This window comes from Macrobrachium nipponense, chromosome 45 (assembly GCF_015104395.2).
Source record: "Macrobrachium nipponense isolate FS-2020 chromosome 45, ASM1510439v2, whole genome shotgun sequence".
NCBI classification, from domain to species: domain Eukaryota; kingdom Metazoa; phylum Arthropoda; class Malacostraca; order Decapoda; family Palaemonidae; genus Macrobrachium; species Macrobrachium nipponense.
In genome coordinates this window covers 4,001,296-4,073,206 of record NC_061105.1, presented here as the reverse complement: position 1 = coordinate 4,073,206, position 71,911 = coordinate 4,001,296, and the positions used below count along the sequence as shown (strand labels likewise).

At 42.1% G+C, this 71,911-nt stretch overlaps 1 protein-coding gene across 4 annotated transcripts; it reads left to right on the top strand.

The window, feature by feature from the left end:
* Positions 1-13,089: 13,089 nt before the first annotated feature.
* LOC135214309 (enhancer of mRNA-decapping protein 4-like) lies at positions 13,090-70,369 on the top strand. 4 transcript variants are annotated; one of them, XM_064248468.1, is made up of 25 exons: positions 13,090-13,722; positions 14,400-14,605; positions 14,841-15,036; positions 16,123-16,273; positions 16,477-16,662; positions 24,189-24,304; positions 26,857-26,979; positions 32,596-32,794; positions 33,217-33,460; positions 35,879-36,064; positions 36,337-36,530; positions 40,168-40,272; positions 40,451-40,684; positions 47,429-47,552; positions 48,086-48,506; positions 49,458-49,577; positions 51,859-51,990; positions 52,499-52,672; positions 52,864-52,988; positions 53,429-53,544; positions 53,968-54,133; positions 54,533-54,692; positions 61,668-61,872; positions 68,837-69,000; positions 69,236-70,369. In XM_064248468.1, the coding sequence occupies exons 1-25, from the start codon at positions 13,649-13,651 to the stop codon at positions 69,408-69,410; spliced, it is 4,296 nt and encodes a 1,431-aa protein (XP_064104538.1). In that variant the 5' UTR covers positions 13,090-13,648; the 3' UTR covers positions 69,411-70,369. The 4 variants fall into 4 exon arrangements, with proteins under 4 accessions (XP_064104538.1, XP_064104541.1, XP_064104540.1 ...); XM_064248471.1 differs by lacking the exon at positions 49,458-49,577 and having other exon boundaries at positions 13,113-13,722; positions 51,862-51,990; XM_064248470.1 differs by lacking the exon at positions 26,857-26,979 and having other exon boundaries at positions 13,115-13,722.
* Positions 70,370-71,911: the final 1,542 nt, after the last annotated feature.

The following is a 71,911-nucleotide window of genomic DNA, read 5'->3' as shown; positions in this document are numbered from 1 at the left end:
GGTGGTTCTAGCCGAACGCATTCCTTCGTGGAAAGGATTACTTGGCAACTCAGATGACGAGTCAGCGACAGCTACTGCGTATTGAATTGCCCGAGGCATTTCAGTACCAGCTGCCGCTTTGAAATGGACGGTTGGTTATGTCTTTCTCACTGCTTTGATTGAATACCAACGTATCTCTGCCCAACAATCACGGACTTAAGTCTCTGATTAACGGGATTCTCGCATACATGAATGACCATCTACTGCTGTGACGCTAGTATTCATCGTCTTCGGTATTGCGAGAATTTTAAACAGAGATATCTATTCGACTCTCATCTTTCTGTTTACCGCACGGTAACAGAATTCTGTAATAGTCTCTTGCTGCATCGTATCTCGATAATGCGAATGATTTTTGCGGAATCTGAGTTTTGTCCTCAAAATATCTTGTATTCGGAGGTGTGCAATTGTTCATTGTTCACCCCGGATTAGCAGATGTATTGAAGACATCGCCTACTCCCACCACACCTGCCAGCTCTACTTCCAAACGTTCAGCCATGAGAAGCAGTTCTTCAGGCGGCTCTCCCCTGTGTTTCATTACTGAAGAACGCCCGCTTTCACTGCACACCGGACAGCAATGAAATGGCGGTTAGCGTTTTCAGTCATTTGTAAGCACAGGTTTAGAATCTTGAGATTCCTTCTCTCGATTCAGCTGGAAGACGTAGGTTTGCATTCATTGCCTACCTTCGTCTTCAACGTCACATAGTGTTGTTTCTCCTTAAGCTGAGATTCAACGTCTATGAGATTTCTTGCCATCAGGGACCTCGGTCTTTTTGAAGGCAATTGACTTTCGCCTTTTGAGCTTATGCATTAAGAGAATCATCGCCGCGCCGTCCGGCATCGGTGACTAACAAATATTTTTATTTGTTTGGTCTCTCAGCATAACTCTTTAAAGGGCGAAGGTCACGTGACTTACCCGATGCTTGGACAACTTGCCTCTACTGATTCCGAACCAGTCAGTCGGCAGCTGTCAGAGCGCCCGAGTCAGTTACGAACTATGCTGTGGACTTAGTTCGGTGTTCCGAGAGCAATCATTACTTCGTCTTAATAGCTTGTCAGTATGAGTACTGTACATAACCAAAGTCGAGAAGAGGGATAGGTCATACGACTATTCTTCTTTTCGTCTTAGGTAACTGCATGACTTCTCTTGAGAAGTCAAGCACAAAGGGATGGGATTTGTGTGACGCTCGATTCGTACCGATCTTCGTAGCGAAGACTCAGAACCCTTCGGTAACTGACGATTGGTTCGAGTCCTTCACAATACCCTCCCTAATGGACTTCACGCCTCCGATACGAAGGCTATGCTGCTTTGTCCTGTGAAGGCGCGACGGAGCTGTCTGAAGAAATCGACACCCAGGATGAGTGTGGACGCCTCTTCATCATTCTCTCGCGTTCCGCAAGAACTTCTCCGTGGCGCAGGTAATGAAGGCAGGCGCCTGGTCCAACCGGACCGCATGCACCTCCCTTCTACCTTCAGGATATTGCCCACAGTTCCTTGGATCTTTTTCCTTGGGAACCGTGGTGGTTGCTCAACACGTTGTGTAGTTAACCCAGACCCTCACAGGCTGAACAGCATCGAGTCCTGGTGTGACCGTAAGAATGGATGAGGAATGAGAGTGTGACTGGCTCCTCTTCCCATCTTTTTCTTCCCTCTACCTCTGGGTAGAGGGACACGGTCGTCACCCTGCTGGGTAAGGACGAGATGCAGGTGAGTACTCAATAGAGCACCATCCTATCCCTTTCAGTAGGGATAGGAGTAAATATCCACCACTTCCCTCCAACAAGGGGGAGGAATGGATGCCAATTTGAGACAAACCCATCATTTTATGATTGTCTCTTGCAAACAGGAACAAGTTTCTTGCTTGCTGGTACGAAGAGATACGCTTGCCTCTCTCTTAGTACTTGGCCCAGAGGTCTGACCATTGATCCTGCGGTGCACAAACCCCGATCAATCGGACAGAGGTTTGGATCCCTCCCTTGCTCTTACGACCAGGGAGGCACTCCAGGTTGGACGAACACCAGTCTGTTCACCAAAAAGACTCAGATTCCTCCCACCCAAGAAGTGAGTCTTCCTATTGTTAAAGGACCAGAGGTTTGTATTACGTATCGAAACGGAACAAATGACAATTTGTCGAAAATTGCATTTTTCCTAACTATACAAACCTGAGGTCCTTTACATATAGTCCCACCTCATGCCACCCCTCACTCTGCAACTTTTTGCATGGGCCTAAGCAAAAGTGATTCTTCACCTCTCGGGCGCGCGCGGGCGCGCGCACGATCGGACAAGCAGTTAACTACCGTTCTCACCCTTGTTCGCAAAGCTTACGACCGTCCCAGCTGCCGCTGAGTTACCTTCCTATTGTTAAAGGACCTCAGGTTTGTATAGTTAGGAAAAATGCAATTTTCGACAAATTGTCATATTTGTCCAAAATTGCATTTTTCCTAACTATACAAACCTGAGGTCCTTTTACACATAGTCCCACCTCATGCCACCCCTCACTCTGCAGTTTTTGCTTGGGCCAAAAGCAAAGGGATTTTGTTTACCTCCAGTCGCGCGCGCCTGTCGGACAAGCGTTTAACTACCGAAACCCCCTTGTTCAAAGCTTAACGACCTATCCAGCTGCCGCTGTACCTTCCTATTGTAAAGGACCAGGTTTGTAGTTAGGAAAAATGCAATATTGTGACACTTACCTGGCAGGTATATATAGCTATATTCTCCATGCAGAAATTTTCAAAACTCGGCGGCAAAACCGCTAGTAACCTTCTATTGTAGGACCTCAGGTTTGTATAGTTAGGAAAAATCAATTTTAAGTATGATTTTACCTACCATATATATAGCGTTACCGTAGCGACTAGAACATTAGTGTTCTACGGCACAGAACCGTTCCCAATTGGGCCAGATTTTCTCTGCCAGCCGAACCGGCAACATTGTTGGTGGTTCCCTGCTAGGATTTTCATTCTCGTTGCTGACTTTTTTCATGGATCTTTGGTATTGTACTCGGAAACGTTAGCTTGGCATTCGCTTTGGATTGTTCTTTAAAGATGTCTGATACTGGAAGTATGTTTAGAGTTTTGTGTAAAAGAGGGGTGGTAAGGTAAGGTTGCCGAAAGCTTCGGTCGACCCTCATACCATTTGTAAGAAGTGAGAGAGAATGTGTGTACTTGGAGAATAGGTGCTTTGAATGTGAGAATTTATCAGAGAAGGAATGGAAGATATTTATGAAATATTGTTTGAGAGACTTGAGAAAGATCGTGTAAGGAGATCTGTTTCTCGTAGTGAGAAGTCGAATTCTTCTAGTAAAAGGAGTGAATGTATTTCCTCTCCAGCTCCTTCTAACGTAGAATTGGTAGTTCCTTCTCCCCAGGTATCTCCTGCGCCCGCCGCTGTATCGGAGGATGGCGAACGATACACATATGTGAAGGTGTTTGCTGCCCTTGCGTCCATGGGCGACCAGATACAGCGACTTACGGATAAAGTTAGTGCTTTTGATGTCAGAAATGTAAAGTGTAGGGGGAGGGGGCGTCTGATCGTCTCTCTCGTGCTCCTAGACCTAGACCTCTGTCAAGCTCCCAGACCCAAGGGAGAAGGCATGTCGACAGTCGAAGGAGGCAAGAGAGGTTTTGTCGCGGTCAGGCGTCCCTTCGAACAGTCCCTGTTGCAACGTTCCCAGGCTGTTGCAGTTCGCCGCAGAAAAGGCGTAACTGGGAAGTGTGCGTCCTCGGATGGTCGACTTCCGAGCGGGAAAGTCGGTATGCAGTTGTGTCTCGCCCCCGTCAAGAGGGACTTTCAGGACGTCAACGGCTCTCGAGAGACATGCTCAAGATCGTGAGGCTTGGAGTAGTCCTGAGGTGTTGTCCTCCTCGGAAGACGGGGACGCAGTTCCGATCAAGAGGAAAAGGATTTTTCGTGCTAAAGAGGACTCAGGGCGCACTGGCGCTACCCGTCCTCTCGTCCTTGGATTTCGATGAGAGACTCTCCTCCATCTTCTTGTGTATCTTCCCTCGTCTTTCTCCGTCGGGTAGAGTACAAGATCGCTCTCCTTTACGTCGCAGTCCCGCTCGTAATCTTCCTCCTTCGTCCTCTACCATTCAGGAAGATAGTACGAAGGGTTTCTTAAGGGAAATGCAGTCCAAGCTGGCAGTTTCTTGTGAAGTCTTGGGATGCGCCTGGGCAGGCATCTTCGAGGCGGAAGGACGATTTCCTTCCCGTTAAGTCTTCTAAGAGGGAAGACAAGGACGCGTTCGTCGAGGACTCGAGGACTCAGGGCGCACTGGCGCTACGAGGACAGGCGATCGCTTGGTTATTCAGGACGCAGGACGCAGGAAGGAGAAAATGGTTTCGGAAGAAGCAGGACGCAAACGTCAGGACTCGGGATCAATTGTGGACGCAAGACCGCAGGCGACAGGAAGCAGACGTGTCTACAATGGACGCAGGACGCAGGCGGCAGGACATCGAGAGGCGGCAGGACGCCGATTCCTCGTTAGCCGCAGGACGCAGGCGGCAGGACGTTATTCCTTCAGCGAAGCGTCAACACGAGAATGATTTACAAGACATTTCTTCAGCAGAAGAGGAATTGGAATTAGTTGAGGAAAAGAATACGGACCTTCTTCAGTTATAAGGTTCTGACTTCACGTCTTCTTTCTGTTTTTGAAGGGGAATTCAAACCGACAGCTCCCGTTATCTCCCTTATCACAATTTTCCAAGACTAGGACTACAAAGAAGTCCTCTTTCCTTAAGATGACTCTGTCATTTCGGCGAGAAGGCCCTTCAACGTGTGAATGACTGGATGAAGGATAAGAAAGAAGCGGAAAATACTCTTTTGTTTTTCCTCCAGCTAAGTTAGCATTGAAGTCAGGAGTATGGTACGCTACTGGAGAAAGTCTAGGCCTGGGAGTACCTGCCTCTTCCCAGGGGGACTTCTCCAGTATAGTAGACAGCTCACGCAGACAGGCGTTACAGTCTGCTAAGGTCTGGTGGACGTCTTCAGAGTTTGACCATCTTTGTAAAGGGATTTTTAGGACTTTCGAAGTCTTCAATTTCCTGGATTGGTCTTTGGAGCACTGGCGAACTCCCTAGAAGAAGAGGATTCGCAGGATATAGAAAACAGCTAAGAGCATTATGTCCTGCATGGACAAGGCTCTGAGGGACGGAACGAATGAACTGGCTTCTTTGTTCACAGCAGGAGTACTAAAGAAGAGATCGCTGTTGTGTTCTTTCGCTTCAAAAGGAGTTTCTAACTCTCAGAATCGGAGTTGCTGTTCTCTCCCCTTCGAAACAGCTGTTTCCTTCAGAGGTGATTAGGGATATAGCTCTCTCCCTTTCTCAGAAGGCCACTCAAGATCTTCTCTCGTCTTCAGTTAGGAATGTCTTACATCCAAGTTGGTTAAGAAAACTTCAAAGGATACTAGGCCTTCGCAAACAGCCCTTTCGAGGCAGAACATTCGCTCGACCCGCCTTTAGGGGTAAGAGAGTACCCACTAAAAGAGGAGCCAAGACCACCTCTAAAGAATGAGATTTCAGTCCTCCAGACGACAGTGGGAGCCAGACTTCAAGGTTTTTGGGAAGTTTGGCAGAACATGAAGGCAGATCCCTGGGCTGTCAACGTAGCTCTGAAGGTACAAGATTCCTTTCTTGAAGAGACCTCCTCTCGCAACATCTCCAAGAGCCCTCGGGGGCAAATTACAACGATTTAGTGAGAAAGCGGCTCTGTGGAGCAAGTAGCTTCCATGCTAGAGAAAGGAGCCATAGAGCCTGTTCTGGATCACGAATCTCCGGGATTTTACAACCGGTTGTTCCTGGTTGCAAAGTCCTCGGGAGGTTGGAGGCCAGTTCTGGACGTGAGTCACATGTGGAGACGAACGATTCAGTACTGGCAGCGGTACGTCCAGGGGACTGGATGGTGACCCTGGACTTACAAGACGCATACTTTCATATTCCGATTCATCAGGAAGCAGGAAGTATTTAAGGTTTTGTGATTCAGGACAGGGTCTTTCAGTTCAAGGCCCTGTGCTTCGGCCTTTGCACAGCCCCCAAGTGTTTCACGAGGATGATGTCCAATGTGGCGAGATGGTGCATTTAAGAGGGATCAGAGTGTCTTTTTATCTGGACGACTGGTTGATAAGATCCCAATCAAGAAGTCAATGTCTGGAGGACTTGAATCAAACATTGAACTTAGCAAAAAGACCTAGGTCTGGTAGTAAACATGGGAAAGTCCTCAATTGGATCCCCAACAAACAGATAGTTTATTTGGGGATTCAGATATCGTCAGTGACTTTTCGGGCTTTTCCGTCCCCCGAAAGGCAAGCCCAATGCATTCGGAAGGTGCAGGACTTTCTAAAGAAGGACCGATGCTCAGCAAGAGAGTGGAATGAGTCTACTGGGCACACTCTTCTTCGCTAGAGAGGTTCATTTCTTTAGGAAGACTGCACATGAGACCTCTACAGTTTTTCTGAAGGATTCATGGCCAAGAAAATTGCAACCGGATTCCTTCAGTTTCTAATTGCTCCCGCCGAAGTAAAGGAGGAATTAAAGTGGTGGCTGACTCCAGGCAGGTTAGCAAGAGGGATGGCGTTCAGCAGAAGAGCCCAGACCTCGTCTTGTTTTCCGACGCGGTCGGACGCGGGTTTGGGGAGCGACATTTAGGCCCTCAAGAGGTGTCGGGACGTTGGAGCAAGAAAGAAAACAAGTTGGCACATAAACAGGAAGGAACTGATGGCAATTTTCTTGGCCCTGAAGCACTTCAGAGAGTTGATTCGAGACATAAGACAGTGCAGTCAACTCGGACAAACACCACGGCTCTGGCATACATCCGCAAACAAGGAGGGACTCATCTTTTCCCCTTTACAATCTGGCAAAGGAAGTTCTTGCTTTGGGCGGAAGAGGAAAGGGTCGTGCTATACTCACCAGGTTTATAGGGAAGGAGAAAAATGTGAGTGCGGACCTGTTGAGCAGAAGAGAACAACTTCTCTCGGACGGAGTGGACGTTGCACGATGGAGGTTTGCCAGAGGCCTGTGGAAGTTGTGGGGCCGTCCGGTAGTAGATCTGTTTGCGACAGCCAGAACAAAAAGGTTACCAACCTATTGCTCTCCGGTTCCAGACCAGGAAGCAGTGGCGGTCGACGCATTCCTGATGGATTGGACAAACTTAGATGTGTACGCTTTTCCTCCGTTCAAGATACTGGGGAAAGTGATGAAGAAGTTCAGGGAGAGACCAAGGGACGAGGAATGACCTTAATAGCCCCGTTTTGGCTGGCCCAAAGTTTGGTTCACAGAAGGTGCTGGGAAGTAGAATGGACAATAGATACGCCAAGGACTCTTCCGCTAAGAGTAGATTTACTCAGACAACCCCACTTCGACAGGTTTCCACAAGAATACCCTCGCTCTGGGTCTGACTGCGTTTCAGACTATCGAAAGTCTTGTCAGAGCGAGGGGATATTCTAGAGAGGTGGCCAGGGCAGTGGCTAGAGCCAGAAGAAATTCAACAATCACAGTATATCAGTCGAAGTGGGAGAATTTCCGGAAGTGGTGTAAGAAACAGGAAAGTGTCTTCATCCAGTACCTCTGTGACCCAAATCGCAGATTTCCTTCTATACTTGAGGAAGGAATTGGGATTGTCAGTTTCGACAATCAAAGGTTATAAGAGTATGCTAACCCTCAGTGTTTAGACACAGAGGTCTAGACATCTCGAATAACTTAGACCTTAGAGATCTGATTAGGTCATTTGGTACGAAGAAACAACCACAATGCAGGCCACCTGGCTTTGGAACCTCGATGTGGTCCTGAAGTATTTAACTTCTAGCAAATTCGAGCCTTTAGAGAAAGCCCCTCTGAGAGATGTTGCTAAGAAAACTATCTTTTAGTAGCTTTGGCAACCGCTAAAAGAGCTAGTGAGCTTCAGGCTATATCGAAGAAGGTGGGATGGAGACATGGCAACGCAGTGTGTTCATTCAAGAAGGTTTCTTGGCCAAGAATGAGAATCCAGCTAATCCTTGGCCAAGATCCTTTGAGTTTTGGGTCTGTCTGAGTTAGTGGGTCACGAGCAAGAAAGAGTTCTCTGCCCAGTGAGAGCATTGCGGTTTTATATGGAAAGAACAAGAGATATCAGAGGGAATTCTGATGCTCTGTGGTGTTCAGTTAAAGACCCCAGTAGACCCATGACGAAGAACGCTCTAGCCTTCTTCATGAGAGAGTTAATTAGAGAAGCTCATATGTTGTGTCAAGAGCAGAGCTTTGGTATTTTGAAAGTGAAGGCTCATGAAGTCAGGGCAGTTGCGACTTCATTAGCTTTTAAAAAAGAATTAGCCCTCAAGGAAATTATTGAATCCACATATTGGAGAACTAATTCAATATTTGCGTCTCATTATCTTAGAGATGTTCAGACAACCTTTGATAATTGTCAGACGCTAGGTCCATACGTGTCCTCTGGTACAGTATTGGGCAAAGGAGTTACTACCCCCATAACCTTCTTTTAAGCTAGTTGATTTTATTAGGTGATGGTGTTTGTGTTTTTGGTCGTCTGAGAAAAGTGTTCGGTACTTTTATCAGTCTTGTTAGTATTATCTGGTGATGGTGTGTGTGTAGTTCAGGTAAATGATCTATGACTAGCTTGAATGCCGTGGCATAAGAGGGCTGTACGGTTCTGTCAACACATTGGTCACGTCCAGTTGTCAGTTCCAGTCTTAGCTTCTTCAACATACAGGACACTTCCTTGTTGAGAGCTACTAAGGTTTAAGCAGGCTTAGAGGCAGGACCTATGAAGTCAGCTACCTTAGCAGGTAAGGAACCTAGAGTTTTAATAATATTTTAATAATATTTTTATACTCTAATAATGTTGCTGTCTTTGACCCACCTCCAAATGTGTCAATCAGCTATATATATACCTGCCAGGTAAGTGTCATACATTAAAATGAAGTTTTTATGTTAAAACAAAGTTTAATGTATACTTACCTGGCAGGTATATATAATTTAATTCCCACCCTCCTCCCCTCAGGAGACAGGGTTCAGAGAAAATCTGGCCCAACTGGGAACGGTTCCTAGCGCTAGCGCCACGGTAACGGGGTGGTGGTTGCCTGAACTACTAATAGGTTACTAGCGTTTGCCGCGAGTTTTGAAAATTTCTGCCAGGTGGAACAGAGAATATAGCTATATATATACCTGCCAGGTAAGTATACATTAAACTTTGTTTTAACATAAAAACTTCATTTTTGGACAAATTGTCATATTTCCCTGGTTTTGTGTAAGTCTCATACCCAGTTTGGAGGATAAATACATACCAATTGACAACACTGATAAACAATTGAAGAGCGCAAAATGCCGCAAAGAATGCCGTAGTCCCCTTCGATAAGTATGGTTAGAAGTCGGGAGTACGATTGTTGTGATGAAAGTGCCCCAGCATCTATGGGTACAAGTGGTGTGCGGGTTTAGCACAGGAAATGGGAAGTTTATTGACGCAAGCAACTCCGCAAACATCGACATGGCGTCAATCTTCTAAATATTCCGAGTTCTAAATAAAAATTTCGAAAGCGTTTTTAAAATATGGCCTTAATTTCTAATTGTTCCGATACGTAATACAAACCCTCGGTCCTTTAACAATAGGAAGGTAACTAGCGGCAGCTGGGACGGTCGTAAGCTTCGAACAAGGGGAGAACGGTAGTTAACTGCTTGTCCGATCGTGCGCGCGCCTGCGCGCCCAAGAGGTGAAGAATCACTTTCAACTTCTTAGATTGGTCCCTTGGGGTGATGTCCAAGAAAGCCCATGATTCTGAAGGACTCGAACCAGAAGTCCTTCTGTGTATTTTGTCTTGTATAGACAAAGCGGTTCAGGATGGCTCGGTTGAGATCTCCTCTTTGTTTGGAGCAGGTCTTCTTAAAAAGAGGACAGTATATAGTGTCTTTTTAACCAAAGCGGTCTCCCACGCTCAGAGGGCAGCGCTTCTGTACTCGCCTTTGTCTGACTTTTTGTTCCCTTCTCAGTAGTGAAGGACATTTCTCGTTCATTAACTGAGAAGGCGACTCAAGACCTTCTGACACAGTCAGTAAGGAAGAAGAAACCTGCAGACAGCCCCAAGAACACTGTCATTGTCTGATGAGGAGAAAGACCGGGCCTACAACCTGACACAGATGCGCTAGATGCGAACATATAGGACAGATAAGAGTGTCCGATGTGGACATTGCCAGAAATCCTCGAGACTCTACCAAACTCGAAGCTCCGGCAAGTGGGGAGGAGCCACCCAGGCCCGAGGCGCCAGGCAGGAGCGAGGCGCCAGGCAGGCGCGAGGTACCAGCCAGCGGCGAAGCTCCAGGCAGGCGCAAGGCGCCACTCCAACCGGGCGCGAGACGCCAGCCAGGCGCGAAGCTCCAGGCAGGCGCAAGGCGCCAGGCAGGCACAAAGCGCCAACCTGGCGCGAGACGCCAGCCAGGCGCGAGGTGCCAGCCAGCCGCGAAGCTCCAGGCAGGCGCAAGGCGCCACTCCAACCGGGAGCTAGACGCCAGCCAGGCGCGAAGCTCCAGGCAGGCACAAAGCGCCAGCCAGGCGCCAGCCAGGCGCAAGCCAGGCTCTAGGCGCGAATCTCCAGCTAAGACGCGAAGCGTCAACCAGATGCGAGGCGCCAGTCAAGCGAAAGGTACCAGACAAGCGCTAGGCGCCAACCAAGAGCGAAGCCAGCCAGGCGCGAGGTTCCTGCCAGGCTTCAGGCTTCAGTCGGGTGAGATCCATTTCAAGAAAGCCCTGGTCTTCTTTGAAACATGGAGATCTCCTAAGCACTTCATTAGTGACTTGATTCCTTCAAACAGCTGAGAATTAAAAGCGCAGGAAGTGCGCGCTTTTACAAATTCTTGTTCTTTACATAACAATATGTCATATAAGACATATTAGCTGTGTTGTATGGTAGAGGCAACTCTGTGTTGACTTCTCATTACACAAAGGATGTCAAGTTAACCTACGAGAGATCCTTCTCTTTTGGTTTATACGTTTCTGCGGATACGTTACTGGGATAAGGAGCCGACACTGATCCTTAACTTTGAGTTAAAGTTTTTTAACTTAGTGAAATTATTGGGGTTTTTGAAAGGAGTGTGGGGATAACTCTTTCCAATTTGAGCGCGAACCCTCGTGTTAGGATCAGGTGATCGGGATCGGTGTTGCGCTCCTTCATAAGGTGTATTGTCATATAAGTGGATCAGCACCCATTGACAAAGTCCTTTCAGGCTCTGCCGAGTAAGTGGATAAGACCCCTTCGGCAGACCCACAAGAACTCTTGGCCATAGATCACATATCTCGCTAAAGTTTCTTGAGGTGATGCAGACTACTGGGCAAACACCCACGAAGTCTACCACCTATCAGGTAGGAACCAAGGTTTTATTTATACCTACAACATATGTTGTTTACCTGTCTATTCCATATAGTAGCTGTCTCTTACCCTCCACCGAAGGGTGCCAATCAGCTATGTATATATCTGACAGGTAAGTTGATTGTATGAAAATGATATTGTTATGATACAATAAAGTTTCATACATACTTACCTGGCAGATATATACGATTAGGGCCCACCCAGCCTCCCCGCAAGGAGACAGGTGGAAGAGAAAAAATATGATAGAAAACAGGAATGGTTCCTAATCCTGCCACCCAGGGCAGGACGGTAGATCACCTGACCTACCTGCAGCGTGTGCCGCGAAATTTGAATTTCTGTCGGGGACGACGGAGTCTTAGCTATGTATATATCTGCCAGGTAAGTATGTATGAAACTTTATTGTATCATAACAATATCATTTTCGGGTTACGACGCGTCTTAAGAACGGAACCCCCGTCGTAACCCGGGGACCGCCTGTAAATCTCCGTTCTTATTTATCATTCAATTTAAGGAAAAAAGTAATAGGAGAAAGTTTAATAGTACCTATCAAATAAAACGGCAAATTCAGAAATCTAATATGTAATGTGTGCTATTTAAAAAAAATATTTTAAAGAATTCAATATAAAAATACCCTAAAATTATGTACTATTAGTTATTGGTAAAAAAACATTTTAGATTATTAAAATCCATTCATAAATAAGGGAGTTTTTAGAATTTGAATCTAGAAAATGTATGTTTTTGAGAAAAATGCAGTTTGCGAACTATTTATTTTGCTTTTAGAAGCATATAAAGTTTCTTAGAAAAGCCTATATGGCATCTGTTTCCTTCCTTTTTTTATGAGATATTATTCCCTCTAAAAAAGAAACATTTATCACTTAAAGAAAATAGTTTATATTATTTTTGCTTTGGTTCCTTTGCTATCTTGAATGCATAGCAGACCTTCGTTTCGTGGTCTTCTCTTTCATCTGAAGGCCGTTCAGGCTTTCTTCTGTCGTTTTTCTCATAATAGGCAGCAATAAACTTGGTGCATAGCCAATATTATGTTCCATTGGTGCATAGCCAATATTATGTTCCATTGCAGCAACATGTTTTGATATATAAATGAAGCTGCTGTTTCACCGATATGTTCTGTTTTCACACTTTCATTAGCTTGTACTTTGGTATATTGAAAAACAGATGGCACCTCACACTTACACTTTAGTTTCAAGTCAACATCAAAACTGTTTTTATCAATTTCAAGTGTTATATTGCTGTCACACTGCCCGCAAACATCGAACTAAAAGCGTCTTTTAGAGCTCTCAAGGGTAATGAAACTATTTCTCCATCATTGCTTACACTCAGAACGTCTTCTTTTTCAGTCATATAACTTCTCAATAAAAAAACTCCTTAGGTTGGCTCCTGATAAAACACCGACATCACCTGCTACGTCAGGGACAGCAATTACATCTTGAAAATGCTCATTCTCTTCCTCCTCCCCCTCCTCCTCCTCATCAGATAACTTCAAAACAAAGTCGTCGTTGCCATCATCATCATCATCTTGATATATTTGTGCAAGGGAATAATAGATTTCCCTTGGAGCTTTGTAATAGGAAGTATTTGGCATCTCTTCAGCACACATGGTTGGTGGCGACATGTGAGAAGCTACATTAGCTCTCTATACTTTTAGTTTCAAGATAAGTTTTGATATTATTAGAGCTTGCTTCCCTTCGTTTACTAAACTTCTTTTTTGGCATGTTAGTAGTATATATAATACACAATTGATGTCTAAAAGTCTGAGGAAGTGTTGTAATAGATTGAAAATAACAAATACACGATTGCATAAAAAAATACAAGAATTCTCTCTTGAGACAAGTGGCTCACGTTTTTTAGTCATGGGAAGAGTTGCCATCTCTATCAGGAAAACATATTGTACGGCATACGAAACAAAATGCAATGAAAAGAAACTCAAATACTTAAAGAATGAACGCAAAATGAAATAGTAAAACCACCCCTAACCAGACCTTTAATTCTCTACTTGGATGTGGCCTTTAAATTGGCCTTTAAACCATTTAAAAAGCTTCGTATCAATATTATCTTACGTGTGGCAACGGCCAGGACCCAGATGTATGGAAATATGACGATAACTCACTTTCACAAATTTGAGCCAATATCGCCAAAATTACAGGCCGCCGATACCCTTAAGTCACGAGCACCAGTTTACAGATAACATATTCGTACATTGTAGTTACTTATTTGAGTTTTCTGGGTTTTTTTTTTTAGGATAACCATGGAAGGCAGTGGCTTTAAGGATGGTGCAGCAGTATTGCAGGCAATATTTAAGAATGGACAAGGTCAGACAATGTAAGTAAACTTGAAGCTTAACTGTGCCTTTTATAATAATGTAATAGAAATATAATATGTTTTATATGTTTAGTAATTCTACTGCTTTTCAGTTAGATATGTTCCATTTCTTATGCAATGGAATATGCAAAACTGATAGTTAATCTAGGGGTATCCTTTGGTGATAGTTGGTTCAGTCTTTGAAGCTTGGTAATTAGGTAAAATATAAGCAGGTAGGCAAAGGTTAGGGGAATTTCCCCTACCTGACAGTCAATCCCAATGTTTTTCTTTGGCCGTCTTGAATTTACTTGGACCATCGTTCGCACCAGTCTCTGCAGCAATTCGTTGCTGTCACCCAGTAGCACTGAATCTTTAGCAGATACGTATCAGGTACTCCACATTCCATCATTTACACCACTGATATACCAAAACTCTGACTCTAATTATTATTCCCTTTCCTCAGCTTTTTGTCATCTTCCATTCATAGAAGTATAAAACAGTCTAAAAGACATACATATGCTTTTCTTAGTGCAACTTTGACACATAAAAAACATGACTTGTGCCTAGCTGTGGGAAATCTAAGTCAAGCACCTATACAGTACTGTTTACAAGGCATAATAGGATCGAGGCAATTCCCTTACTGAAATGTGAAAATTGTTTAAAGTCCTAGATACTCATTGAAAACTTTATACTTTCAGTTCCTTCCAAGGTATAGAGGAACACTGCAGTAGTGCCATCTTCAGCACAGATGTGAAAGTAGAGGTTGGGGCCACCAATCACACGTCAGGCTCTTCCGCAATTACCACGCGGAACATAACAAACTATCCATGGGAACACTATTACTTTCCCGGAAGTCTTGTAGCTTCGCACTGTTCTGGAGAATACATTGCCTATGCTATAAAAGGTATTGTAAATGAGATAGACGTTTATTCAGAAAACAAATCATTACTGGATCAGTATTTTTGTTCATATTGAAGGAATAGGCAGCTTATTTTGCTATAGTGAAATTTATAATTATTATTTTCTTTGCTTTTTATAGGAAACTTGACAGGTAATGATTATGACCAAATGACTGGTCATTAGTAAAAATATCAGTCAGTTAGTGTTGTGGTTTCCTAATGCCATCGTTTTTTCAACAGCTCCCCAAAAGTCCACTGGGATGGTGAGAATTATAAACAGAAAGTCAGGTGACAGAGGTCTTGTCAAGAATATTCGAGGGATGGTTCGGGACTTAGCGTTTGCACACATGAGTAACAGAGTAATCCTTGCCTTCACTGACCAGTATGGCACACTGTCCGTTATTGAAGTCACTCCGACAACAGAAGCATCATTAGGGTAAGTAGTAACATATTATTTCTTTGTTTTTAGATTTTATAATGTATTTAAATGTCACAAATGTCATTAGTAAACTAAGAGCATGCTATTCTTTTCAGATTCAGCTAATTTATTTTTCGGTGTTTATGCCTATGTATTTATTTCCTATGTTGCTCTTCATTTATACATCTAGTTGTATCATGCTATTGAGTTATACTGTATTTGCAATAAACAACACATATATTACAGTGATTGTATTGGAAACTTGTAGCTTGCATTACTTTTTAAGCACCTCAGATTCTTTTTTTACTAAAAATTTTGAAAGGTTATATGCATATAAAACACAGTGCAAAAGCCACAAACAAAATGCAAGAGTAAGCAAAAAAGAAGAGGAAAAGGTATCACACAACAACAGAAAAGACAGCAAAAGCAAAAGAGAGACTTGAAAATGAGGTAGTTTTGTGTTGATAATGAAATTAAAATTGAATAATACACAAGCAAACAGGTTGAAACCAAATGTAAGGTCAAACTGATCGATTTTTGCAGCCTTCTTCAGCTTGCTTTTCAAACATTTCAAAAGTGCAATTATTTTCTAGGTGAGAACGCATATTTTCAATGATTCCTCTGACTGACATAGTTGTGAACAAAAATGAGGCTTGGGAGTAGGCAAAATATGCTCTACATTACTTCATTCTTTATTCTGTACCTGAATACAGCATATAGTAAACTCAAGCCCTTTTTATCAACAAAAGTAACACGGCTGTAGTATGATGACTTTAGTACGTATCAGGAACCCTTTTGTAATCTTTTTAATTTCTTTATTTTAGAGTGTTGTTGTAATGGATTGGTGTTTGAATTATTAAGGAATATTTGTTATGAAAAGAGTACTGATGATGATTATTTCAAGAAAGACATTGAGTGCTTTTGTCATGAAATTCCTCTCCATTACCATTTCACACAATTAGCGTCACCTACATTCCTATGAGGGAGAACATTTGTTCACCCAGGAATATGTTTAGTTCTGTTTGAATTTTTGATGACATGATTGTCAGCCTTGGAAAACGAAATTTTCTCCTCAAAAGTTTTCTTTTCTGTGACATCAATCAGTACTGAAATGCTGTTGGAAGTAAGAAGTGAAGCAGACAAACCTTCGGACAGTCACAGAGTTATATGGTGTCCTTACATCCCTGATGACCAAGGTAGTGGTGATGAAGGAGACGACCCTGCATTTCTCCTTGTTCTCACGCGGGGGACAACAGTAAGTTCCCTGTCATTTTTGCTTATCACTCTTTTCAGGCCCTCATAGCTTCCTTCTATTTTCTCTCATACTTTTAATCATCTCGTCGAGAAGCAGACTTTAGAGTAAATCTGTTACCTAAAAGTATTAAGTCAGATACTGAGATATTTTGCCAACTATTTTTGTCCTCGGTCGTTATTTGCATTACTTTTAATTGTCCTCAGGCAGAAGTATGGAAAATAAATGTCATATTAAGGGAACATGAAAGTGTACACATATCTCGTGAAGATGTCACGTCCGGGTACCAGCTAATTGAGCAGCATTCATCGCCCATCACAGCAGCAGCATTTAGCCCAGATGGCACAGCACTCGCAACGGCAGCCCTTGATGGCTTCGTCAAGTTCTTCCAGGTAATTTCCAGTGACTGTTTTATTGAGAGCTCTCAGTCCTCTGTGAATGATGCAACATGATATTGTTAGTATACAATAAAGTTTTGTACATACTTACCCGGCAGATATATACTTAGCTATAGTCTCTGACGTCCCGACAGAATTCAAAACTCGCGGCACACGCGACAGGTAGGTCAGGTGACCAGCCCACTCCCGCCGCTGGGTGGCGGGAATAGGAACCATTCCCGTTTTCTAACCAGAATTTTTCTCTTCCACCTGTCTCCTGAGGGGAGGCTGGGCGGGCCATTAAACGTATATATCTGCCGGGTAAGTATGTACAAAACTTTATTGTATACTAACAATATCATTTTTGTACATGCAACTTCCCCGGCAGATATATACTTAGCTGATTGACACCCTTGGTGGAGGGCAAGAGACAGTTACATACTAATTATTTTTGAATATAAAAACAGGGAAACAACATACGTTGTAGGTATATTAACAAAAAACAACCTTGGTTCCTACCTGATATGGAAGAAGACTTCATTGATACTGTCTATGAGTCTGCTTGCCATCAGAGTTACAGAGAGGATGAGACCTGCGACTGATAACCCTTTCGGATCATACCAATGGGGGCTTACCCGCTTACATGGTAGAGCCTTTTCTTGGATCGTACCAATGGGGGCTGACCCACTTACATGGCAGAACCTTGACCTGTATCATACCAACGGGGGCTAACCCTCTTACATGATAGAGCTTTAGGTATTTAAGACAACACAAGGAGCCTAACGACCAATCCCGATCACCTGACCACACTAACATGTTAGCACTACGATTTGAAAGGGGTCAACTCCTGCACCCTCTTTCAATCGACCAAAAAATGCACCAAACACCATTAAAAACCCCTAACTTAATAAACTAAAAAGGATTGGGTTCAGCTCCCTGTCCCAGCAACGAATCCGCAGATACATACGCTCCTAGAGTAAAGCACTTGTCGTACGTCACTTGAATGTCTCTCAAGTAATGAGCTGCAAAGACCGAATTGCATCTCCAAAAGGTCGACTCCACTAGAGTCTGTATAGACAAGTCTTGTGGAATGCCAAAGAGGTAGCGACTGCTCTTACCTCGTGAGCTTTAACTCTAAGGAGGTCCAGTTGTTCTTCTTTACACTGTAAATGGGCTTCCTTGATTACGTCTCTGATGAAGAACGCCTGAGCATTTTTAGAGATCTGCCTTCTGGGATCTCTCACTGAGCACCATAAACTTTCCTTACTCCCCCGTAGTTCGTTCTTCCTTTCTATGTAGAACTTAAGGCTTCTCACTGGGCACAGAGCCCTTTCCAGCTCTGTTCCTACAAGCGAAGAAAGTCCTTTTACTTCGAATGTTCGAGGCCAAGGTTTCGAAGGGTTCTCATTCTTCGCCAAAAACATTGGTTTGAAGGAACAGAACGCCGAGTCGTTCCTAAAGCCAACATTATGTTCTAAGGCTTGTAGCTCACTTACTCTTTTCGCTGAAGCCAGCGCGACCAAGAATAAAGACTTCCTTGTCAGGTCTCTGAACGTAGCCTTACCGGGAGGTTCGAATTTTGAGGTCATTAAGTACTTTAGGACCACATCTAAGTTCCAATTAGGTGCTCTAATCCCTCTGTTCTTTGACGTCTCGAAGGATCTTATCAGGTCATGCAAATCTTTGTCTTCCCCAATGTTAAGGCCTCTATGCCTGAAGACTGAAGATAGCATACTCTTATATCCCTTAATTGTAGAGACTACTAAATTACATTTCTCCTTCAAATACAGGAGGAAATCGGCTATATCTGTCACAGAGGTACTGGAAGAGGATATCTTCTGAGCTCTACACCATCTGCGAAACACATCCCACTTCGACTGGTAGACTCGAATAGTAGATGGTCTTCTCGCTCTTGCGATAGCTTTCGCAGCTTCTCGAGAAAAGCCTCTCGTTCTGACAAGTCCTTCGATAGTCTGAAGGCAGTCAGAGCGAGAGCGGGTAGGTTTTTGTGATACCTGTCGAAGTGGGGTTGTTCTGAGAAGATCGCTCCTGTTTGGGAGAGATCTCGGAAAGTCTACCATCCATCCCAGTACCTCTGTGTACCAGTTTTGTGAAGGCCAGAACGGGGCTATGAGGGTCAGTTTGGCTCCCTCTGCTGCTGCAAACTTCCTTACCACTTCCGATAATATCTTGAACGGAGGAAAAGCATACCCGTCTATTCCGGCCCAATCGAGGAGAAGGGAGTCCACCGCAATCGCCCTTGGGTCGGCGATCGGGGAGCAGTAACTTTCCAGCCTGTTGTTCCAATGGGTGGCAAAAAGATCTATATTTGATCTCCCCCAGAGGTTCCATAGTCTGTTGCATACTTCCTGATGCAACGTCCATTCTGTAGGAAAGTACTTGGTCTCTCCTGCTCAGAAGGTCGGCTCGTACATTTTTGTCCCTTGGATGAATCTTGTCCGGAGAGTGATTCTTCTCTCTTCTGCCCAAAGCAGTAGTCCCTTGCTTTCCTGTAAAAGGGAGAACGAGTGCGTCCCTGCTTCTTGATATAAGCTAGGGCTGTTGTGTTGTCCGAATTGATCTGCAGGACCGAACCTGCGATCTGAGCCTCGAAGTGTATGAGGGACAGTGAATCGCTGCTAATTCTTTCATATTGATGTGCCAGGACACCTGTTCTCCCTCCAGGTGCCTGACACTTCTCCTCGTCCCTAGAGTGGCTCCCCACCCCGCATCTGAGGCGTCGGAGTACAACACTAGCCGAGGGTTCGGAACGTGAAGGGATACTCCTTCGCTGATCCTGCACGGATTCATCCACCAACGCAGGTCCTCCTTTATCTCCTTCGTGATCTGGAAGGAATCGGACAGATTTTGAGATTTCTGATCCCAACGTTCTCTTAGATAGAACTGTAACGGCCTTAGGTGAAGCCTTCCTAGAGAAATGAACTGTTCCAACGAGGAAAGGGTCCCCAGAAGACTCATCCATTCCCTCGCGGAACATTGTTCTTTCTCTAGGAAGGTTGCTACTTTTTCCAAGCAGCGGTTCTGTCTTTCCTGTGATGGAAACACCTGAAAACCCCGAGAATCCATCCGAATCCCCAGATAAACAATGTTCTGCTGGGGAATCATCTGGGATTTCTCGAGGTTTACCAACAGTCCCAAGGACTGTGTTAACTCCAGTGTCAGTTTTAAGTCCTCCAGACATCTGACTCGCGACTGTTGCTCGTATCAGCCAGTCGTCTAGATACAAGGATATCCGAATCCCTTCGAGGTGAAGCCAGTGAGCCACATTTTTCATTAGTCCCGTGAAAACTTGGGGGGCTGTTGATAGTCCGAAGCATAGGGGCCGAAATTGAAAAAACTCTTCCTTGAGCCATAAATCTTTAGGTATTTCCTGGACGACGGGTGTATTGGTACGTGGAAATAAGCATCCTGCAGGTCCAGGGATACCATCCAGTCCCCTGGACGCAGGGCTGCTAACACCGAGGCTGTCGTCTCCATTGTGAACTTCCTCTTTGCTACGAACTCGTTCAGGGCGCTCACGTCCAGAACTGGCCTCCAACCTCCTGAGCTTCCAACCTCCTGAGCTCTTCGGAACTAAGAACAGGCGATTGTAAAACCCCTGGGAAGAGAGATCTCTTACTTCCTCTATGGCTTCCTTGTAAAGCATCTGCTCCACGAGATGTAGAAGGGCTTGTTTCTTGACAGATTCCTTGTAATTTGCTGTTAACTCCCTGGAGTTGTCGTTAAGGAGGTTTTTCCCTGAAGGGATTAAATATCCTTTCTTTAGGATGGATAGGGACCAGGCATCGGCACCTTTCTGTGCCCAAGTTTCGTAAAAATCTGGAAGCCTGGCACCCACTTTTATCTGGAGGACCCCCACCCCCGTCTCACTGGGTTTTGCGAACGGCCTTCGAGAAGACCTTCCTCTCTTCTCCAGGTCGTCTACTTCTAAGAGAAGCTCTTGATGCAGACCTTCCTCGAAAGGGCTGCTGGAAGGGAACTTTCTCCTTTTTTGCCAGCGGCACAGCAGGCTTTAGCCTCTTCGCTGACTGGGCCAGCAGGTCCTGTGTGGCCTTTTCTGAAAGCGTCTTAGAAATGTCCCTCACTATGTCCTGAGGAAACAGGTGACTAGAGAGGGGCGTGTATAAAAGGGAGGATCTCTGCAGAGGAGAAACAGATTTCGTTAAGAAGGAGCTAAACACTGCCCTCTTCTTCAAAATACAGGATCCAAAAAGGGATGCCACTTCATTTGGAGCCATCCATAACCGCCTTTGTCTAGGAAGGTTAAAACACTGCCCAACTCTTCCATGGAAACGAAGTCTGGTTCTTGCGACTTCTTGGCTAAAGCTCCCAAGGCCCAGTCCATGAAGTTAAAGACTTCGAGAGTCTTGAAGAGGCCCTTGATGAGATGATCCACCTCACACATTCCCCAAGAGGCTTTTGCCGAGTGTAGAGAGCGTTCTTTTCTGACGCATCTACAAGAGCGGAAAAATCCGCATCAGAGGACGAAGGGAGACCCAGGCCCATTGGTTCCTTGGTATCATACCACATCCCTGGTTTCCCTGTCAACTTAGAGGGAGGACAAGAAAATACTGTCTTACCCGCTTCTTTCTTAGCCCTGAGCCAGTTCTCGAGACTCTTCAGAGACTTTCTCATAGAAAAAAGAGTAGGGGTCATCTTAACGAATGAGGAGGCCTTCGACATTTTCGTACTGGATAATAACGATCCTGGCGAAGGGGGATCCGACTGGCGTAGTGAGTCTCCAAACACCTGCAGCAACAGAGAAGCAAGTCTCTTATAGTCTGAAACTCCTGCATCTTTGGCTATCTCTTCATCCGATACTTCTTCCAAAAGTGATGCGGGAGAAGAGGCTTTTCCTAAAAGAGGAGACCGATCCTTTGAAGGAAGTCTTTTCCTTTCTTCCTTACTCCTATCATCCTTCCTGTACGAGTCCTGGAGTTTCTCTATACTCGGACTTCTGATCTGCTCCTTGCGTCTGCTAGGAGAGGCGCTTGCGTCCTGAATCAGGCGCCTGTGAGGCGAAGAACGCCTGCTAGGCGAAAATAGAACATCCTGTTCCTGGCGCCAAGAAGGAGACGCGTTGCGTCCTGGTGAGAGCGCCTAGGCCAAGAACGGCGAGGCGACTTGCGTCCTGGTGAGGCTGCCTGGTCCAAGAAGGAGAGGCATTTGCGTCCTGATGAGGACGCCTAGAAGGCGAAATGCGCCAGCGAGGAGAAAGGAGAACCCTTTGTTCCCGTCGTCCATGAGGGGAGACGTTTGCGTCCTGTTGACTGCGTCTAGCAGGCGAATAACTCCTTTTTCCTTTGCGTCTTTCCGGAGAGGAGCTAGAATCTCTCCTACTCCTCCTAGGAGGAGAAGAAAACTTGTCCAATCTTCGGGGCCTATTCGGCGAAACTTGCGTCCTTCGGAAAATGTCTCGAGGACGAACGAGCGCTCCTTTCTTCTAGCGGAGCTCTAAATAGAGAGGGACTCTCTTCTCTCCTGGAGCTCTTAGTCGAACGAATTCTCTCACGAGAAATTCGCGAATCAGGCTCCTGATGCTTGCCATGGGAGGGCAAAAAACTCTTCTCTAGTCAAACTCCTGGGAGAACTCTTGCTCGTAGGGCGTTTCCGATTTTTGTCATATACGACTGAAGAAGGTCTCGCTGGGGACGAAAACCTTTCAGGCGAGGAGCGTCTGCTAAACGCCAGGACGCTTACTCTCTGACTCTCTCCTTAACGGAACTCTTGATGGGAAGAGAAATGTCTTTCTTCCTAGAAGAGCCTTCAGAAAGAACTCCCACTAAGGCGACAACTGCTGTTGGAGTCCTACCAAGACTTCCTTTGTCTTGTGTGATAAGTCTTCCGGAGACGAGTCAGGAGTTCTCATGGTCTCTCTTCTTACGAGCAGGCGAATAATCCGGAAAAGGAAAACTCCGGACTGGAACGTAACGCTTCGCTATTTGGCGTCTTCCAGGATCTCTTAAGAGGACGCGATTTAGCGGAAGAACTCCATCCCCTTCTGGGAGACGAAGAGTCTGAGTCCGAAAAGCACTTCCTCAGGACGCTTTTGCAGTAGCTATCCTTGGCAGCCTGGGAAGCGGCTACAGGATTGCCGAAGGGACGCCTGACCGTTGGGAATACTCTACATCCCCCTTGCGGCTTTCGACATTCCTCCTCCTTGGTCATGGGAGTCTGAAAGAGGTTCTAGGCCTAGGAGCAATGCGGAGTCGGTCAGACCTCCACTTCACTGGGGACACTGCACAAATCACTGCACACATCACTGCGCTTGCCTGTCTCCTTCATCGCTTGCAGTTGCGTTTTTCAAGCTGATTATTGAGGCTCTCATTGCAGCCATTTCCGTAGACGCATCTACAGGTTCGCTACTGGGGAAGGGGCTGAAGCCAAACTATGAGCAGGAGAAATACTATGAAAGTTAGGAGCTACTTCCTGTTCATTAGAGCAGGATCTACTTGAGCTTCTGATGGAAGCCCTCCTAACCCTATCTTTCTCAAGTTTCCTTACATAAGAAGCCAAGGTCTTCCATTCCACTTCCGTTAAGCTCTCACATTCCAGACAGGTGTTAGTCTCAGAACAATCATTCCCCCTACATTTTTTACAAACTGTGTGAGGATCCACCGAAGCTTTCGGTAGCCTCACCTTACATACCTCTTTCGCACACACCCTAAATACAGGTGCCACGTCAGACATTTTAAAGAGAATCCAATTCCAAATCCAAAAACAGTCCACGATAAGCGTATGCCAAAACCAAAGATCAAAGTACATCACCAAAAGACAGATAGATAATCCTCGGCCAACGAGAAAAGAATTCCAATGCAGGAGGTACCAACAACGATGTTGTTGCTACCGGCGACAGAAAAATTCTGGTTAGAAAACGGGAATGGTTCCTATTCCCGCCACCCAGCGGCGGGAGTGGGCTGGTCACCTGACCTACCTGTCGCGTGTGCCGCGAGTTTTGAATTCTGTCGGGACGTCAGAGACTATAGCTAAGTATATATCTGCCGGGGAAGTTGCATGTACAAAATTTTGTTTTACACATCATATCTTGGACCCGGTTGGGGAGAGGAAACACTTCCAATCTTAATGTCTTCTGTTTTCCATCATTCCACTCCTGCACATCTTTGTTGTTCTTCAAAAATTGTGATCCAGGCGATTCATGATTAATGGGTTTGTAATAAACAAATGGTGAATGTTGATAACGAAATCATTTGTTCATTGTAACCCAGTAATTGATATACTGTACTTTATTTAGTACCTTCCACAATCTCAGCTTTTGAGATACTTGTAAAAGAATGAGGACCAGTTGGTGGAGCTGGAGAACTGTTACACTTGTGCAGGAGTAAGGTTTTTAATAATTAAAATGACATGTACTTATAGATACTTAATTGATTTTGGGTTTTATTCTCAGAATGCCTTCACGAATCATTCCTCATCTCACAGAACTAAAGAAAGAGTTAATTGTTTGTTGTAAAATATTTTATATATAGCACAAAGTAATGAGGAAACTTGTCTTGTTGTAGGTGTACATGGCTGACGAAGAAGGCTCACCTCGCTGCTTACACAAATGGAATCCCCACGATGGCAAACCCCTGTCAGCACTGTTCTTCCTTGACAACCACAAACGGCATTCTCCAGAGTGAGTACTATCCTCATTATGAGAATTGTTGTCCGTAATGCATGAAATTTCTGTGTTGCATTTGATTAGTTTCCTAATAATTGAGATGAAAATGTTACTAAAGCTTGTTGGTTCTGATCCTCCCAGGTAGTTAGCTATTTATTTTCCCATAAGACTTTCTTTTGTGTATATCTTTCTGTCAATCAACTATAGCACAGCAGTTAAACCTTGCTTTCAATGATTTAGAAAGTTATTTTACTAGTACAGTAGTATACTGTAGGCTTTTATTAGAAGTAATGTAGAATTTTTTATGTTATTGTAACCATGATCAGATTGGCAGTTCTACCTTTCACTGGTGTTTACATTCAGTTTAGTTGTAGTCCCCAACACCCAACACTTTTTGTATGTTGAGAGGAATCAGTGCTTGCATCCAATTTTTCCTTTAACTGTTTTCAGTAGTATTTGTGTTTGGCTGTCACTTGTTAAGTGAGCTTGACAGTTTTGGGGGAAGGTAATGTATATGGGGAAGTATTCGATGATTGAATGTAGTGGTACATACTTGTAAACTTTATTTATGTATATGTTTAAATTAATTCCTTTGGAAGTAATGATAAATTTCCTAAATATTCTGGTGTTGTTTTACATTGTACATTGATTTTCTTCTTTTTCTCACGTTGTTTTATAAATTGTGCCTGAGATATATATGATTATTTGTTAAAGATGAATTTTTTTGGATATATGACTAGCTATTTTAGCACAGTATTAATTTTGTCTAATTGCATTCTCAAGAATTGATAAAATGGCTCCTAATTTTAACTTTAATGATTGAAGTTACAAATAATTAGTCGCAGTTTTTATCAGTGGGTATTTGAGAGCATAAGTAGCTGTGAGCAATTATATTTTTTTGATGATTCGATGTCCTCTATGAGTTTTTAGGTCTGTATCTTGTGTGGAAACATAAGAAGTGTAGTAGTATTTCCCATCAGGAAGATTGTAGAGATTGGTTTGAATTCCTTTTCATTCAAAATCAAATTATGTTCCAGAAATGTGCATATATTTTCAAGAAATGTGATAGTTCTATGAACTGCTGCACTAAATCCCTTGCTGATTCTGCTTTCAATAACCTTATGCTCCTCAATTGCTTTATGCATCTTTGTCCCAGTTGTATTTTGAATTCTAAAGGGTATGTCAACTGTCTTGGGTGTTTCCTTGTTTAAGCATACTTCGGCAGGAAAAGAGGGAAAATCCATTTTTGAAATGAACCTTACCTCTCCGTTATACATCATTTGGTTTGGTCTTGAGACAGTATTTGGGAGAGTATACATGTTAATAAATAATAGGGCTTTTACAAAGCAAAGGGTACCGTACCGCTAGGTCTTGAGTGACGACCGTAGCAGGTGTATCGGAAAAGTTGGAGATAACTATTGGTGTTCATCAAGGATCAGCACGTAGCCCTTTGCTGTTGATCATAGTAACGGAGGCGGCTATGATAGAATGCAGTAAATGAGGCCCCCTAGGAGTAGATGGCCTTGTCTTTTTATTATGGAATCCTTGATTGCCTTCCTATTACTATTCCATTCTGGGAAAGTTGATAATGAAGTTTTTTAATAGCCATATTTATATACACTCTCAAGGTGAACAACTTGCGTTGATCTTCAAGACCATCATTTCAGTCTCCCCTTCTATAGTGTGAGGGTAGTCCCTAAGTACTTGAACCTTTTCTTCCCTTGTTTTAGTGCTCATTTCTCTGCTTTGCTGAATGCATTATGATCGTTCAAACTACATTATCACACCACCTTGAGCACTGCATATTGTAGAGGACCTCTTCTGTTCTTTAAACTTCTGATATGTTTATTAGGGTTGACATCATTTCCCTGAATTGTCCTGGCCACTCATGTATTTTTAATTTTGATCAAGGTTTCATATTAGTTTTTTAAGTTTTGTTTTGAAAAGTAAATAAACATCAGAAACCTTCCTTTTATTTGTAAAAATACATATGGTTAAACATTCATTCTTATCACCTTTGGGCAGAAATATGGGTCTCTTCTATCTTCCACAATTTATTTTTTAGTAACCCAAAGAGTTTATTTTAACTTGTCATGCAAGGACAAAACCATCAATAAGAAGGCATCATTCTACGTTTTGGAATAATTGAAATGCTTTTACATACCACTGTCTTGACAGACAATATTCAGACCAATGTTGGAAACCAACCAAACAGTCTGTTTAGGTCATTAGTATTCAGGCATATACAGGCTTAACATTTTGGTTGAATTAACATTTAATTTTATGGATGAGGGCAACATTTGATGAGAATGTAGAACACACTTTTTTTATTACTGTACAAGTAGTCTTATTTGGTAAAGGGCTCATTACATATTTGGTGCTAATTTTTCCACCTCTGTAACTGTCTAAAGGAGATTAGGACTTCTCAGCTTTATAAATCAGTGGTAAATTTTTAACAAAATCAGTCTCATCTGTTTGATAAGCACCATGGTTCATGAATTTGATGATAACATCACTTTAGAATGTTGGGTTTATAACCTGTGTGTGCTTACTATGACATGTTTTAGGCTTGCTTGCAAGGCTGGAGGAGCTTTCTCTACTAATGGAGGAAGGGGGAATTTTGGTTGTAGAGCTGAAAATAAAAACTCACCAAGTGGGTCTTCGAATGTGCTCAGTTCTGTCTCGGGCAGGTAAGCTGTCTTGGCCAGAGGTTCATATTTTCACTGTTTAATGCTTTGGAAGTGAAGAATGTGCTTTTGGGAATGAACTGGTTGCCCATTTGTGAATACTATTGGCTTGTTGCTCTTGCTTGCCTTAATGGAAATGACTTCATCGTCCTTGAGAAAAGTTTCGGGGAGTACCCTGTTTGCTTGAGGACTGTTATGTACGACCTTTTATTTGTACACTTTGCTTTGTGTCTGCTTTTATGTACATTTAGTTAAGTTTCTCACTTTATTTTATAGACGTTAAGCAGCTACAGATGAACACTGTGGCGCAATCACATAGTTTTATGTATAAAATATTCCACGATATGGATAGATGTTGACAGTCAGAATTAAGGTTCTTTAGGAAGCTATATTGTAAAAGCTATATGTACTAATATATATTTTTCATAACTGCACATGGGGGAGAGAAAAATATGAAGAAATAGTCATTGAAGTATGGTGCTGTTAGTAAGCGTAAAGTATGGAACAGGATGAGAGAGATGGAATTTCAAAATCTAGTTAATTGGAGAGTTAGAAGCAACAAAGTACATTAAGTCAAATGGTCGTACTTGAAAGTTTTCAGATCTCTTACAGCAAACAGCAATTCCATAGGTATCCTGCATTTAGTTACAGCACTGTAAGCACCGTTAAACCCCTGTTAATGGTGCTTACAACAAGAATAGGTATCTAGTTACAGCGCCATTGAATCCCGATAAGTTGGGGACTGCCTGTAGTTCCTAACCTAAACTAACCTGTAGCTCACATTTAACTTTCAGTTGAAGAGTTTTATCTAATCTAAAAATATAAGATATCAAAATTTGTAGCATAGCAAGATTAATAATAATAAGATAGCTGAGAAGTTTGGTAAGATTAGCTCTGTTGATATGAGGTGGTACTGTAGAACAAAATAGATGTGAAAAGTAGAATTTAGACTTACTGTGCAGTGAACTCACAACATTAGGAGAGACCTTTCTTGACATAACATCAAAAGAGAATGTCTTACAGTAGACCATCTTGTAAATTATCCAGTGGATTATATGCAAGTGTCATTTGTAAACATCTTAATGCAGTCCAAACTTTGTTTTGTGATGCAGTATGTCAAACCACATTCACACCAAGAGTAATTGTTACCCACTAAACTAACATTTTCACTTTACGTATTTTAATTTTATTAATATCAGCATAGAACTAGATCGTCATGAGGTTGATTGAGACATTAATCCATGCATATCCTTAGAAATTGTATGTAGTAGTCTGCTGTGTATTGGGTTGCAGGGAATTCCAGAAAATGATTGAGACTTTAGGCAGAGAATGGAGAGAATTTGCAAGATATCTAAACCTATAGGGGAAAGTTGACATGAAAATGCGAATGCTGCCGATGGTGTAGTGTACAGACATAGTACTTTTGAAAGTGGCTCTTTTTTATTTTTTGCATACATAAATCCTTCAATATTTTCCTCTTTTATTTCTTTAACAAGATCAGATTGCTCCTTAGGTAAAAGATTCAAGCAGTCAGGCGAGTAACTGGATTGTCCTGTCATGAAGCCAAGAACTGTATTGTACATTTCTATATTTTTTTTTTTATTCATGTAGATATCAAATAAACTAAAAGTGTTTTATCATTCTTAAAATGAGAAGGAACTTTAAGCAGTGTGATAATGAACTGTCGAGTTTTGCATTTTTGTAATTTGCTTTTTAGTAATTGATAATGTATATGTACAAGCATTTACAAACATTGTGTTTTGACATGATTTTTCTAGTATTTTATGTTTTTGGGTGCCTATGTTTTTATTAATTTTTTATTTTTTTTATTTAGATATGTTCACTTACATTTTAGGCATTAATATGATAGATTTTTGAGTGCCTGACCATGCCTCATGTACCCTACAAAATGTGAATGAAGCAAGCCTTGCCTGAATCAATGCAGAACTTAACAATCATTCTTTTTACATTTAGTTGTATTTTCACACATTTTATGGAGGAATAATTTAAGCTGAAGGTTTACTATTGACTTCAGCAGATGCAGTTTGCTGTTGTCATATAGAGTATGAGAGGGTCTTAGAGGAGTTGCCATAATTACTGTTTAAGAGGTACTTACTGACATGTCATATGGTAAAACAATGCTGTATGTATATGATGTTTTATGGTGTGTGGTCCTGATAAAGTTCTTCTGCTTCCTCTTGTCCTTGTATTTTCATTGTGGAATTCATTACGGACTTTTTTTTTTTTTTTTTTTTTTTTTTTTTTTTTTTTTTTTTTTTTTTTTTTTTTTTTTTTTTTGTAGGTTACAGATACAAAACAACACATTGTAGAACCGTTGAATATGATACTCTGTATGCCTTGTACTTATTTTTTTATAAACTGCATGTACAAAACATAAACATTCAGTTAAAACTAACTATTTAGATTGAGCAGTAAATTTATAGCAGTGGTCAACATTTGGAACATTTTGTCAAAACCTCTTTATGAAAATGGAAAAGTGTTAGGTAAGCTCACTCTTGTTGTGAGTGCACTGTATTTCAGAAGTCCTAAAGTAATGTTCAAGAGAGATTGGTGTTCACCGTGAAGGAAATAACAGATTTTAGAAGTCCTAAAATAATGTTCAAGAGAGAGTGGTGTTCACCATGAAAGAAATACATAACATGATTTGGATTCTGTGAGCACATAGTAAAAGCACCACAGAATTTAGCAGCTTGAATGTTTATCAATGTCCATACTTTGTAAATGTTTGGAGACAATTTTGAGGCTGACCTCCTATTTGAAAGGTGCTGATGAGTTAGGGATAATGTGTCTTGAAGGTAGGCCTTTAAATGCTGTATAGATGTGATGGTTTTGCTGCATAAACACCTTAATGACAATGTTGAAATGCAGCCCCTAGCAATTTTAGTTTTATAGAATATGAAGATATTCTGTAGATCATACAGTGGAAGAGCTGTATTATTTCTTAATTTGCAGATTAATTAATCTGGAGCACATACCATTCATTTTATTCATTTATTTGTTTATTTATTACAGTTTTTTTGCATTTGGAAATGTACATAGTGATTGTTGTGTTCTTGCTCTGTGGAATTGTCAATACTGTCATGCGTAATGGCCTACGAAGGAGAGCACCCAAATAGATTATGAGGAATAATTCTCTTCGACTGCGATCATCATAAGGATTGCCCAGTATTAGATTAAGAGAAATATTGGTTTTCATTTTTCTAAGAAAGATTGTCTTTCTACTTTGCAAACAATCCCATATATATTGACAGTTATCAGCTGCGGGAGGAGAAGGTAAACCATTCCAGTGACAAAGTTACCGGAAGAGAACAAAAAGTCAGTGCCTTTTTAGAATGGGATCCAAGGTCTCTGAAAAGTGGGAGGCCCAGACTTCACTTCACTTCTCTCCCTCCTTATTTTGCTAGTATCATTATAGAGATGAATATTATTATTTTCTTCTACATTTGTCATGCTGTTCCATCGAAACTGGTAACTAGGTTTTTGTTATCGTTATTTTTGTCTCCAATGCCTTGTGATGCACATTTTTTGCTGAAGTCCTTCGACTTACCTTTCCTGTGGTTTCACTTCCACAAATCTCTGTTTTTACATCAGACGAAGATTAAAATCTTTGTGTGATATCCACATAGGTGGGAAAGCACTGAATATATACCAGCTCACCAGTTGATTTAATTCATCAGGTTTGTAGGAAATGTACCTAGGCTTGTCATGTCAACCTACTTGAGGATTTGAGATCTCTTACTTTTAAGATTGTGTTAGGCCTTGCTAAGAGTATATGGTTACTTTAGAAGCTGGCATATTGGGCAAAAAAAAAAAAATGTCAAGGAGGGGTTAGAAATCAGGAGTTTTATGGTAGATGTTCATCTAGGAGGCAAGTAGAATGCAAAGGGTAGGGGGTAGTACCATCAGTGAGAGCACTGTAGGCATCACTTAAAGTTCTTTGCAGCAACCCCTTCCCTTTCATTCCTTTTACTGTACTTCCAGTCACATTCTCTTTGTTCTATCTTGCTGTCCACCCTTTCCTAACAGTTGTTTCATAGTGCATCTCTGAGGTTTTCTTCCTGTTACACCTTTCAAACCATTCTACTCTCAATTTACCTTTCAGCACTGAATGACCTCGTAAGTCGCGGCACTAGGCCTTTGACCTAAATTCTATGTTGCGTCTCGAGGTAAAAATGATCTTGAATAGGTTACCTGTAGATACGTACAGGGTCCCTTCTAGACTAGTGGGAGCATCATCCTTCTATGTTGTTTTGCTCATTGCAAGTGTGTTCTGTCCTCTTTGTGCCATACCCAAGTGTATTTTTATTGTTTTTATTGTATAAAGGATTAGTTTATCCAGACCTCTAAGCCTAATAAAGGCTCTTCTCTGGCTGGTGTAACCAATAGGATTGTATCTATGCAACAAAGGCTTTGTAAAAAAAAATATATTAGATTTAAATAGCAGAATCATTGAAAGCAGGTAAAAACAATTGTTTTTGCATGCTGAATTAGTCCCATAACAATATACTGTCAGCTTGTTTCAAAGTGTTGCATGATTTTGTGTCACCCATAACTTGAAGGCAGTTTTAAAATTTTTTGTTTTGTAGTTTTAATTTCTTTTGTATTCACTGTAGTATTACTTGAGCTTTAAAACGATAGATGACTTGAGAATGTCAGTGTGGATACCATCGTACAGTATTTGTTAAAGATGTGCTTAGTCCCTGTAGTATATTGACTATAATTTCTCCTCCAAATGTAAACAGTCACGCAGGTTTTTTTTATATGCCAAGTAGTATAATTTGATAACTTATCATCAAGATTTTAGGAGATTCACTATTATGCTGCAATGGTAGTTTTTGTTGTACCATCAGCCAATAACCAGGGACTGCCTGCACAGTGGACCCCCCATATTCGCGTTCTCCGGATTCACGAACTCGCACATTCACGGATTTCTCTCTGGAACATTTCCCCACATCATTTGCAAAAAATTTGCCTATTCGCAGTATTTTTCTATGAGAAATATCCACAAATTCCTGGTTTTTTTATCAGTTTCATCATAAAATGCCCCTTTTTTGATAAAACTATTAAAAAAACAGGTATAAACATTTTTAGTGGGTTTTTCTTGAGCTTAATTAAAAAAATAAAAGGTTTTGAGCATTTTTATAGAGGTTCCAACTATTCAGGGGGAGGGGGGGGTGTTCTAGTACGCATCCCCCGCGAATAGGGGGACCCACCGTGGTTTCATCTTCGTAAGTGTCATGTCTGCAGCAGTGAGATGTATCGTCCTTGTCATGCGTCAGAAAATTTTGCCGTGTAAATAACAGGGTACTCAAGTAAGCCAGCAACCTCTTTCCACTTCTTCAAGTCTGTTGTAATTCTTTCTCCAAGTGCCTTCTACAATCTGGTGTGTGTTCTTCCTCTCTACTTGTAACCAAGGTGTTTCAGAGAGATGCTCGTGATTGCAATATGTAATGGAAATCATGAATATTAAATGTCTTAGAGAGGGATGAGGAGGAACTTGTTTATTACATGCCAGAAATTTTCTTCCTGTCCCCATTTTTCATGTTCCACCCTTCGCAGATGATTAATGAATAATGAATCATTATCTTGTATTTTCAGGGTACAGTTTTGGAAATATGCTGTGACGGGTGCGAGCAACAACTCTGAGCTCAAAGTTTGGTCGTGCGAGTCTTGGCAGTGCCATCAGACGCTCAGGTTCATCCCAGCGCAGAGGGAGGCACCACCACCTTCTTTTGCCTTTAAAGCTGCAATGGATCCATCAGCCAATTTTCTGCTGCTCTCCGATATACACAGAAGAGTAAGTAAAAGAAAGCAAGCCTTTTTGTAGTAATGAATAAGACTTGCTGTGCTTAACCACAAGTTATTAATTAAGCGGGGGATTCTGCCCAACTTTTTAAGTTTACGTCCAGATTTCATCTGTTCGTGCATAATTCGTTTGCTTTTATAAAAAAAAAATATATCAAGTGTTTAGGTGAAAAATTTTGACTGTCAATTGAGAAGACAAAAACGTAACATATTGAATATAAGTTGCACTGAAAATAGGGGTCAAATAAAATGGCAAAGAACCTTTAGTAATAGTTATTAGTCAAAGGCTCATGGTACACATTATTCATTATGGGCAGTTTGACTTTGAGATGTAATTGATGTTTAAATCTTTGTTAAGAAATGTCCATAAAAGATGTCCATCATGGAGAAAACCTGACAAACTTTATCCTTCAGGTGATGTATGTGATCGCTATAAGCCAGGATGGAAACAGCACAGTGGGTGGCGTCAGCAGTGGACTACGAGCAAGTCCGGGCATTAAAAATGGCAGCGGAAGTAGTGGTAGCGCACGTATGGTTTCCATCACAGAATTGCCAGTGCAGTATCCTGCTCTATCTTTAGCAGTCACCGATGCAGCGTGGAAGCCCTATAAACGCTGGAAACATGACCACGCCCATGACCATGCTCATAATATACTTGGTGAGTTAGTTAGGATATTAACCCTCTTACGCCGACTGGACGTATTTTACGTCGACATTTTTTGTCTCCCGTGTGCCGACTGGACGTATTTTACGTCGACTTACAAAAGTTCTTTTTAAAATTTGCGGAAAAATACTTATAGGCCTACCAGCCTAAAACTTTTGAATCACACGCCTTGGGGGATGCTGGGAGTTCACGGATCAAGGTGTTGTTTTGTTTACAATCGTTACGCAGGCGCGCAAGCGAGAATTTCTTTCTTGCCGCACTAAAAAGTATCTGTGACACATCTTGGAAATTTTTTCGTCACTTTGACATAATTTTTGTACCATTGTAAATTAGCCGTTACATGAAGTATTATATATGAAAATGTGCGCATTTTTATGTAGAATACAACAATAAAATACTCATGATTGTAGCTTTTATCAGTTTTGAGATATTTTCATATAAATAACGATAATTGCCAAAATTTCAACCTTTGGTCAACTTTGACTCTACCGAAATGGTCGAAAAACTCAATTGTAAGCTAAAACGCTTATATTTTAGTAATATTCAATCATTTACCTTAATTTTGCAACTAATTGGAAGTCTCTAGCACAATATTTCGATTTATGGTGAATTTATGAAAAAACTTTTTCCTTATGTCCGCCCGGTAACTCTTCCGAAAAAAATCTTACATGTGATTGTGGTAATGTTTGCACCATTTTAAAATTAGCCGTTATATAAAGTTTTATATATGGAAATGTGCGCAATTTCATGCACAATACAACTAAAAACAACCCATGGTTGTAGCTTTTATTAGTTTTGAGATATTTCCATATAAATAACGATAATTGCCAAAATTTCAACCTTCGGTCAACTTTGACTCTACCGAAATGGTCGAAAAACGCAATTGTAAGCTAAAACGCTTATATTCTAGTAATATTCAAGCATTAACCTTCATTTTGCAACCAATTGGAAGTCTCTAGCACAATATTTCGATTTATGGTGAATTTATGAAAAAAATAACATTTTCTTTACGTCCGAAAAAATCATACGTGCGTTTGTGGTAATGTTTGCACCATTTTAAATTAGCCGTTACATAAAGTTTTTTATATGAAAATGTGTGCAATTTCATGTAGAATACAACAATAAATAATTGAAGGTTGTAGCTTTTCTCATTTTTGAAATATTTGCATATAAATCACGATAAATAGAAAAAAAAACATTTTCGGTCAACTTTGACTCTACCGAAATGGTCGAAAAACGCAATTGTAAGCTAAAACTCTTACAGTCTAGTAATATTCAGTCATTTATCTTCATCTTGAAACAAATTCGAAGTCTCAAGCAAAATATTTAGATTTATGGTGAATTTAAAAAAAAATCTTTCCTTCCCTCCGCGCGCGGATTCTGCGCCACAAATCTCCAAAATACGTACGTCCCATTCTCGGAATATTTGCTCCGTTTCATATTAGGCATTTCATAGAGTTTTATATATGGAAATGTGCGCAATTTCATGTAGAATAAAACGAAAAATATTTGAAGGTTGTAGCTTTTCTTATTTTAGAAATAATTGCATATAAAAAATATATATATAAAAAAATTCAACATTCGGTCAACTTTAACTCGTCAGATATAGTCGAAAACTGTAATTGTAAGCTAATACTCTTACAGTATAGTAATATTCAATCATTTGTCTTCATTTTGAAAGAAATTGGAAGTCTCTAGGACAATATTTAGATTTATGGTGAATTTTTGAAAAAAATAATTGTTTATGTCCGAGCGTTACGAATTCATGCATTATTTTGTGATAATATTTTTTCTGTGTTGCTTTTATCGTTTTACAATGTGTTATATACCAAAATGATCGCAATTTAGTGTACATTACAACAACAACAAAAAGTAACTTGTTACCTTTAACCGTTTTGCGCACAGCGCGATTTGAATACAATTATATATGAAATTTCGTTTTTGCGCTATCATATATTGCATTATTTATATGTGATAATGATAATTTTTTTCATTTCTGATGGTTGCCTACTAAACTTCAGGCAGTGACAAAAAAGGAGCCAAAAATTAACTCTTAATCTTGAAAACTAAGCGCGCTGTGATTTTTTGAAAAAAAAAAATTTTCCGCTTCCGTGCTCACTCCGAAATGCCTCCGGCATACTGGAGACAATTTTTTATTTACCGCTCCGGCGTAAGAGGGTTAATGATTTATCACAATTTGCTTGGGAAGTCATTTAGGAGGTGCTCACCTAATAGCTGTAAAGCTGTTGCTTTGATTGAGAGCCTGTTAATGTATAGAAAGAAGATGAGATGGTATGGGGTATGTTCGAAAACATTTATGTTTGTTTGGGGGGTTAAACCTTTTAAGAAGCATAGAGTTATTTTTTTTATTATGGTTTAATCCATTGACAACTACTATTTTCACTGTTGCAGACGATGGAGATGACGATGATGGCGATAGTTTTGACGTAGTGGGAGGTGTTGTGGTTCGCTGTGTTTTGATCAATACCAAATCTCTCCAGGAAGCAACCATGCGTTTCCAGCCTGCCATGGCAGTCACTGCCCCTCCACCAAGCAGTGCTGGAGCCTTAGATTTAAGTGTCTCCCAGGATTCAATAGGTAAACTAAAATAAAAAAGCATTGTTTGATTGGTTTGGTATCAGTAGGACCTTTATTGATTTTTGCATGGTAATGTTTTGTCATTTCAAATTGGTTTGAATATGAAGTAATTTAATAAGAAAGTTAGAATCATACAGATTGCCAGAAAATTTCCAAAATAAAATAGACAAACTTAACATATATCCATTGGAAATGATGAATAATGTCTAATATTTTGTAATACAGTATATCATAATTTCCTTGCAGCAATAATAATAGTCATGTCTCCGCAGTTGTTCGAGATGGATTATCAGATCTTAGCCTAACCTTGAATTCAACGGTGTCAGAGGGGAACGGAACTGTCAACAGTTCCAGTGGAGGTGTAGAAAATCAGCCGCCACCTCCACCACCACCTGATGCATTGACGTCACCACAGAATTCGGCTTTGCCATCACAACAAAGTGCCCTCACTCCACCTGCTACGCAGGTGAGAACTTAACTCAATTCACTAGATAAGTTCCAGGTGGCCTTTTCAGTAGCGAGGGTTGTGTTAACTTTATCTTCTATGATTTTGGAGGGACAACTGCATATTTTAATTTGATGCAAACATAACTAACCATGTACACTCACATATCTCATTTTGTGCTAAGATAACAGTACAAAGTTCCTTCTTGTTTGTCAACAAAAATGTCTTTTGTTCATGAAACTTACCTGACAGATATATATATAGCTGTATTTTCTGAAGTCCGACAGAATTTCAAAACTCGCGGCACACACAGTGGGCGGCCAGGTGGTAGTACCCATTCCCGCCGCTGGGAGGCGGATATCAGGAACCATTCCCATTTTCTATTCATATTTTTTCTGTCGCCGGTGCTGTAAACAACTGTTTGCAGTACCTCCGCCTAGGATTTTTGGATTTACTCGTCATTTAAGTATCTGGATTGTCTTTTGGTATTGATTCTGGATTGTTGGATTGGCACGCGCAATAGTGGACTGTTTTTTTATCTCGACGTCCTGGGCAGGCTGCTCGGCGAGACGCTTGGGAGGATGCTCAGTAGGACGCTTTTGAGGACGCTCGGCAGGACACTTTCCAGGACGCTTCGGAGTACGCCAAGCAGGATGAGGACGTTCAGCAGGACGCTTGTGTGGACGCTCGGAGGGACGCTTTTCCTTATGATAAGGAGTTCATAAGCGCTCAGAAAGACGCTTTGGCTTCTAAACCTGGTCGCTCTTGTAAGAAGCATAAGGACACTTTAGATAGAAATAAGGCAGTCTCGGTCGTCTCTCAGGACGCTCAGCGCTGTCAAGACGCTCTGCCTCCTTCGAGCAGTAAGGACCGACGTAAGGACGGTCTCATGGAAGAAGCTTCTGCTTCCAAGCAGCGGAGATCTCTGATCAAGGCCAGACCCGCTGGGCGTATGCCCTCTCCGGATGGGCGGTCTCCTATTCCTCTTAGGGAAGAAGGAGAGTTGAGTAGTCCGGCGGACTCGATTGAAGAGGAACATCCTTCTGTTTCGTCCGTCTCGGATTACAGGGTACTCGTGCGGCTGTTACGTTCGTCTTTCGGAGACAAGTTTCAGCCTGCAGCTCCCAGGTCTCCACCCTCGCAGTTTTCGTCATCCAAGTCTTGTAAGACCCCGGAGTTTGTGGAGATGAAGACTTCTCTGTCCACCAAGAGGGCCTTCAAGAAACTACAGGATTGGATGGATCGAAGGAAGGATCAGGGCAAGTCAACTTTCGCCCTTCCTCCCTCTAGACTCAGTGGAAAAGGGGGCGTTTGGTACGAGACCAAGGGAGACGTGGGTGTGAGGATCCCTTCGTCAGCCCAAGGGGATTTCTCTAGCCTAGTAGATGCCCAGAGGAGGTCCCTTTTGTCTACAGCCAAGGTTTCTTGGACGCCTACTGAAACGGACCATCACTTGAAAGGACTTCTACGGACTCTCGAAGTTTTCAACTTTTTGGACTGGTGCTTGGGAGTCCTGGATTTGCAATCTAGAAGCCCGGACTCGCTCAGTCTGGGGGAGCTGTCCAGCGTGTTATCTTGCATGGACAAGGCCATCAGGGATGGTTCGGAAGAGTTAGTTTCGCACTTCGGAACGGCTTTCCTTAAGAAGAGAGCTCTTCTATGTAATTTTACCGCTAGATCGGTTACGCCCGCTCAGAAAGCAGAACTGCTCTTTTCTCCTCTTTCGAACCATCTCTTTCCCCAGACTATGGAGCCCCACTTCGAAAGGTATCATCAAAACCTCTCCGCTCTGGGTCTGACTGCGTTCAGACTATCGAAAAGTTGGCCAGAGCGAGAGGTTTTTCTAAAGCAGCTGCAAAAGCGATCGCCAATCGAAGTGGGCTTCCTTCAGGGCATGGTGTAGAAAGGAGGGAGTTTCCTCTTCCTCGACCTCTGTGAGCCAAATCGCCGATTTTCTGTTATTCTTGAGGAATGTACAGAAGTTGGCAGTCCCAACCATCAAGGGATACAAGAGTATGTTGTCAGCAGTTTTTCAGCACAGAGGCCTGGATCTCTCTGACAACAGAGATCTTCACGACCTCTTGAGATCGTTCGAGACCACGAAGATTCCTCAGGCGAGGCCGCCTTCATTGAACTTAGATGTGGTTCTTAGACTCTTGATGTCAAGTCCGTTCGAACCTCTTCATGCAGCGTCTCTTCGTAACTTGACAAAGAAGGCTCTTTTCCTAACTGCTCTGACGACGGCGAAGAGAGTTAGCGAAATCCAAGCTTTTAGTAACCAAGTGGGCTTCAAAGGAGACAACGCTGTCTGCTCTTTGAGTCCCACATTCTTGGCTAAAAACGAAAACCCGTCTAACCCTTGGCCCAAGAGCTTCGAGATAAAGGGTATGTCGAGTCTAGTGGGCCAAGAACCAGAGAGAGTCCTGTGCCCTGTCAGGGCTCTCAAGTTCTACGTTCATAGAACGAAAGAGGTATGAGGTCCCTCAGGTAATCTTTGGTGCTCTATGAAGAGACCTGAATTACCTTTATCGAAGAATGCTGTGGCTTTCTTTCTGAGGGATGTCATTAGAGAGGCTCATTCATCTTGCCAGAAGACTGATTTGAGCCTCTTGCGAGTGAAAGCTCACAAGGTCAGAGCTGTCGCTACCTCTCTTGCCTTCCAAAAGAACATGTCAATCAAGGACATCCTTGATGGCACCTTTTGGAGGAGCAATTCTGTATTCGCCTCACACTACTTAAGAGATGTGAGAATGATATACGAGGACTGTAGTTCTCTTGGACCTTACATTTCTGCAGACACAGTCTTGGGGGCTGGAGGTAGCTCTTTCCCTATCCCTTAGTTAGGAGTTAGGTTAGTTTTTTAATATGTTTTGTGTTTTTGGTTGTTGGTGAGATCTTGTGTGAAGATCTCCCATCCGTTAGGCTAACTTTCATGGGGTCTTTGTCTAGTTGGTCAGGTGGTGGTCAGTTGCTTCATAGCCCTCATATGTAAGGTACGATGGTCTAGTCACGTTGTGGTCACGTCCCCGTTGACAGAGCATCCAGAGCGCACCAGCACTACAGGTCTCCACCTGGCTGGCAACTCTGATTAAGCAGAAGCAGGCTTAAGTGACAGTAATCACGAAGTCTACTTTGCTAACAGGTGAGGAACCAAGATGTATATCATCTACTTAATTTAGTTTCCTAAAAATCCTATTCTGTCTCTTCCCACCATCCGAAGGTGGGATTCAGCTATATATATATCTGTCAGGTAAGTTTCATGAACAAAATGTTATTGTTATAATACAATTAAGTTTGTTCATACTTAACTGGCAGATAGATATATATAATTAAAGTGCCCACCCACCTCCCCTCAGGAGACAGTGACACTGATAAAATATGAATAGAAAATGGGAATAGTTCCTGATATCCGCCTCCCAGCGGCGGGAATGGGTACTACCACCTGGCCGCCCACTGCGTGTGCCGCGAGTTTTGAAATTCTGTCGGACTTCAGAAAATACAGCTATATGTATATCTGCCAGGTAAGTATGAACAAACTTAATTGTATTATAACAATAACATTTTCAAAGAATTACTCATTGAATTCTCTTCTCAACAAATATACTGTAGGCTAAGTTTGTTTTCTGCACTTCATAATGTTTTTGTGTTTCACTTTCAGCCTCCAATGAATTTATTGACACCTGACTCCTTCAGCTCTCCAAGAAAGCCAGAGGAATCTGAGATGACAGAAGATAATCCTGAAGAGGTGAAACGAGGCAATAAGGTGTGTGAAATGTGTTTGCCCTTTTGTAAATGTCGTTTGTTTGTTGAAAAAGAATGTGAGTTCCTATCTGCTCAAGGTCATGCAATAATGCTCTCTCACCCTAATTTGTTTCTTCCAGGTTTGATTAGCCTACCATTGTCTACTATTGCAATGTCACAATTTGAAGCCTCTTTTACAGGTTGTCACTCCAGTATCGAGCAAATACGACGCATCATTCAAAAGCGAATTCGAGAGCGCAGCTCTGTCACTTTTGTTGCGGTGCGGCTCGGGCACTCTCATGCCAGGGGGAGAAGCAGAAAATGGCAACGGGCTGAATATCTTAGGCTCTGTGGTCGCTGGAACGTCCAAGTCTCCGGTACCCACGCCCCTTCCTCCTCCGCCTTCTGAAACCCCTCCTCCACATGGTTTGAAGGTGAATTGAACTTAAATTTATTTTGTTAATTTGTGCCCATACACTTGCTTTTTATTTATTACCATTGTTTGGGTATTGCTTGTGTAATGTTAAGTTTTATTGTAGTGTCTTACCGAACAATTATAGAGCCGTGATTTCCACGAGCGGCAGGATACTAAATTCAAATTTAGCGCGTCGGCGTCGCCAACACTGGTGGTGATGACGTCATCTCCCTCCACTCGCGGGAGAACCAGGTACAACTGCCCAGGTGAATCCAATTCTTTTCCTGCCGGCGTCCGGTGAACATCGGTGGTCGGTGCGGTTGGATGACTTTCCTTCGCTTTTTTTCTTGTGGATTTGATCTTCGGAATTGGTGAATTACTCTTTTTTGGCGTTGTTGTTATTTTGCTTTTTATTTAGGCGTTGCCATGTCGGATTCTAGTCCGTCGGGAGTTAGGTTTTGCATCTCAGGATGTAAAACTAGATTATCCAAGTTAGAGTATGATTCTCACACTAAATGTGTTAAGTGTAGGGGACAGGTTTGTTCAGCAGATCGAACATGTAACGAGTGTAGTGATTGGACTGATTCTCAATGGAAGTTTTTTAGTTCATACTCGGAGAAATTAGCTAAAGACAGAATTAGAAAAGCAGCGCTTAGGGAAAGTAGACTTAGCTCTGCTTCGTCTTGCGATGCATCTGTTCCTTCTGTTTCTCCTCAAATTGTTATGTCTCCTTTAACTACACCTCCTATTCCTCCTACTAATCCCACTTCTCCGGCTTCCCGTGTAGTTTCTTCCGACACCATTGCCAGTCTGGAATCGAGGTTAGATCAGAAATTTTCGGTACTAGCGAATACGGTTTTGCAACTTGGTAATTCAGTTAAGACGTTTTTGGAGAAAGCGGCTTCAGGTAAGAGTGTAGTTGAGGGTGCGTCTGTCTGTCCTGACACGTCTCCTAGACAAAGGTCACTGTCCAGCTCCCCCGCACCGGGGAGAAGACATACCGGAAGTCCAAGGGAGTCGATCGGGATTTGCCCACAGACAGGCGCCTCTCTTGTTGAGCCTGTTGCGCCTCAACAGGGCTCGGTTAAGCATTGGAAAGGTGTTGCGGTTAGACGCCTTTCGAATGATTCAAGCGATTCGCCTCCGGTCGCGCGGCGCTCTTGGCGAGATTTGCCCGTTTCGCATCCCTTAAAGAGGCGTTCAGGCGCCGATTCTTCGCCTCCTCCAGTCAAGCGGTATAAGGAGCCTGAGAGTAGGGTTGCGCAGCGGCCGTTAGCGGCTCATTCGTCGCCTCAATCTGTGCCTTTTTCGGCTCCATCTACTAGTAGAGATTGTGGTTTTAGCGCTGTAGCTAGCAGTTCTAAGGGTGTTTCTTTAGGCGCTTTTTCGTCTGTTACGCCTGATGCGCCTGTTTCGCCTCGAATTGCGGCGGCTCCGAGCGAGGCGCAAGTAGTTTTTCCGCCTCCTGCTGAACATTTAGGCTCTTCCAAGCCTACGTTAACTGTTTTTGATTCGTCTCTGGCGCCTTTGCGCAAGCAGTTAGAGATGTTAACCAACTGGATGAATGAGTCCAAGGGTGGTTCGAAACCTTCAGATCCGGTTGTAGTTCCGTCTACTTCTTCGGCGGTATCGGAGAATGAAGAAGAAGTAGAGGAGGAGGATTCACATCACCTCTCGTGTTATTCACGTCTCCTTAGTTTTCTTCTGGTATCTTATCCAGATTATTTTGAGAAAGCTGCTCCGCGCTCCCCAACTTCGACTTTTTTGATGAGGAGGAACACTTCAGACCCTCTCCTCCCAAAACTTGTTCTATCTAAAGCGGTTAGACATTCGTTGAAAGAGACTGAGAAATGGATGTCTATGAAAAGAGACTTAGGGAAGGCTCTTTTTGCTTACCCTCCCTCTTAAGTTGCTTCGTAAGAGGTATAGGTTTTATGTAACTGGGGAAGCTCCTTCTCTGGGAGTTTCTGCCTCCTCCCAGGGAGACTTCTCCAGTTTAATCGACTCCTCTAGAAGATCTGCTTTCGCCGCAGCGAAAGTTTTCTTTACAGCGCCGGAGTTGGACCACGTTGTAAAGAATCAATTTAAACTTTTGGAAGTCTTTAGCTTCCTTGATTGGACTATTGGCGCTTTAGCGGCCAAGATCGAAGACTGTCCTTCTCTTTCTCAGGAGTTAGCGGAGGATTGGATTGGTGTTCTGTCCTGTGCGGACAAATCCATTAGGGATGGATGTGATGAGTTAGCTTCGCTCATCGCCTTTGGTACCCTTAAGAAAAGGCAACTTTGGTGCTCCTTTGCTTCTAAAAGGGTTACTTCCCAACAGAAGTCTGCTCTCTTGTTTGCTCCTTTTGTGAAAGATAACCTCTTTCCAGACGATGTAGTGTTGTCAATTTCGTCTGCGCTAGATAAGAAATCTACTTCGGATTTACTGGCACAGTCTACTAAGAGACCTAAAGCTCCTGTGGAGACTGTTCCTTCGGTTTCTCCTCTGGCCCAAGTGCCTTTTCGAGGGAGAAAACCCAAGCGCTTCTTTCGGCCGAAGTCGAATTTGCGACCTCAGTCTAAGGCCTCGGCCAAGGTTAACAAACCTTCCAAATGAAAGCTCGGTTCTTCATGCACCAGTGGGAGCCAGGCTGGCTCTGTTTTGGGAGGAATGGGAAAACAGAGGAGCAGAAGCCTGGGTAGTGCAAGTACTCAAGTTCGGCTATCGTATTCCTCTCGTTTCACCTCCCTCGCTCTCACCTGTGCCAATTCCATTCCAGGCATACTCTCCGGGCTCAGACAAATTTCTGGCGCTAGCCGCAGAAGTGGAAGCGCTTGTTCTCAAAGAAGCGATAGAACAGATAGAAGGGGATTTTCCTCCAGGCTTTTACAATCGCCTTTTTGTAGTTCCCAAGTCATCAGGGGGCTGGAGGCCGGTTTTGGATGTGAGCGCCCTGAACTTGCATGTCCAGAAAACAAAATTTCATATGGAGACCACTCGGTCGGTTCGGTTCTGGAGTCCATCAGACAGGGGGATTGGATGGTCTCTCTGGACATGCAAGACGCTTATTTTCACATTCCGATACATCGCGAATCTCGGAAGTACCTGAGGTTCATGTTCGAAGGCAAGGTGTTTCAGTTTCGGGCGCTTTGCTTCGGACTAGCGACCGCTCCTCAAGTTTTCACCAGGGTTCTATCCCCGATAGGAAGCTGGCTGCACATATTAGGAGTAAGAATCTCCCTCTATCTGGACGATTGGCTTCTCCGGTCGGAATCAGAGAGTCGGTGGCATGAAGGACCTTGGAACAACTCTGGATCTTGCCAGAAAGTTAGGAATTCTGGTCAACAAACAGAAGTCCCAGTTGGTTCCATCTCAGAGCATCCTTTATTTGGGGATGATTCTGAATGCTCAAGTTTTTAGGGCTTTTCTGTCCCCGAAGAGGGTTCAAGGCTGTCTGGAGACAGTTCAGCAGTTCTTGGACAAAAAGGTAAGTTCTGCCAATCAGTGGATGAGGCTCCTGGGCAAATTGACGTCAGTGGAGAAATTTGTGACGTTGGGAAGACTGCACATGAGACCTCTGCAGTTTTTCCTGAGAGCCTCTTGGTGCAGGAAGACACAACCAGACTCGATTACCTTTCCTGTCACAGATCAAATAAAAGAGGACCTAAGGTGGTGGCTCTCTCGAGCAAGGTTGGAAGAAGGGTTAGATTTACGACCCATCCTCCCGAACCTACAGTTCTTTTCCGATGCATCGGACACAGGTTGGGGAGCCCTACTGGGAAATCAACGGACTTCAGGAGCTTGGTCGGAGAAGGAGAAGAAGTTCCACATAAATGTAAAGGAACTGTTAGCAATTTTCTTGGGGCTCAGACAGTTTCGGAGCTTAGTAGAAGGTCGAGTAGTGGCAGTGCATTCCGACAACTCCACGGCTCTCTCGTACGTGCGGAAACGGGGGGACTCAGTCTTTCTCTCTGTACGAAGTAGCCAAGGATCTCCTCCTGTGGTCAAACGAAGCGAAGGTTCAGCTAGTCCCGAGATTTGTTCCGGGAAAGATGAACGTCCTTGCGGACGAGTTAAGTCGTCAACAGCAAGTGTTACCTCTGGAGTGGACTTTGGACAACAAGATTTGTCAGAAACTTTGGCGCCTTTGGGGACGACCGTCAATAGACCTGTTCGCGACATCAAGGAACAACCGTCTTCCTCTCTTTTGTTCTCCAGTCCCAGATCCTCTAGCTTGGTCGGTGGACGCAATGCTGTTGGATTGGTCGGGTCTGGAAGCTTATGCATTCCCTCCGTCGGTCTAATAAGAGAGGTGCTGAACAAGCTCATGTCGCACAGCAATGTAACACTAACGTTAATCGCTCCCTTTTGGCCCAGGAAAGAGTGGTTCCCGGACCTTCTCCAGTTGTTAGTAGACTTCCCCAGACTTCTTCCTCCAGAGAAGTGGCTTCTCAAACAACCTCACTTCAAGAGGTTCCACAAAACTTGTCCGCTCTAGCTCTGACAGGGTTCAGACTGTCCGGAATCTTGTCAGAGCGAAAGGATTTTCAAGAAGAGCTGCAGAAGCTATCGCTCGTTGTAGGAGAGAGTCTTCTAACAAACTCTATCAAGGGAAGTGGAGAATCTTCAGAGAGTGGTGTAGAAGTGCTAAAGTCTCTACTTCTGCGACCTCTTTAACAGAAATAGCAGATTTTCTTCTATTTCTTAGGAACTCTAAGAAACTGGCTCCTTCGACGATCAGAGGATATAGAGCCATGCTCTCTTCGGTTTTTCGACATCGAGGTTTGGATATTTCCTCCAATTCAGATCTGTCGGACCTCATTAGGTCTTTCGAAACCACTAAGCTCCCGCAAGATACAGTGGCTTGGAACTTAGATGTGGTGCTTAAGTTCCTCATGGGGCCACCGTTTGAGCCTTTGAAGTCGGCTTCACTCAGGAACTTGACTAAGAAGGCACTCTTTCTTATTGCACTAGCTTCTGCTAAGCGTGTCAGCGAATTGCACGCTATAGACAAAAGAGTCGGTTTCTCTCAAGGCAATGCTGTATTTTTGGTATCTTTGACCTTTCTAGCCAAAAATGAGAATCCTTCTAATCCTTGGCGAGGAGTTTTGTGGTAAGGAACTTATCTGATTTGGTTGGACATGAGGAGGAAGAAAGGCTCTTATGTCCAGTCAGGGCTATTAAGCAGTATCTGTTTGCCACTAAGGGTATTAGAGGACAATCTTCTAAGCTCTGGACCTCGGTTCAAAATCCCTCTCGTCCTCTTTCTAAGAATGCTATATCGTTCTTTATTAGAGAGCTTATCAGGGAAGCTCACTCGCAGTCCGAGAACGACAATCTTTCCGTTCTGAGAGTTAAAGCTCACGAGGTTAGAGCAGTGGCAACTTCTTTAGCATTCAGAAAGAATTTATCTTTAGCTTCGATTCTTCAGAGCACGTTCTGGAGATCGAATTCGGTTTTTGCGAGTCATTATCTCAAAGAGATAGAAACGGTTTTCGAGAATTGTAAAACGTTAGGTCCGGTGGCGGTTTCTGGCATGGTGTTGGGAGAAACGGCACAGGGGTCGTCACCTCTATGCTAACTTTTCACCTTGAATAGGTTGTCGAGTTCAAGGGAAGCTGGGGGTACTGAGTACCTGGGATACTCACCAGTCTGTTAGGTCAGATTTTACAATGGTTGGGTATATATGTTTTTAAATCTGGTGTGGGTGACAAATGTTTTGTATAATTGAATTTCTGGTCTTAGCCCAGGGCAAGGGCAATCTTTGTTGTTACTATCCTCCGTCAGTCAGCCTTGACTCGCTTGAACTACGGAAGGATTCCACTCCTGTAGAGGCTAACTTTGGTCAAATTCCAATTCCTCTACAATAGTAAGAAGAGCACCGACCAGAGGCAGTAACAGTCTGCTGTAGCTCTCTTACAAGGTAAGGTACAACAGACACCTTGAGTGTTTACTGGTATTGCAATAAATGTAACCATTTAAAAATACTAGTGGTCCACTGAATCCCACCTTCCCATAAATGTGTAATCAGCTCTATAATTGTTCGGTAAGACACTACAATAAAAATGAAATTTTCATTATTAAAATGAAGTTTTATTGTATACTTACCGAACAATTATGATTATACCCACCCTCCTCCCCTTAGGTGGACGGACGGGCAGAAAGAATTGGATTCACCTGGGCAGTTGTACCTGGTTCTCCCGCGAGTGGAGGGAGATGACGTCATCACCACCAGTGTTGGCGACGCCGACGCGCTAAATTTGAATTTAGTATCCTGCCGCTCGTGGAAATCACGGCTCTATAATTGTTCGGTAAGTATACAATAAAACTTCATTTTAATAATGAAAATTTCATACTTCTCATTGAAGCATATGGAGGTCTTGATGTAGTGAAAATTTAGTTTTGTTGCTGTGGTATACGTATTATAATTTGAAGTCTAGTCCCAGTGATGAGAGATTTCCATATTTTTTTTTATATATATTTATGATTTTACTGGCTTTCAAGGTTCAACTTGTATAAGAAACAAATTTAAAAGGACTTCATCATATTACTGTCATATAGATTAGCCATTGTCATTCAGATTTATAAATTATACTATGTCATTGGGATCACCTAATGTTCATCTTTCAATTGAGTTCTTGATTACAAAACTTGGAAATTTCTGTTCACTATATTTGATATATAATATCATTAGCAATTAACTGAAAGTGAAGGCTTTTTTACGTTAAGAAAGCTGCATTTCAGAATTCAGATCTTTTGAAGTAAATTCTTTTATTGCAGCAAAATTCTGAGGATGCACCTTTAGCCACCTCTGAGGTTGTAGTCCCTCCAGTCGTGCGAGCTGGGACAAGTGCCACATCATCCCCTTCTTTGGAAGTCCAACAGATTCTTCACTCTGAAAACGGTAGGGTTTTTGGCTTAGTAGGTTTTCGTTGTACTTTTAACTTGACACAATCATTCACACATAACAGACAATGATCTCCATGACACTAGACATAAAGATATAATTGATAACATTGTGTCCACCATGAGAAATGCTTTTCTAAGCTTTGTATTGTTCCTTGATTATGTCTTGTAATGCGGAACAGAGGTTTTATGACATAAAGACACAATCTTCTTACAACCCATTTATTAAAGACACAATCTTCTTAAAAACCCATTAAATAAAGACACAATCTTCTTACAAACCCATTAATCATAAGGGATATGCCTTGTTCAATCCCCATTAGGTCTAGGACACATTGGTATGTGTATAGATGTGGAGTAGTGGTAGAAGCCCAGCCTGATAAGGTGTGTGTATATGTGTGTGTGTGGTCTTCTCAGAGCAGTGGTGTGATAGATTAGTTTTACATTGAGTAAGACATTTTATTATTATTATTAGGTTTGTAAGAAAAGTGTATTTTCATATGATACAAACATTGAATTTTATTATCTTAGGAAAGTCAGGAGACTATGCCGAAGATGAAGACGAAGACATACGAGGGCCAGAGGAGGTAGAGATGGCAGAGGACGATGACATTGATGACGAGGAAGAGGAAGAAGAGCCCGAGGCTTTGCGTCAGTCTCATTCCCACGCTCAGCCTCCACCTCTGCCCATCCCAGATTCCCAGAGCCTCCCGCAACCTCAGCAGCCTTCCAAGCCCTTGCCACAACCTCCACCATTGCCTCAGTCATCTCCGGTGTCTCAGCCTCTGCAGTCTTTGGCAGAACCTCCACAAGCTGCTGTCACACAGCAGCCGAAACCCATGATTCCTCAGAAGTCACCCCTCTTATCTGAAGCATTGCACGCTCAGAATTCCCAGTCACTCTTGGACTCTGATTCACAGCAGTCGAATTCTTCATCTCAGCCAATAGCAATGTGAGTAGTAGCATTGTATATAGTACATAGTTGTAAATTGTCCTGTGTTATGTAAACGTGTTTATATAAATTAAACCTGCGATTGGTATGGATGCAGTTCTACGTAAGCAGAAGTATTAGAAGGAAAAAAAATTGCATAGAAGAATGAAGCAACAGATAGAAGTGGTCGAGACATCTTGTTTAAGGGAACCCCTCTCAGACTTGCCATAATATCCACCTTCTCTTACTCTTTCTAGTGATTTACATACACTGCAAAAAATTTTTACTCTAACCGTACAGTTTTATTACATCAAAGAGGACATATCCTTAAAGCTAGATTTATCCATCATTTTGAGTCACTAATCAAAATTTGGAAGTTAACAAATTACCGTTTAGGTGTAGTGTTGCAGTTATGTGTCATAATGTCGGTGATAGGTAATGTGAACACACTTCATTTCACTCGCTGCATTACATGTATTGCATTGTTGTGTGAAGAGAAATAGTCATTTGCTTTAGTTTGAAGCCAGGACACATGAATGGCAAAAGATAGTTCATTTGCTTTGTCATTGAAACTGGGTAGCTGTTGATAAGCAACATACTTATTGACTTGTATATACTTAATATCAGTCCAGTTTTAAGGTATTTGTTTGGCTTGACAGAATATTGGGTGGTGGGGCGTAAACTGAGTGTGTACTGTGTTATGATATCACTAATACATCATAGTGTAGTATACCTGAGTTGATGGTTCAATTTAACCCTCAATTCATGTGGTGTAAATAGTCTATGTTATTGGTTTTAATTTGAAAACATATATTAAATTTAGGTTAGTTAAATAATAAATAAAGCACTAATACCTAAATATGACTCACACTTGCTTTTGGTGATTGGAGGTACTTCTATACATTTTTAGTTACATTTTCAAGTACTACCAGGAATTCAGTCATTCTGATTGGATACTGGATTTTCTTGTAGGTTTGCATCTCTGAAAAGTTTACCCTCTCAGTTAACATGTGCCCAACTAGAAGCAGAAATAAAGGGTGGTGCTATGAGCCCTGATTCGTCTGGGTCCGCTAGTTCCGCCTCACAGCAAAGGTAATAATATGTTGCCAATAATGCCCGCCTCAGGAATCCATATTGTGTGATGCTTGTAAAAGGTCCTCCATCTTGATTTTTTCCCTTTTGCTTTTGTCACAGAGTACGTCCTAACCCTAAAAGTAGATAGGTCTTTGCTCCCATATGCTTTTTAACCTGTTGTATGTGACAAGGAATGAAGTGTATATGCTTAATGAAAAATTGTATTTTATATCCTACAACCTGCCATTCAGTGTTGTAATTATGATTTTTTGAGTAATTGCATGAAAAATGATACAGTCTCTTGTCTGATATAGCATTCATATAGTATATATATATATGTGTTTCTGTGGTGTGCCAAGATATTGGTTATGGTCATTTTTGAGTACATGTGGTAGGCTGCAAGTATAAGATGATAGTCTTTACTAGCAGCTTTGAATGACATGGGAATTCTTTGAAGAGCTCATGGATTTGAGAGACATTGCTATAGCACACTTGGGTGGTTGTGGTTGCGACGCCAAAGAAGCTGATTACTGACTCAGAAATATAGTCCCTGGTAACATTGCATGTGCATCTAATATTTATTATCTTAGTGTAGCATAAGTGGTAACCATTTAATATTGAATACGTACTATGTAGTACTTTGTGCATTGACCGGCACACACTGTAGTACGTAGTTGGTTTTAGTGGCTCTCTACAGCATCCTTTTGGCTCCAACTACAATGCTTTTTGCTTTTACTTTTCATGTCGTCTTTCTACTCAACTGTTCAACTTCAACTAGTATACTTTACTTCTGCTTTCAACAAATTATTAAGGCAAGCCTTTTGAGGGCCCAGAAATGTGACTTCATGGTTTCATTAAGCTAATTTATAATGATAATGACGTGATGTCCTCTGTACTTCTTGATCTGTGTAGTTTGTTTTATGCAGTCTTGGGACACATACACTATTTTGTGTTCGTGTATATGATTTTATTAGATGGTAGTTCTTGTTTTTTTAGCTTATTTTACCAATAATTTTTATTTTTTGACTTGGTACTTTTATGCTTTCTGTTCCCTGGTATTCTGGTTGAAGCTTATTACATAATAATAAGAACTATAAGGTAGAGCAACTTACTGGTACAAAAACAAATATATTGTACCTTTAAATATTTCTTCTCCATTTTCAGTGTCATTCTTAAAAATGACAGATACGTGTCCAAATTTCTCTTTGTTTAAAGTATATCACCCTTAGGGAGTCACGAGTCCCAACCAGTAGAATGTAAGTGATTTTAAGCATGTAGTTCCTGTAGTACTTTCACTACAGTATCCCATCCTTCACTTCCTTTCTTTCGGCATTAGGACGTGCAGTTCTTTTTTCCACACACTGCTGTTAATCATCTCACATGCTTAGTGAACATTAGTTACCTTTCAAGATGATTCGGATGTTGCAAATAATTATTTACTATCTCCTAGTTATACAGGGTACAAATATCACTTCTTGAGTTGGACCTACTTCAAGATGTAGCTCAGGTGTGTCAGAGATTGGATTGGGAAGCAGTTGCATCCATCATAACTAACAAATTCCACCAATGGTGTCCTGGTGCTCAGTTGCTGTGAAGGATCTGTCATTTTCCTTCCACCTCAGTCTGATTTTCATTACACTCAAAATACTGTTATGTGTAGGATTTAAAGTGTTTTAAGCTGGTCGAAAGGTTGGATAGGCCCTCTCTCTTAAATTCTGTAGATTGGATTCGTTTGCTGTTTAAATATTCCAGAGGTATAGGGTATGAGCTGGGTGGTCTATTTTAGTATTGACAAAATTCAGTTGAAAAGAAATATCTCTCTCTCAGCATTTGATAAATAACAGTATACATGTAATACATTGTCTTTCATTAGGAAACATTCAACTTGAATAGCAAATCTCTGAGTCCTTAATGAGAAAAATCTGTTGGCAAAAATTGCAGTACAATAGTTATAAAACTTGTTGTGTGGAACTTCTAATTTCAACATATGGCACCTCTTGGACACATCTCTTGTAGAATTTTGTATTTTTAATTTCTCCAATTGTTAAGGTTCTAAAGATCAGTTGTAGATAAGGTCTTGCATTTAGGAAAAGAAATCTTTTATGCCAGCTCTTTGCAAGTTCGGAATTATAGTTCAGTTGTTTCGTTAAACAAATTGGTAATAATGATTTCATGATCGCTGTCGTAAAGTGACCGAAGATTAGGGTTTCATTCGATTTTGATCATTCCCCTCATAGTGATTATCACTTTTTTGCTATGTCATTTCGTGGCTGACACCAAACTCTTCTATATCCTTTAGCAGTGGTCTTCAGTCAAAGAGAGCAAGGAACTACATGCCTCCAGCCAAAGGAGAAACTATCATGAGAAGTGTTTCGGAATCCAGAGTTCTGCATATGGACCAGGCTCTGTTAAATGGACCTGTCACTCCAGGGTATGTGTTCAGAGTAATTATTAAGAATTTTGAAGGAGTTTTAGTTTATAGTGTTAGGCAGCTTTTTAGAAAAATTTTCAGGGGAGGATTGTATGCATGAATACGTATAGCATTACAAAGTAAATAGCAAAAGATGAAAGACAACAACTTGGAGAAGAACTGAGATGCGAAAAATATAAACAATTTAACAAAATCAGCAGGCAATTCTTTGAACGTACGTACAGGGGTCTGGTGGAGGCTGAAACCCTCCAAAGAACTCCTCCTCCTCACAGCTGGTTATGGCCTTCATACAATTTAATTAAAAAGGGAAAAATGAGAGTAACAGAAGGGTCAGTGATAGAAAAAAACTAGCAAGGGACACATTTATTCATATGCTATTCCATCTTGGTTCTTTGTTAACCAAATAAATGCAAATACAAATAGGACTTAATAAAAGATATTCTTATTTAGCAATAACAAGGTAATATAACATTATCAACCATAGTATATAATCATGTTTTCTCAACAGCGTGAGTGCAGCTGACATCACAGAACTACGTAACTTGATGATGACCTGTATCAACATTAGTCAGGAGCAAAACAAAGAGGCCTTGACACAAACTAAGGAAGCTTTGTCACAGACATTGACCCTGGCAACAAAATTGGACAAAGCCATTCAGCAGGTTAATCAACTGGCCAAACAGTAAGTGTTTTTCCAAAGCCTTGGGTTTGCTTGTCTTTGTCTTTTCCAGAAAATAAACGTGGGTAGTGTCTGAATATTAGGGGGAAGTTAGATATTTTCAAGTTGATGTAATGTATAATTTTTTATATAATTTAGATTCTGTATTGTAGTTGGGTAAGGTAACGAGTGTAAACATCTGATTAATCTTGCAGGGTTGAAGAAATGAGAGCTGCCCAGTCACATGTGCACATGGAATTACCCCATGTTGTGGCTTCATCGATAAGACCGGTTGTTGAGTCAACCTTGAGAGGGGAGATGAGAAGTACAGTTTTGCCAGGTAAGACTGAAGCAGGTATTACAGTTTTGCTTTGTCTGGCTCTCTGACGGGTAAGTTATGTCCATTTTGTCTTATATATTGGAAAGTGGGGTTAATACATATGATGAATTTTCCAGCATTGGAGAGCAAACGGGTGAGGAGCTAATTTATAAATGTATTGTTGCATAATTACAAAGCAGTTTCTGCATAATTAAATAACAGTTTCTTTAACTCAAATTGGCAGATGCAAAAATTTAGTAGTCCTAATGCATTGTGAGTTTTATTTGGCAAGAATTTAAATGCATGGGCTTCATTTTTAGATAAAATTGTGAACTTTGATTAATAAGTATGCCTTAATATTATTTTATGAATTAGTGTTATATAAATGTGGGGTATTTTTTTTTGTAAACGTACTAGATTATAAACTTGTAAATACAGTATACCATGTTTTGTTCTTCCAGGTGTTATCAAAAGTCTGGAGCCCGTAAAATCCCAGGTGTCTCAAGAGGTACACGGGCTCACGAGGAATGCCGAGGGACAGGTCATTGATACTGTCAGCAAGTTAGTTCATTCGAGGGTAAGTCAGATTTAAATTTTTAGATCCATCATACAAGGCAGTGATTTCTAATATGGCAACTCTACTCAACAGTTAACTGTTTGATACTTACTTGACGTTCAATTTTCCTTCTCCAAAATCTCTACTGACTTTGGCATTACTTAAGGTTCTTTGCAGCATCCCCTCAGCCCCGAGCTGCAACCCCTTCCATTCCTGTCACTGTACCTCTGTTCATATTCTTTGTCTCTCATCTTACTCCCCACCCTCTCCTAGCAATTGTTTCATAACGCAACTGTGAGGCTTTCCTCCCATTACACCTTGAAGATCTTTCTACTCTCAAAGTCCCTTCCAGTGCTTTTGCTCTAAATTTTTAGTTCCATTCTATTCCATTCCAGCAGTATTTCATGTCTCATCTGATTATACAAGTATGTTTTTTCTTTGCAGACCTTCATGGACTCATTAGGAAGTACTGTGAGCTCGGTCATGGTACCCACGGTCCAGAATTCGTGCCGAGAGGCATACAACAAGATGCTGTTGCCTGGAATCAATGCTCTAACACAGCAGGTCTTCACTCAAGTCAACGACAGTTTTAGTCGTGGTACTAGAGAATGTAAGTTCTTGACATCATCATTTAACTTGTTAGAATACTTGATAGAATTCATGACAATAATTTTATCATGAGATTTTTTAATGATGTTTTTACCATGCATGTCTCTTAAGTTGATGTGTTTTTTTAGATATCACAATTTTTTAAACTAAATTGTATTTTTCCTAACTATACCTGAGGTCCTTTACATTAGGAATTACTTTTTAATGTAAAGGACTGAGGGTTTGTATATCATGTAGGAACAAATGTTAGAAAGGATATCTACATTCAGAAAAGAAAAGATAGTTTAACCATACTACTAGACTAAAAATTGAACTATGCCAAGGCTGACAAAGAAATAAGTACAGTTCTACAGGACACAAGAGGAGATCCTAACAGTTTCATATAATTATTTCCCAACAGACATGCAGAATGTGGAAACTGAGGTCCAGACTGGTCGTGCAGCTATCCAGGAAAGCTTCACCAAAGCTTCCCACAACTTAAACTCGGCCTGTTCTGCTCTTGGTGCCCAGACAAAAACATTACAGGAAAATATCAATAAGCTTTCTCTCCAGCAAAACACGTGAGATTTTTGTCTGACATTTTCTCTTACTGTATTCTCTTTATAAAATATCAGGAAGGAAGCTAATCATGCATATGTATATACTGTACTTCGCTTTTGTATGTAAATTTTGTTCATGAAACTTACCTGGCAGATATATATATAGCTGTATTTTCTGAAGTCCGACAGAATTTAAAAATTCGCGGCACACGCAGTGGGCGGCCAGGTGGTAGTACCCATTCCCGCCGCTGGGAGGCGGATATCAGGAACTATTCCCATTTTCTATTCATATTTTTTTCTGTCGCCGGTCGGTAAACAACTGTTTACAGACCTCCGCCTAGGATTTTGAAACTTCATTAGCCACTTAAGTATCCTAATTATTCTTTCGATTATTAACTTGGATTTGTGGCTAGGCATACGCTATCGTAAATTTTTTCATTGCATTTGATGTCTGAAGCTAGTTAGCCTAGTTTCAGACTTTGTTGTCTGCATGGTAAGGTGAGGCTACCGGAACTTTCGGTAGACACTCGCTTAGTATATATGACGTTTACATGTTTTCTTTGCATAAGGTAATTAGTGTAATGTGTGACTGATTACGGAAGAAGGAGGATTCATTTACGCATTTTAGAGCGTGTTAGAATCAGGAGTTTTCCTCCACAGTAAACAGAAGTTAGAAATAATAAACCTTCTAACCTCCTGTAGATTTTATTTTGCCTAACCCTGTGGTATGGCTTACGAGCCTAGAAGAAGTGTCTGCTAAAGGATTACATCAAGTAATCTTAGACTAAAGTGCTCGCTCTCCAATCAGTGTTGTGAAGTGTAGTGCCCCTTGTTTGTTGTGGAGGGGGCGTCAGATCGGCCCCCATAATGCCTCTAGGCCTGGACCTCTGTCGGACTCCCAGGACTCAGGGAGAGGGCAGGGTCGTCGAAAGCCGCAAGAGGGTTACGGGTGGGCTCCCCACCGATCTGGCGTCCCTTCGGCAGAACCTGTTGACTCTTCCCAGGCTGCTAAAGATCGTGCACGTGTACGAATCTTGAAGGATTGCTTCTCGTCCTCCGAGGCGTCCTCCCACACAGGGGTTGGAGTTCTCGGAAGGACTCGCGCCCCTAAAGAAGCTTTAGAGAAGAGGACGCTTCACGTCCTCTCTCTCGTCACGAGAGGATGAAAGAGTAAAGAGACCACATTTTCCCTTTTAGAAGAATGCACTGGCTCTTTTCCTAAGGGACATTTAAGGAGGCTCATTCATCTTGCCAGAAGAGTGATTTGAGCCTTCCTGCGAGAACGCTCATGTATATATCATTTATACATTATTAAGGAGGCTCATTCATCTTGCCAGAAGAGTGATTTGAGCCTCCTGCGAGTGACCGCTCATGTATACATCATGTATACATTATTAAGGAGGCTCATTCATCTTGCCAGAAGAGTGATTTGAGCCTCCTGCGAGTGAACGCTCATGTATATGAACGCTCATGTATATATCACTTATACATTATTAAGGGAGGTTCATTCATCTTGCCAGAAAGTGATTTGAGCCTCCTGCGAGTGATCGCTCATGAAGTTAGAGCTGTTTCAACCTCGCTAGCATTCCAAAAGAATTTGGTAATCAAGGACATTCTTGATTCCACCTTTTGGAGGAGCAACTCAGTATTCGTCTCCTCTCCTCATTGCGCTCCGTATACGTTATGTAACGTTCGCTTTACTTCGATAAAGCAAGCTATAAGTTTGACGGCCGGCAAGCTGCTTTGCACAGTCAAACAACTTATGTCTCTGGTCGGCATAAGAAGGGCAATTTAGACGTGAGGAAGCTTTTGGAGGTGCTCGACGTCCTATAAGTAGAGACATTCTCCAGGACGCTCGGCAAGCACCTTGCGGAAGACGAAAGCCATACGTCTTCCTTTAGTGTTCACACTCTCAGGAGCAGCGTGCGGCTCTCCCATGGAGACTCGCATGAGGACGTCCCTTAAAAATATTCAATGTCATACGCAAAACGCGGTTCGTCATAACATTGAGATGTTGGCAAGGTCGCTCGCCAGGACGCCTCTTGGCGGGCCTTGCATGCATCAAGGCGCTCAACGAGTTCCTCTCTGAAACGTCGTTAGAAGACTTTGTGTTCTCTGCTCAGACACGCTCGTAGCTAAGCGGAGGACGTTTTTTGAGGACGCTCAGCAGGACGCTTTCCAGGACGCTAAGCAGGACGCTCGCAGGACGCTCAGCAGGACGCTTTTGTGGACATTCGCCAGGACGCTTCGGTGGAAGCTCGGCAGGACGCTTTGCGAGAGAAAAGACTTGTTGAAGGCGTCTTATTTGCTGTTGAGGACATTTCTTTACAGAAATTTTTAAAAGGATTCGGAGTTAGCGGAGAGACATACCCGAATTTTTTCTTCGATCCCTCTTTCCTCTTCATCGATTTCTTTGAGAATCGGGAAGATTATATACTCGGATCCTGGGTGACTTTCGGTCATGTTAAAGGGTTTTCCCCTATTAGCAAAGTGCTAATAGTTTTGTCAAGTCAGGACGTTTTCCCCTTTGTCATTTAAGTGGGGGACCCCATCATAAATGGGGTAGTTCTCATTGACATAGATTTTAACGTTTTTATCGTTTAAGCGGATAAACTCATTAACAAATTTCGGAAGAGCTCTCATTCATTTTCAGAGGCTCATCCGGGTTAAGAGAAAGACTTGTAGACTATCCAGGAAGTCTTTTGGTCCAATATCATAAGAACATTGAACGGTCCCTTTTTTCGATCCTCGGTTCTCTCTTGATGATCTCTATTCGAATGTTACTCCCTTTTCTTGGAAAAGAGTCTTGGCAAAGAGTCAAGGAGTTCTTTTTTTTAAAGTCTCGTTCATTAGAACGTGGACAGTCGTTTTCCTTTCTTTCTCTCTTCCTCGTCCAGGAAAGATGTAGTAGAGAATTCGATGTTCAAATTAGTACTACAATACTTACGTAGTTTATCTTTGCGTCATTTTGCTAACGCATGGGTCGAGTCATATACGCATATCGTATTTACCTCTGCGGATAGAAGCCGAAAGAACTGTTGTTCTAATGTATTTATTTGACACTCCCTTCAACCTTCCAAGAGTTTTCGGAGTAAGAACAACTCTTCAGGTATTGTTACGACAACACCAACTCAGCTTCTGTATTTAGCGAATTCTGTTTCGTTTAAATAGGCCTGCTTGAGAGTTTCCTTTTGCTCGATAATATCATACCTATTCCTTCGTAAAGGGAGTAGCTGGCAACTCAGGCAGATAGTATTCTGTTCACCATTGAAGCTTTCCTTCGAGGAAGACTTCTCCTTCACTCTTTTTGATAGAGATCGAAGGTGGTCGATCTCCATCCTTATTTTGTTTTCTTGAAGGAAAGAATTTAGGATGGAGATCGTTGTTCAGAATACTATAAATATACTACGTATATTAACCTCGCGACATGATTCTACTAAGCAGTTGAATTGTCCAAGGGTAGGCGCATATCCTAGTTATTCTACGGATTGCGACTTAGACGAGAAGTATTCTAATTGAACTGCAACATCAACTCAGCTTCTGTATTTAGCGAATTTTGTTTCGTTTAAATATGCCTGCTTGAGAGTTTCCTTTGGCTCGATAATTTCATACCTATCCCTTCGTAAAAGGAGTAGCTGGCAACTCAGGCACATAGTGCGAGACGATGATCAAGGCTGCTGTTACTGTGATCTACGCAGTACCGGCTAGCTCGGTGTCATGCGCGGTTGTTTACGTCTCTCTCCCTTGCGGGAATGGCTGAATAAACCGTCTCTCTGCCCTACAATCATGGATTTTAGCCTCGGGTTGAGGAAATTTCTAGTAATCTTGAATGATCATACCTGCCGTTTACTTAGAAAATTTCAACAAGATATCTCTTATACTTGTTAGGTGCGGGTTTTACCGCACGGTAACATTCTGTACGAATCTACCGCGGCATAGCACTATAATAATGCTCTCCTGCTTATGCAAAGCGCAGCCTTATTTAGGGAAGGAAGCAGGCTGAGTGAGGGAATGGATAAGTTTGCTGGGGACCATTTCCTCGCTGGAGAAGCTTGTTTTCCCTGAATAAACAGCAATTCAGACCTCTACAAATTTTCCTCACAAGAAATTGGAATAACATCAAAGATCTTGTAATTCTAATTTTCTCTCAACGGCTTGAGGATCACCTCGGGTGATAGCGAGAGGGTGCCAGACATCCGAACAGAGAACAGATGTTCTGGCACATTGTCTGAAAGAATTGGAAGCCAAATTGGTCGGCTCTCCAGTTCCTCGAAGGGTGAGTTTGGATCGACTGGCCCAAATCATCTCGGATAATTTCTCAGCTCTCTCATAGCTCGAGAAGAGAGAATTGGTTATGGGCTTGGGCACGGAACGTAACGATCCTCAAGAGGTTCGTTAAACTAGTGCACGTCCGTGCGGGTCTTCTCGATCGAAGGCAACTACTGACGTCTGAGTAATCCTCACTTAGAAGTATGTCGAAAGTGAGGAGAGACTGAGGGCGTCCTTTCGTTAAGTTTTCGTAATATTGAAGACGAAGGAGCTTCCTCTTAAGTTGTTCCCTTATTCATGATCCTAGAGATTAGCTTTAGTCGCCACATGTTGGCCTCTAAGAGGTTAGATTCACAGAGGTCAGGTAATTCAGAGAATTGTCCAAAGACCCTTCCCGAGAGAATCTGTGTAATCTAACATCGTCACTTAGTGAAGTATCTAATATCTCTCCTCTCTGACTCTGAAGGCGTTCAGACTATCGAGAAGCGATAAGAGCTTCAAGATTAATGGCAGTCTCTTGGCGGCAAGGCAAAGCAGTGCTGCCTATTTTCATTTTTCAATCGGAGGGGGCCGTTTCTGGAGATAGTGAAGGGAAATGACTGTTCCTCCACCTCGACCTCTGTGAATTTCGTTATGGTTCTATCTTTCCGTATGAAGTATGAGATAAGATAGAAGTCCTAACTATTGTAGAATATGCAAATATGTTGTTGACGGCCTCTAGGCTCCGAGATTCGGTTCTGTCAAACAACAAAGCTTCACGATCTTTGAGGTCTGTGGAGATCTTGAAATTCTCTGGATCAAAGGTTCCGGCATGGAACTTAGACGTAGTCTGAGTTTCTGATGCCAAAAGCATTTCGAACCTATCCTTTCTGCGAACTTAATACACGTGACCAGAAAGGCTAATATTCTAACCGCTCTAGCCACGGCAAGGAGGGTTAGTGAGGTTTTAGCCATCATCAGAGGTTTTGGCTTTAAAGGACATAATGCGGTCTGTCCGCTAAGCCTTCCGTTCTTGATAAGAACGAAAAACCTGTCTAACCATTGACCCGAAGGCTTGGAGACCAAGGGTATGGCACAAATTATTGGGCAAGGGCATTAGAGAGTCCTGTGCCCTGTAGGGTCTCTCAAGTTTTATCTTGATAAAACTTATAGAAAGTCAAGGGTCAACAGAACAATCTGCGGTGTTCCGTAAAAAGACCAGACTAGTTCATGTCCAAGAACACCCTGGCATGATAGCCAAGGAGTTCTTTTAAGAGGTCTCATTCATTATGTTTGCATAAAGATTTGAGATTTTTTCTTATATCAATGCTCAAGAGGTGAGGGCGCGGCCTCGGAAGCATTTCAACAGAGCATGACACTCAGTAACATCCTGAGTGCCACGCTTTTGCGAAGCAACTCTGGGTTCGCTTCACACTCCGACAATCTGCGGTGTTCCGTAAAAGACCAGACTGGTTCATGTCCAAGAACACCCTGGCATTATAGCCAAGGAGTTCTTTTAAGAGGTCTCATTCATTAGGTTTGCATAAAGATTTGAGATTTTTTCTTAATATGAATGCTCAAGAGGTGAGGGCGCGGCCTCGGAAGCATTTCAACAGAGCATGACACTCAGTAACATCCTGAGTGCCACGCTTTAGCGAAGCAACTCTGGTTCGCTTCACACGTCCCAGACGGATGTGAAGACGACATTTCAGATCCGTAAGTCGCTAGGACATTACATATCCGTAGATATATTATTGGGTGCAAGAAGCAACACGAATCCTATCCTATAGAAAAGGGATAGGTGTGCTTTTAACTTTGAAGGGTTGGTCGCTTGAGGTGCGTTCCTTTTCTTTAGCCTAGAAGTTATGGAACTAACTTTGATAGGTTAGGTCAGGTGGTGGTTTTAGCTTCGGTGCCCTCAGAAGTATGGTCATATGGTCTAGTCACATTGTGGTCACGCCCCCGTTGACAGATCATCTAGAGCGCACCAGCATTACAGGTCTCTACCTCGCTGGCAACTCTAGTAACGCAGAAGCAGACTTTGGTGACAGTAATCACGAAGTCGGCTATGCTAACAGGTCAGGAACCAAGATGTATATCATCTACTTAATTTAGTTTCCCAAAATCCTATTCCGTCTCTTCCCCCCTTCCCACCATCCGAAGGTGGGATTCAGCTATATATATATCTGTCAGGTAAGTTTCATGAACAAAATGTTATTGTTATAATACAATTAAGTTTGTTCATCTTACCTGGCAGATATATAATTAAAGTGCCCACCCCACCTCCTCAGGAGACAGTGGCACTGATAAAATATGAATAGAAAATGGGAATAGTTCCTGATATCCGCCTCCCAGCGGCGGGAATGGGTACTACCACCTGGCCGCCCACTGCGTGTGCCGCGAATTTTTAAATTCTGTCGGACTTCAGAAAATACAGCTATATATATATCTGCCAGGTAAGTATGAACAAACTTAATTGTATTATAACAATAACATTTTTTTGTAATTCAGTGTTGCTTTCATTTTTGTACCTATGTTTTATTTGTTTTGTATTTTTACTTGAAAATTACTGGAAACTAATCATTCATATGGGAAACAAACCTTCAGTCTTGCTCATTCACGATTAAAGGTATCTTATATTTGTGCCGCGTTTCATGCCGATGTTACAAACTTGTGTATAAGATTATCTTTAGTATTCACAACAGAAGTATAGCATAAAGGATTCTAATTCAGCACAATACCTTTCAGGATTTCAGATGCCGTGTGCGATCGTATCAAATCCTTGGTAAGGGAAGAAGTGTCTCGTGCATTGCAAGAACACCAAGCTAATGTTGATGCGAAGAGCAGAGCTCACACACCTGCTCCCCCAGCTCACCCACATAACCCAAAGGTGGCCCAGCAGCAGGTTCAAAGCTTAATATCGTCGGGTCAGTTCAACACAGCCTTCAAGCAAGTAAGTCTAAATTGACCTAGTACTACTGAGATTCTTAAGAACCTGTATGATGATATGCAGATTTCATCCCTTGAGATTCAGTGTTATATGTAGAAAGTTAACAAAAAAGTAACCTTCAGAAATATTAAAAGAGGATAGAGAAAAAATTGAAACAAATAAAAGTTCAATTTTAAGCAGCAAAAATTCCATGAAGTGTAATTGGTTCAAACTCTGACTTCTGAATCAACTCTACCGTACGTCTTAATATCTTGTGGTTGGGGACCTTCTGAGAGCAACTACCATACCTAAATCTGATTTTTTAACATGGATCTTCAATTGTGCCATCTGAGAACTTAAATAAAGAATTATCTTTTAAAAAATGTATTGAGATGGTGGTTATATGTTTCTCAAGATACAACATTAGGAAAACAAAAAATCCTTGTTTTCATACAATCAACTTACCTGTCAGATATATACATAGCTAAGACTCCGTTGTCCCCGACAGAAATTCAAATTTCGCGGCACACGCTGCAGGTAGGTCAGGTGATCTACCGTCATGCCCTGGGTGGCAGGATTAGGAACCATTCCCGTTTTCTATCATATTTTCTCTGTCACTTGGAATGTAAACAACGTTTGCAGTTCCTCCTGACTTGATTTTTGGGTTTCATCGCCATCGATCTTCTGGGCTATCTTTTGCAGGGAAGTACTGGGTCTTTGGTTCGGCATACGCATATTAATTTGTTTTAATAACTTTGGCTTCGAAAATTTCGAAGAATTGTTTACGTGTAACTACCAAACTTTTCGGTAGACACTCATTTAGTTTGCAAAAAAGGGAAATATTAATATTTATTCATTAATACTTGTAATAAGTGTTAGAACTTTATTGAAGAAATATAAAACTCTAACTTCCTACTTTAGGAAGTCAGGAAAGCATATAACTTTTTACGCTTCCTTTAGAAGCTTTAATAGCTCTCGTGCTAACGAGCAGTTAGAGTATTAACAGTAATAGTAGTTTTTGCATCCTCATCTCCTTCTTACTCTACAGAATCTACTAATTAATAAATTTGAAGATAATTGGATATAGCTCAAAAATGCAAGCTCTTATAAGGTAAGAAGTGAATTTAGTATTCCCAGTGCAGTGGAGGGTGCATTCTGATCGGCTCTGTTTCGCTCCCAGGTCTAGACCGCTTCCAAGCTCCCAAGCCCAGAGGAGAAGGAAAGTCGAAAGCCTTACGGAGGTTATGGAGAATCCCCACCGATCAGGCGTCCCCTCGGCAGGATCTGTAGAACGTCCCAGACTGCCAAGTTCGCCATTGGAAAGGCGTCCTAAAATAGTAGAGGGTGCGTCCGATCGGCTCTGTCTCGCTCTCAGGCCTAGACCTCTTCCAAGCTCACAAGCCCAGAGGAGAAGGAAAGTCGAAAGCCTTACGGAGGTTATGGAGAATCCCCACCGATCGGGCGTTCCCTTGGCAGGATCTGTAGAACGTCCCAGACTGCCAGGGATAGCCATTGGAAAGGCATCCTTAAAAAAGTGCGTCTCTTCTTCGTTTGTTTTCTTCATCTTACATCCGAAAAGACGAAGAATGTACATGTTTGGAGTTCGGACGATCTGGCGCGTTCTCTGAAAACTAAGAGAACACTGAGCGAGAAGCTGAGAGCCAGCCAGCAAGCTAGCGCGAGCCACGTTCCAACATCCAGCAGCGAGCCGCGTTCCAACAGACTAGCGCGAGCCGCGTTCCTACAGACTAGCGCAAGCCTCGTTCATACAGATAAAAGCGAGCCGCGTTCCAGAACATTTTTCTTGGCGCAAGGCGCCTTCAAAGAGAAAACAGACGGCTAGACTGAGGAGCCTTATAGTAGAGTGGCAATCAGAAGGATGCTTCCATTGAACGTTTACTGGCAAGAGGCTCGTAAAAGAAGACTAGAGGCGCTCGGAACTATCAGGGCGCACGGGACCTTCCACGCAAGCGGAACGTTCCAGGAGCGAGTCTCCTTTCTAGCGTGCGGAACATTCCAGGCGCGCGGAACTATCCAGACGCCTGGCGCCAGGATCCAGGCGCCAGAATATTCCAAAGTCTTCATTTGAGAGAGAGGTCAGTCGCGAGGCTCCTCTTTGAGTTTTTTTAACTTGAGCAACTTTCCCCTGGCAAATGTGGAAGATGTCGCACAGGCGGCCGTTGCTTTGGTCAGAAGGATTCTGATACTAAGAGAAGCCCCTTTTCATTATTCAGAAGACTCCTGTGTTAGGCAGTTCCTCTCAATGCGGACTCTCTCCTTCATCCATGCTCTTCCCTCGTTTTGAGGAGGCAAGATCTTTGGGAGTTTTTCTTAATAAGAATCTCATCGACGTTTGGGTATGATGGCGGATAGGAAATATCTACTTCCTTCTGTAAACCCTAGTGATGAACAGGAATTCTGTCTCTTCCGCGATTTATGAGGAAATCACGAAGATTTAAAGAGTTCCTGGATTAACTTCCTTCCTTAAGGATATATATATACTCTTTCTATCGTTCTATTAACGAAAAGAACGAAGATAGTAGAAGGTATTAGAGTATCTGCTGTATGAGAATACGATACGGTCAAATCATAAACACATACCGTAGTTACTATTTTCCTGTGCAACTCATTTACCAGTATCCTTCTACGACTTTCCTAGGAAGGACTACGCTTAAAGGGATTGTTAAGACAATACCTACTTAGCTTCTAGATTTATCAAAGTCTTGTTTTGCTTAAATATGCTTTAATAAGAACTTCCTGAAGTTCGATAATAATTTTATAAGATTCCTTTATTAAATGGAGTAGCTGGCAACTCTGGAAGAGTAAGGCCAGACGGCTAAGGGAGACTGCTTTCGCTGAGAGCCTGAGACCAACGCAGTACCATGTAGGTGTCGGTCATGAGCTGTCGGGTTCATCTCTCTCTCCTGCGGGATGGAATAACTATCCATATCTCTCCCCTACAATTGCGGTCTTAGCCTCGGATTGAAGGGATAGTTAAGCTAACATAAATTAAATATTGTATGCCTTTTGCTAAGAAGCTTTCAATAAGAGAGATATTACAACCTTTCAGTGCTGTTTACCGTAGGTAACATTATTAAAGGATTCTATCGCAGCAGAACATTATTTTATATAATGCTCTCAGGCTTACGAAAGCATGGCTTATTAGAGTGCCTGCTCAGAAGATGGATGAGTCGGATGGGAAACATTCTCTTTGTGGCAGAACTTGTTTCCCTGAATGGACTATACTACGTATATAAAGTTTTTTCCTACTAAGAACGGAATTAACATGTGAAAGGATGTCGGGTACCATAAAGGCACAGGTGTTCTGGCACATAACCTAAAAAGAATTAGAAGGATGCGCTAGAAGCGCCAACCTGGCGCAATGCGCCAGAAGCGCCAGCCGCGCCAACCTGGCGCAATGCGCCTGCGCCAGAAGCGCCAGCCTGGCGCAGTGAGCAAAGAGCACCATCCAAGATTTTCTCGTTTTAGCGAGTTATTAACCTAAGAGTCCAGTAGCCTCTCGGACACCAGGCTCGGTAACGGCAGGATTCGTTCCTGATTTCGTTACCCATTTAATCACTTAGGCCAATTCCACGACTCTCTCATATCGCAAAGAGCGTTGAGAATCCCTTTTTTCGCTCCTGTTCGCGTTAACAAAGAGAACCTTCTCGATTGACGATAATAACTGTTAACATGTCTAACATTTATTGGAAAGAGTTGTGAGAACCAGCTGAAAGTCTTCTTCATAGATCTCTTAACAAGGTAGAAGACGAACAGGCTTCCTATAAACTGCTTCCTTTTCCTCGAACCAAGAGAGGTAGCAATATACGCCATCTTTATTTTTTTAGAAAGGGGAATAAACTTTAGTCTTTTTTCCCCTAAATATAAATTTTTTGCAGAATTAAAGGGCATCAAAGAAAGAGAGAATAATACTTTATGCCTCATTTTGGCCTTAGAGAGGTTGGATTCACAGAGGTCACGTTCTTCTCACAACATGTTGAAAGTTTTTTCCAAGAGAGTCTGGATATTCTATCAGCATCTATTATAAATGGACCTTAACAACCTCTCCACTCTGAGTCTGTCTGACTGACCAGAAGTGGACATGAATGAGAGGATTTTTTAAGGTAAATGACAAGAGTCATGGCCAAGACATAGAATTGCTGCAGATCGTGCTAGAGGGAATGAGGAAGCTGTCCTCTTCCGATACCTCTGTGAACCACATAACGGTTTTTTCTTCCCTTTCAGAGGGAAGAATCACCTTTGTATATGTCTGCTATCAAAGAATGCAGTAAAAGGCTATACTCTGTCTCTACAAAGGGAATTGGAGATAGCAGAGGATTAAGATCTTCGGGATCTTATATGATACCTCAATATGACAAGAGTAGGATATCATGTACTTCTAATGGGATCTTTTTTGTGGCCACAGATTCCATGTTCCGACAAGATGGAACTGCTCCTCATCAAACTTCTTTGAGAAATTTTTATGAGGGAATTCTTTGTTTCTCTTGGTCCTAAACGACCAAGAAGACAAGTGAATTTTTTTTTGAGCATTGGAATCTCGCATCAGATTCTATGGAGACTAGGCAATGGGTTCTTGCCAGCATAGTATGTCTGGCAAAAGAACTAAAACCCCCTATTCCTGATTCAATGTTTTCAGATAAGAGGTTTTTGTGTGTTGTCCAGGCAGGGTACTTACGTTTTCATCTACAGTAGAATGGTTCAAACGTTTGCCTACAGAGTCTTTGGAATGCGATGACGGCTCGAAATGCTTCCCAGAAGGTGTTCAGAGGGATACAATAAAGAGCTAGAAATCAGGAGTCCTCCCAATTTCAGCTCGGAGTCTCCTTCGACTTCCAGGCTTCTTCCCTTCCTTCGGACAAGGATAGGGAAGATTCTGCAACGAGAAACCCCTTCAACAGGTAAGAAGAGATCACGTGAGCAAGGGAAGTACTCAAGAAGGATCCTCCTCGGAGGAAGACTCTTATCTTTCGTACTGTTAGATATCCTATCGTATACTGGATGTAGCTGACTACAATCACCTCCCCTTGCCGGAGAGGCCAAAGCTCAAAGTGGAAGAATTTCTTCCACCCTTCTCCAGTCTTGTGATTTACTATTGTGGATGTTCAGGACTTTCGGACAATGTAGCGCCAACCAGGAGCCTTATGCCAAAACAGGCGTAATAAACGCCAGAGGCAGACAGCCCCAAGAACACTGTCATTGTCTGACGAGGAGAAAGACCGGGCCTACAACATGACACAGATGTGCTAGATGCGAACATATTGGACAGATAAGAGTGTCCGATGTGGACATTGCCAGACATCCTCGAGACTCTACCAAGCTCGAAGCTCCGGCAAGTGGGGAGGAGCCAACCAGGCGCCGCCAGGCAGGCACGAGGCGCCAGGCAGGAGCGAGGCGCCAGGCAGGCGCGAGGTACCAGCCAGCCGCGAAGCTCCAGGCAGGCGCAAGGCGCCAGGCAGGCACAAAGCGCCAGCCAGGCTCTAGGCGCGAATCTCCAGCTAAGGCGCGAGGCGTCAACCAGATGCGAGGCGCCAGTCAAGCGAAAGGTACCAGACAAGCGCTAGGCTCCAACCAAGAGCGAAGCACCAGCCAGGCGCGAGGTTCCTGCCAGGCTTCAGGCTTCAGATGGGAGAGATCCATTTCAAGAAAGCCCTGGTCTTCTTTGAAACATGGAGATCTCCTAAGCACTTCATAAGTGACTTGATTCCTTCAAACAGCTGTGAATTAAAAGCGCAGGAAGTGCGCGCTTTTGCAAATTCTTGTTCTTTACATAACAATATGTCATATAAGACATATTAGCTGTGTTGTACGGTAGAGGCAACTCTGTGTTGACTTCTCATTACACAAAGGATGTCAAGTTAACCTACGAGAGTTCCTTCTCTTTTGGTTTATACGTTTCTGCGGATACGTTACTGGGATAAGGAGCCGACACTGATCCTTAACTTTGAGTTAAAGTTATTTAACTTGGTGAAATTATTGGGGTTTTTGAAAGGAGTGTGGGGATAACTCTTTTCAATTTGAGCGCGAACCCTCGTGTTAGGATCAGGTGATCGGGATCGGTGTTGCGCTCCTTAGTTATGCCAATAGGCATAGGTGTATTGTCATATAAGTGGATTAGCACCCATTGACAAGTACCTTTTAGGCTCTGCTGAGTAAGTGGATAAGACCCCATCGGCAGACCCACAAGAACTCTTGGCCACAGATCACATATCTCGCTAAAGTTTCTTGAGGTGATGCAGACTCCTTGGCAACAGTCATATGAAGTCTACCACATATCAGATAGGAACCAAGGTTTATTTATACCTACAACATATGTTGTTTACCTGTCTATTCCATGTTAGCTGTCTCTTACCCTCCACCAAAGGGTGTCAATCAGCTATGTATATATCTGACAGGTAAGTTGATTGTATGAAAATGATATTATGATACAATAAAGTTTCATACATACTTACCTGGCAGATATATACATAGCTAAGACTCCGTCGTCCCCGACAGAAATTCAAATTTCGCAGCACAAGCTGTAGGTAGGTCAGGTGATCTACCGTACCGTCCTGCCCTGGGTGGCAGGATTAGGAACCATTCCCGTTTTCTATCATATTTTCTCTCTTCCACCTCTCTCCTGCGGGGAGGCTGGGTGGGCCATTAATCGTATATATCTGCCAGGTAAGTATGTATGAAACTTTATTGTATCATAACAATATCATTTTTGTCTGCTACCCTATGATCATTACATAGTACTAATGAAAATAAGGGTAAAATCCCCCCATCCATGAATTTTTTTGGGAATTCAATGCTTAATTGTTTCACCTGTTATCACAAAACATAGTAATAAGTTTGTTTCTAGAAAACAAACATTGTTTAAAAGATATTTATTTTTGCAAGCTGCAGTAGAGATTTGTAACTGTCCCAGTTCCAGGAAGATGTAGCATCAGATTGTGAAGATATTCATATTTTTTGTTCTCTATTTCAGGCACTATCAGCATCCGACTTAGGTTTAGTGGTATTCGTTTGCGAGCGGGTGAACCCCCAGCAAGTGTTCAACATGAATCCCTGTCCGTTGTCACAAGACGTCCTTCTCTCCTTAGTGAACCAGCTGTCCCATGATCTTTCAACCTTTACAGATCTGAAACTGAAGTAAGTGTAGTACTATATGTTATTGAAAACTTTGAGATCTTGTAGAACACCAGTACATATGTTGCAAATACAAGTGGCAGCCCTCTAGCCTTAGTAGTTTGTAGATCTGAGGGCAGACAGAAAAACTGCGGACATACAGACAAATGGCTGTCTCAATAGTTTTTGTTACCAAAAAATTAAAAAAAAATAAATAAATAAATAAACTTTTCAGGCAATTAGAGACTTTTCTTTCTAGGTACTTGGAAGAGGCTGTCATGAACTTGGAGCCAAGCCACCCAGTGACCCGCGAACACATGCGCCATGTCCTGCAAGGATTCCAGCGCAATCTCAACACTTTCTTGGCGGCCAATCCAAACCACAAGAAAGTCAAAATGCTTCTTATGGCTGTTAACCACTTAGCAGCGTCGTAAACAAAGTGTTTATATAGTATGTTGTCTATTGTTAGTCATTTAGTTTTTGTATCTAATTGAAAAAAAAAACCAGCATTGTTCGGAGAGCTGCTTTTCAAATATTATCATTCCTTAGAGTGTAACTTGTTTAAGTATCTGTTTAGTTATGGTTATGTTTTTATTTCTTTTGAATGGAAACATAGTTTCTTTTATACTTACCATGTTTTATTACTTTGAAAGGGGAATGATTGGTTAGACAAAATAAATCTTTTTATTTTATACTATAAATGAAGTGCAGTATCAAAACCAGTGCTGATTTGTCCAATTTGAAATCTCCACAGAAATTTCAAACAATAATAATTATATATTTCCCCATAAAGTGAATGTTAAGCTTACATAAGCTTTAGTATGTTGAATAATTCCCTGTTTTTAAAATTATTTTTTGTTGAAGCAGATTATATTTTGTTTATAACAAAAGCTTTTCCTCTCTTAATGAATATGATGATCTCCTTGGACTGTTTTCATACATTCTTTGGCTATTTATACATTTTCTGGGTCCTCTTTATAGTCCCTAGGAACCCATAGATTGTTAATGACTTGTGATAATTACCACTTACTCAATTTTACAGTTAATACATAACAGTAATTGTAATCAAGGCTTGGATCATTTATACTTCATAAATGGATTTGGGTGCTATATACTGTGAACATATCACGACACATGTATGTATAATTTACAGTATTTATGAAGCAGCATTTTATTAGAAGAAACTGTCAAGAAAACCGATTGATTTTGATTTTTTTCAATGATACTGCTGTTTGGAATAGAGCAGCAATTGTAAAATTGTGTAACAATCCAGTTAAACAAGTTTGTGTTTAGAAAGGAAATCCTTTGTAGTACTAAAACTGCAATATTTATAGCATCAAATGAAGATGCCTATTTTTTTAGAAACAAAAATAAAGATTTCATTTAAAGTTGTGGTGCAGTATTTGAAATACAAAGTTCCTCGTACATTCGTGTTGACAGAAGGTTTCGTTCATTGGAGTTTTTATTTTTTGAGGTTTGATGATGTCATCGTTTACATATTTTGAACATTATTTATCCGCGGGTTGACCTGTACATTAGTTTTCCCAAATTTATATAATTATACTTTTTCAGCTAGCTTTACCAATATTAATTGGCTTTTTAAAGCTAGCTTTATCAGTACTAATTGGCATTTTTAAAATGACAATTTGTCCAAAATTGCATTTTTCCTAACTATACAAACCTGAGGTCCTTTTACAATAGGAAGGTACTAGCGGCAGCTGGATAGGTCGTAAGCTTTCGAACAAGGGGTTCGGTAGTTAACTGCTTGTCCGACAGGCGCGCGCGCGCGACTGGTAGGTAAACAAATCACTTTTGCTTTTGGCCCAAGCAAAAACTGCAGAGTGAGGGGTGGCATGAGGTGGGGCTATGTGTAAAAGGACCTCAGGTTTGTATAGTTAGGAAAAATGCAATTTTGGACAAATTGTCATTTGTTCCGACACGGCATACAAACCTTCGGTCCTTTTACAATAGGAAGACTCACTTCTTGGTGGGAGGAATCTGAGTCTTTTGTGAACAGACTGGTGTTCGCCCAAGCCAACTTGGGAATGCCTCCCTGGTCGTAAGAGCGAGGGAGGGATCCAAGCCTCTGTCCGATTGATCGGGGTGTGCACCGCAGGATCAATGGTCAGACCTCTGGACCAAGTACTAAGAGAGAGGCAAGCGTATCTCTTCGTACCAGCAAACAAGAACAAGTTCCTATTTGCAAGAGGCAACATAACGTTATGGTTTGTCTCTTGTTGGCATCCACTTCCCCCCCTTGTAGGAGGAAGTGGTGGATATTCGCTCCCATCCCTAGTGAAAAAGGGATAGGATGGGGCTCTGTCGAGTAGCTCACCGGCATCTCGTTCCTTATCCAGCAAGGTGATGACCGTATCCCCCTACCCAGGTAGAGGGTGGTTAGAAAAGATAGGAAGAGAAGCCAGTCACTCTCTCATTCACTTTATCTATTCTTGACAGTCCACACCAGGACTCGATGCTGTTCATCCTGCTAGGGTCCTGGGTTAGCTAAGAACAACGTGTTGAGCAGCCCCACCGGGTGGGTCCTAAGGAAAACGATCCAAGGACCTGTGGGCAATATCCAAAAGGTAGAAGGAGGTGCCAGTGGTCTGGTTGTACCAGACCCCTGCCTTCAGTACCTGCGCCACGGAGAAGTTCTTGTGTAACTCGAGGGAGTGTACTTCTAGGTCATCTTGGTGCTGACGAAGAGGTTCTTCAGTTCATTCTTCTAAGCTTAGGCCAGGGATGTCGACGTTTCTTTTCAGAAAAGCGGCGGTCTCCCGCTTTGTTCACAGGGACTAAAGCACGCCATCTCCTTCCTTCGCCATCGAAGGCGGTGAAGTCCATTGAGGGGAGGGGATTGTGAAGGACTCTAACCGATCGTCAGGAACCGAAGGGTTCAGAGTCTTTCGCTACGAATTCGGTACGAAAGAATCGA

Coding starts and splice junctions, on each gene's coding strand:
- LOC135214309 (XM_064248468.1), top strand. CDS start 13,649: ATGGAAGGCAGTGGCTTTAAGGATGGTGCAGCAGTATTGCAGGCAATA. Junction 14,606..14,840: donor CATTGCCTATGCTATAAAAG/GTATTGTAAATG, acceptor TTTTTTCAACAG/CTCCCCAAAAGTCCACTGGG. Junction 52,989..53,428: donor GAGAAGTACAGTTTTGCCAG/GTAAGACTGAAG, acceptor TTGTTCTTCCAG/GTGTTATCAAAAGTCTGGAG.